Source organism: Panthera tigris, chromosome E2 (assembly GCF_018350195.1).
Source record: "Panthera tigris isolate Pti1 chromosome E2, P.tigris_Pti1_mat1.1, whole genome shotgun sequence".
NCBI lineage: Eukaryota > Metazoa > Chordata > Mammalia > Carnivora > Felidae > Panthera > Panthera tigris.
In genome coordinates, this window is record NC_056674.1 from 6,597,836 (window position 1) to 6,661,481 (window position 63,646).

Genomic DNA, 63,646 nt, shown 5'->3' on the forward strand with positions numbered 1-63,646 from the left:
AGCCACACTCCACCACCACGTGTCTGTCTCCCTGACCCAGAATTTCCATCCCTGGCCTGGCATCGTGAGTATGCCCTGGAGTCTGTCTCCTCTGACAGAGTCGGGAAATGTTGGGTCTAATCTCTGTTCCAAGTTTCACTCAAAACAACCTCCACCAACATCTTAGGAAGACTGTTACAGTGAGTTTGCCGATAGGGAAGGGAAGGCCTGGGATGCTCTCTCCCCCTTCATTGTGTCAACAGAAGGGCAAGACTCCCCATAAAAAGAGATGTTGAGGCATTGCATTTTTCATTGCTTGCTCTCCGTGTTCTGGGATCTCTCTCCACCCCAACAGCTCTGGGTCTTGTTAGCTGAGGCTGCACATTAAATATCATACAATTTTATTCGTCCCATATACCTCAATAAAACCGTGCAAGGGAGTCACAAGTGCGCTATGCACAGATACCTCTGATCGGAAACAGGCTCAATCAGCAGCTTCATTCTGATCAGTCTCTGTGAGAACAGGCCTCACCAAGGGCACTGAATGAGGGACCCACACAATTATTATAGCAGTGAAATGTGCTTCCGCTGTTCACAGCCCGTTAAGGTTTGCGGTGGGTGGGGGGAAGTGAGGGAAGTCATTCATCTGCCATCCACTGTTTTCCAAGTCGCACACTCAACAGCTAGACCCCTGGCAGCAGCCCAGGAATCTGACATACGACCAGTGAAGGAAGGACTGCCTCTGATTTCGGATTTGCAGAGCCAGCACCGAGACTAACCAGACCCAGTGGCCCAGGGGACACCACGAGAGTTCAGCCTACCTAAACCATCAGCAAAGGGGGCCATGCATTTAGGGGACCCTCAGGATATTGAGGGTTCCTAGTGCCAGTGGCTTTGGCTACACCGTGGAGCTAAAAATTTCCTCGGAAGGGATGGGTATGACTTTTTCTTGTCAACATGGCATGTTGCTGGAAAGAGCGTGCCTTCATTCTTGAATAGGCACTTCCATTTCACACGAGAAACGTGAGGCCCTTCCTTACTCTCTTACCAGTGAGTCCATGTTGACTCATTCCAAAAGTGGAATATGAAGCCACACAGTGAAAACACTACTAAGGGTCAGTTCTGAGGAGAGCACACTAGCAAGTTAATCAGTGTATTGTTAAAAATTTATTTATTTAGGGGGCGCCTGGGTGGCGCAGTCGGTTAAGCATCCGACTTCAGCCAGGTCACGATCTCACGGTCCGTGAGTTTGAGCCCCGCGTCAGGCTCTGGGCTGATGGCTCGGAGCCTGGAGCCTGTTTCCGGTTCTGTGTCTCCCTCTCTCTCTGTCCCTCCCCCATTCATGCTCTGTCTCTCTCTGTCCCAAAAATCAATAAACGTTGAAAAAAAAAATTAAAAAAAAAATTTATTTATTTAGTTTTAAAACTGTTGTTTCAAAACAGTGCACCAGTTAACTGTGTTGCACGAGCCCCCAAATCACATACCATGGGGTGCTTCTGGGTCGAGGCTTCCTCCCTTTGCCAGAGGCTCCAAATGACAGACACGGCACTCACAGAGACCTGTGCTGTCTCCCACACCCGAGGGGTTCAGTAAGACTTGACTTCCTTCTAGGTGACAGGAAGGAAACAAGAGGATTTTTCCTTCACTGCTGGAGGGACTGAGCACTTTACTAGTGAATTTTATTGGGTTCTGAATTGCTTGGGTTATATCAGCCACCCCTACTGGCAGAGGTGATGGCACATTAGACAGAGCGATTAAGACTGAGGCCTCTAACAGGCCAACAGACAGAATATCACATACGTTATGAAAACTTGGTACATCAGAGGTGGACGGAAACCCCCCAATGATGGCAAATGAAAGGCTGTGTGTCCCAGTAACACTTCTCTACCTGCACCTCACCCTGATTGGGACAATCCTGTCTGGAACTTCTGGAATGGGGAAGCAAAGCCTATAACACAACAATTCCTATTACATTGTGACATAGAAACAAACTGGTTGTTGAACTTGTTCCAAAGGGTCCTGCAATGGTCTGTTTGTGTTTCCTAAAAACACATATATTGAAACCTAACCCACAAGGTGATGGCATTTGGAGGTGGGGCCTTTGGGAAGTGACCTGAAGGCTCTGCCCTCATGAAAGTGATGGGTGCCCTTTACAAAGAGACCTGAGAACTCCCTCTTCTATTCTGTCTTATGACGATAGCAGAAGGCTGCAACCCAGAGAAAGGCCCTCAACAACCACACTGGCACCCTGATCTCAGATTTTCAAACTCCATACCTGGGAGATGTGAACTCGTTTCTACACTATACACTTGTGAATTTTCTTGTAGCAGTCCACACAGACTCAGAAAGCACTCAATTACCACATCAACTCAACTTCCCACTGTTACTATGGCAACACACAAAGGTTAGTCCTTGTACTGCTCAATTGCTATCCCATCCACATTGCCAAGACTTCAAGAAATGTAAAGGGTATAAGATTTTACCCCATTTGCAAACCAGTAAGTGAGCCTGCCAGCTGCATGGATGCTGCAAGAAGACATGAGACTCCAGGGACCGAGACAAAAGGCAGTATTATTCACACACAATAGGCAGCAAGAGATTCGTGGTCACATCTGTTCCCCTTGTTTCCACATATAACATCGTGTATTCTGAAAGAATTGAAATTTGTTAGCTTATCAGAAAAAAATAGAATTCACTATCCACACATACAGCAATTCAGTTCTGGAAGGACTGCCAATCTAAAGATTAACGTGATATAAAGATTTTGGGGGCACCTGGGTTGATCAGTCATTTGAGCTGCTGACTCTCGATTTCTGCTAAGTAGGGGGAGATCAAGCCCCATCTTGTGTTCCACCTGAGAGTGGAGCCTGCTAAAGATTCTCTCCCTCTCTCTTTCTCTCGCTCTTTCCATCTGCCCCTCTCCCCCTTCATGCTCTCTCTCTCTACAATAAAATTAAAAATAACTTAAAAAAGGGAAGTATTCTTTTTAAAAAAAAAAAAATTTAACGTTTATTTATTTTTGAGACAGAGAGAGACAGAGCATGAACGGGGGAGGGTCAGAGAGAGAGGGAGACACAGAATCTGAAGCAGGCTCCAGGCTCTGAGCAGTCAGCACAGAGCCCAACGCGGGGCTCAAACCCACATTCCGCGAGATCGTGACCTGAGCCGAAGTCGGCCGCTCAACCGACTGAGCCACCCAGGCGCCCCAAAAAGGGAAGTATTCTTGAACAGAAATAAGCATTATGTATAAAGGAGGAAAGAGTTATATTAACATTAAAACGTTCTTCTTTCTTCTCGGGGCACCTGGGTGGCTCAGTTGGTTAAGTATCTGACTTTGGCTCAGGTCGTGGTCTCACCGTTTGTGAGTTTGTGTCAGCTGTGCTGACAGCTCAGAGCCTAGAGCCTGCTTCATATTCTCTCTCTCTCTCTCTCTCTCTCTCTCTCTCTCTCTCTGCCCCTCCCCCACTCATACTCTGTGTCTCTCTCTCACAAATAAACATTAGAAAATAAAAAGAATTTAAAGACTTTCTTCTCATCAGCACACACAACGACAGGCAGCATGTGGGTAACTCAGTCAGTTCAGCATCCCACTCTTGAGTTCAGGTCAGGTCAAGATCTCACAGTTCGAGGGTTTGAGCCCATCATCAGGTTCTGCGCTGACAGCATCAAGCCTGCTTGGGATTCTCTCTCCCTCTCTCTCTCTGAGTGTCCCCCAACTCCTGCACATGCTGTCTCTCACTTTCTCTCGCTCAAAATAAATAAATTTCAAGAAAAAAAAATGAACATACAAAGACACAGAGAGAGCATGAGAAAAAAGAGACCAAGAAAGGAAACACGTCTAACAAATATACAGACCTACTACAAAACATTGAGAAAAGGACAACACGAGGGGCGCCTGGGTGGCTCAGTCAGGTGGGCATCCGACTTTGGCTCGCGTCATGATCTCATGGTTTGTGAGTTCGGCCCCACGTTGGGCTCTGTGCTGACAGCTCAGAGCCTGGAGCCTGCTTTGGATTCTGTGTCTCCCTCTCTCTCTGCCCCTCTCCTGCTCATGCTCTCTGTCTCTCAAAAATAAATGTAAAAAAAAAATTTTTTTTAAGAAAAGGACAACATGATAGAAAAAACTGGACAAAATAAAACTAAGTTATACTTGAAAAAGATATTTCCCAATGTCTAAGGAATATGTGAAACAATGCACAACTTCCATAGTAATCAAGGAGAGTATAAGAAAATCACTACTTGATGAGGTGCCTGAGTGGCTCAGTCCGTTAAGCATCTGACTTTGGCTCAGGTCATGATCTCCTGGTTTGTGAGTTCGAGCCCTGTGTCGGGCTCTGTGCTGACAGCTTGGAGCCTGGAGCCTGCTTCTGATTCTGTCTCCCTATCTCTCTGCTCCTCCCCTGTTCACACTCTGTCTCTCTCAAAAATAAACATTTTTAAAGACAAATTAAAAAAAAAAAAAGAAGTTCACTACTTCATACCAGTGCACACCAACCAGAAGTCAAAAAGAAAAAGGAAAAAAAATCAACACTGTTGACAAGCACGTCCACAAACCAAAAATCTCCTACACTGCTGGTGGGTGTGAACGTTTGTACAATTTTTCAAACTCCTTGGGCACTGTTTCCTAAAGGTGCAGAGATGTAAACCTGTCACCATTCAACTCCATTGTTACTTCTATGGCCAGCAGAAAGTTTTATGCGTGCTAACAAAACATGGTAGAAATTTACGTACAGGATTATTCCTAATAGACCCAAACTGAAAACCACCACTATCCTAATTAAAAGTGGAGTGACTGAGTTAATAGTTTCAAATGTATGCAGGAGAACCCTCTCTGCAGCAATGCCAATGAATGATCAATAACAACATGCAGCAGTAAGTTCACAAACAACAGAAAAAATGACAAAAGCCAAATACAAAGAGTTCGTGCTCTATTACTTCCTTTATATCAGTACTAAAGAGCCTAAAGTGACCTATGCTGTTCCATGTCACGGCATGTATGACCGTGATGAGGACTGACTGGTAAGGAGCACAAGGGGCTTCTGAGTCTGACAATATTTTATCTATTGAACTAAATACCTGGTACAGAGTGTGATCACTTTGTGAACTTTCCTTGAGCGACACACTTATGACAGGAGAATGTGCCTTTATATATTTTTAAAGCATACTTTTATATATTTTTTTCTTTTAGAAAGAGAGACAGGGCACAAGGCTGGGAGAGGGGCAGAGGGAGAGAGAGAGAATCTCAAGCAGGCTCCACATTTATCATGCAGCTCGATTCTCTCTCTCCTTCTGACCCTCTCTATTCTCACACTCTCTCTCTAAAATAAATTTTTTTTAAATCAGCTAAAATTTTAATCTATGCTCTCCACTATCCGCTCCAGTCCAATCTGACCATTTCTATCTGAAAATGTTTACTCATGCTCACCTCCCATGTTTCCATAACATCATACTTCACCTAACTACCACCTTCCTAAGGATGAAATGTGCCACAATCATAACTGGGTGTCCAAGGCTTTATTCATTTACTGAATTTTTCCTCTGATACCATTCTCTTCAGTGTCAGTGTTGAGCAGCCACAGGCTGATCCATTTCCAGGCTCCTTTTGCTTTAATTCCATGTCTACATCACTTCAGGGATATTTGCTGTAACAAATTTACATGACACTCCCAAAAAGTTCTGCATAATATCCAGATTGTTTCAGGATCTGATGATTGAAATTGCATAATTTATGAACTCCTCCACTAAAATCATTAGCAAAACTTCAATAAGGATTTACAAGATAATGATATAATATTGCATTATGATTACTATCGTAACTTATTTTTCACTTTAAAGGAGGTGTTAAGCATGTTCTGCTTACCATTATTAAGTTAGCCTCTCACAATTATACAGGACTCAGAGGTGAAGAAGGAATAACTGACATGAGGAACATTATGGAAATTCCTACAATTTACACAATTCTCATAAAATGAGGGCATTTTATATTCCTTATACAGGGAAAGCAGACCATGGATACCCTGGGGTCTCGGCTCATGAGCAGAAAGGGACTGACAGCTGGGAAACACAGAGCGATCACTGAACTGGTGTTCACGAGGTACCAGGTGGGACAGTCAAAAACAGACAAAACAATTTGAAAGACAGATGAAAGGGTATTAAAGTAGACAAAGGTACACACCAGGAGGAAAATGGTTTTGGTGGCTGTGGACTCAGGGGATGATGTGGAGGAGACACTGATCCGATGAATGTGTTGGACCCTCTGCTTGTGCTGGTACAGAAGGAAAACCATAGAAACGCTGGCCCAGAGCATGAGCCCCACAAACAACACATCAGGTAATGTTAACAACATTGTATTCAATGTATTTGTGGTTTTCTCATAACGAACAGCTGAACAGTACCCAAAACTTTTTCTGTTTGTGATGTTATTCTTGTTCAAAGTGCTACCCATAACCACAGGATACATGATATTTATCAATATCTGCAAGACCCAGCATAGGACAAGTGAAGGGACAAGGCACTTGAGAGCTTTCTCTTTAAGCGCTGCCCATCTGGAGTTCTGGGGGCTGATCGTGATGGCCTGGAAGACACTCAAGAGGCAGGTCATGCCAATGGACACGCCCCTGCCCACGCCGCGAACATAGGGGAAGAATTTACATCCAAAATCACTGAACATGTTATACCACCCAAAAGTTGACAGTGTATGGTGTATTCCAAAAGAGACCAGGACCAAAATATTGGCTACAATCAGGTTCTTGACAATCAAATCTGTGGGCCTTGGCCTACACCCAGTGAAAGAAAAAAGGACATAATGGTAAAGAAGAGACAAGTTCCCCAGGATTCCAACCACAGTCTGGATTAAGAAGATCACACTTATTGCCAGATCCCTGCTGGCCGTCCTGTCTGTCCTCAGTGACTGATACTTGTCTTCTGGGCTAGAGGATCCTGCATGGGAATAGGAGGCAGAGGCCAGACAAATCATGTCAACTGAAATCTGATATTCTCCACTCACCAACACTTCTTACTTTCAAATAATTACTTAAAGTTCTTCAGTCATTTGAGGCCTTCCAAGAGTTGCATGAACAACCATTACACAACACTTGCTATGTGTGAAACAACAGTATAACTACCACCCATGAAATAACTTATTTCTCATTAAATACATGAGGCAGGCACTGCTGCCTTCCTTAGAAACATAAGGACCACAGAAGAACAGAGAGGTTAAGTGCTTGTCTACATTCACTCATTAATTAGGGGCAGACAGGTGATGAGAACTTGGCTGCGCTGTGCAGAAAGTTAGTGCATTCAATTAATGATATACAAAAACACTGCTTAGCTGTGTTCTGTAAATAAACCAGATCTATATATAGCTTTATGTTTACACTTTGCCATTTCAAGATGGATGGCGGTGTTTACATGCAATTTTTGCTAATGAAAATGTTCCATTATTTATGAACACCCTTTCTATAAGCAACTATAAACCGCGAATACCACCCTAGAGATCTCAGAAAACTGTAGATGCACTGATTGCTGTCCAACAAAGCTGAAGGTTCCTGCCTCATGGAAACCTGGTTTTAATGAATGCAAGAAGGGCTCCATATTAGGAAGGCAACAGAAGGAATCATTGTTTTTTTCCAGAAACAAAAGTACTATTCCTAAGACCTTGGAACTCAAGACAGAAAACATTAGTTCCTGCTTAAACGATGTATACTGGAAACAAAATTACTATTTTCACAATCTATAGGTATCAATTTGTTAAAACCTCAGTTAAATAAAATTAGTAAAAGGTGGGGTGCCTGGGTGGCTCAGTCGGTTAGGCGGCCGGGTTAGGCGGCCGGCTTCGGCTCAGGTCATGATCTCGCGGTCCGTGAGTTCGAGCCCCGCGTTGGGCTCTGTGCTGACAGCTCAGAGCCTGGAGCCTGTTTCAGATTCTGTGTCTCCCTCTCTCTGACCCTCCCCGTTCATGCTCTGTCTCTCTCTGTCTCAGAAATAAATAAACATTAAAAAAAAATTTTTTTTTAATTAGTAAAAGGTAAGCATGATTTGTGAAAGATACTGAAATACAAGGGGCGCCTGGGTCAGTAAGTTAAGGGTCCAAAACTTGATCTCAACTCAGGTCTTGATCTCTGGTCCTGAGTTCAAGCTTGTGTTGAGGTCTGTGCTGGGCATGAAGCCTATTTAAGGAAAAAGAAAAAGAAAAGAAAGACAGGACACATGCATAATGGAATGTCAGGCAAATACCTCGTGTGACTTGTAAGTGAAATAATCTTGGATTGGTTTTATAATATTTAATAGAGCAGAAATATCATAAGATACATTGGAGGCTAAGAATCTTGCAAGAAACTTACTAAGTTCTATTTTTCTTATGTGCTGCTTCCCTGTTAACTGGGAAAAGCCTCTCCATGTTTAATTCACAGACACTTCTTATATCTATTAAACACTTCAAATACCTGGAGTTAGAGAAAACCTTTTTTTTTTTTCAATATATGAAATTTATTGTCAAATTGGTTTCCATACAACACCCAGTGCTCATCCCAAAAGGTGCCCTCCTCAATACCCATCACCCACCCTCCCCTCCCTCCCACCCCCCATCAACCCTCAGTTTGTTCTCAGTTTTTAACAGTCTCTTATGCTTTGGCTCTCTCCCACTCTAACCTCTTTTTTTTTTTTTTCCCTTCCCCTCCCCCATGGGTTTCTGTTAAGTTTCTCAGGATCCACATAAGAGTGAAACCATATGGTATCTGTCTGTCTCTGTATGGCTTATTTCACTTAGCATCACACTCTCCAGTTCCATCCACGTTGCTACAAAGGGCCATATTTCATTCTTTAGAGAAAACAATTCTAAACCAGCACCTGTGATCAGACAGAATGTTTATAGATTTTTTTTAAGTTTTACTTATTTGAACAATTTCTACATCCCACATGGGGCTTAAACTCATGACCCCAAGATCAAGAGTCCCATGAGCTTCCAACTAAGCCACCCAAGTACCCCTTAGACACACTGTTCCTACACACGATGATATGATACTAGAGATTCATCAAACTCTTTATTTCGAATCAAGGTTCTGAGGGCACCTTAGAAACCTCACAGTAATGTCTGTGGTCCCTGTAACACAGGATCAAGAGCAGACTGTCTCCAGAACTACAGTACTTAAGTACATTAAAAATCACATTCCTTTGGAGAAATTGAATTACTACATTGTACACCTAAACTAATATAACTATATTAACTCTACATTAACCAACTAGAATTAAAATAAAAACTTAAAAAACACAGATTTCATGACCACTTGGGTGAAACCACATAATCACTGTCAGTGAGGATTACACTACACGCCTTAGGAGCCATCAGGGTTGGGTGTAGGTCTAGGACCCCATCTCTCTATACCAGCTCAGCTCCTGGCTCAGGAGGTAATCCAGCTTCCCGTGTGGCTTTGGCACTGAGCCAGATTCAAACGCAGAAAACCCCCTTTGTTCAATCTGGTCACTTACCTGGACTCCTGACACAGTTCCTTCCCTTACAGAGTCTACCTCTCAGATGAACACAGAGAAAACCCATGAACTTCTTCCTACTGCCTGCATGATGGGCTCCGTGTTGACGGTCAGAGAAGTGAGTGCGTGTGCAAGATGGGCAACCGGGCCCTGAGATGTGTTTATTACTGTGTGACCGCACCACCCCGCCCCCTCCACTCACAACAGCAATCAGCATTTCACCTGAAGCAGCACTGGCAGTGACAGGTGTGGGACCTGAGAATATTTTTGCCAACTTTCTCCCCACTGGCCAATTACCAAGAACAACTACAAGTTTCTAGCTAGCACCTCTAGAGACCACTGGCATGTGGGAAAGGACGCAAAGCCTGAGGGAAAGAAGCCTGGGCAGGAGGGCACCATGGGCCCTGGACAGAAAACGCTGGAGGGGAGAATGGGTATTTGTGAGACATGGAGCCCAGGTCAAGGGCTGGGGTGACAGGGTTGAGAGAGAGAAGTAAAGGTTTTCAAGTTATAAACAAATGGCCTCTCAGGGGGAAGAAAGGACGCAGCATTTGACCTGGATATCAGTATGAGTCTGAGAAAGACGTTTTCCCCTTTGTTCTTCAATTTTCCACCCATGTTCTCACTCTCTGGAAAAACATATTTTGTAAATACGCATTTTTTATGGCATCAACATACCCCTTCTTTTATGGTTTGTACTGTGTCCCATCAAACCGAATACGCTGAAGTCTTAAGCTCCAGGACCTCAGAATGTCTCTTTATTTGGAAACAGGGTCATTGCACATGGAATTACTTAAGATGAAGTCATATTAGAGTAGGGAGTCTCTTAATCTAACATGACTGGTGCCCTTACAAAAAAGGGGGGCGTAAATTTGGGGAAAAAATGCACACGGGGTGAACACCACATGAACTTTGCTGCCACAGTTCAAGGACGCAGAAGTTGGATAGTGGCCTGAAAGGATTCCCCGAGGGCCTTCAAAGGAAGCACACCCCTGAGGACAACTTGATCTTCAACTTTTAGCTTCCAGAACCACCAGACATAAATGTCTGTTGTTTCAGCCAATCCTTGTAGGGTCCTTGTTATGGCAACCCCTGCAACTGTCACACCTTCCTTTTCACCTGCCTCCCCACGGGCAGAAGCACCTTCGAATGCAGAAAAGTCCCCCCTTCTATGTCCTTTTCCACAAGAGGGATTCATGACCAACACAAACAGCTCTGATCTGAAGGTTATCATACTATGAGTTTCCCCTCCCCTGTCTTAGAGACATTGCCCCCCTAGAAACATCTCAAATCCTGCTACAGCACTGGGGACAGGACTGCACCAAGATCCTCCTACAAAACCAGGCACAGCAGACCCCTGTCACCTCCCCATGGGCCAGAGCTTGGGCTCCACTCTCAGAAATGAGTCCTGGAGACACAACAACTCACAGAATGCAGGTGGGGGAGGTGTGAAGCACAAGTAATGGTGTTTCTAAAACCCCCTGCTGATCCTAAGTGTGACACTGACAAAACAGTAATGGTTGGTGCGTTTAGATAAAGAGTCTGCTCTAGGGGCACCTGGGTGACTCAGTCAGTTAAGCATCCGACTTCTGCTCAGGTCATGATCTCGCAGTTTGTGAGTTCAAGCCCCACGTCGGGCTCAGACAGTTCAGAGCCTGGAACCTGCTTCAGATCCTGTGTCTCCCTCACTCTCTGCCCCTCCCCCACTTGCACTCTCTCATGCACACTCTCTCTCAAAAATAAATGTTAAAAAATTAAAAAAAAAAAAGAGTCTGCTCTAGGTTTACATTTGCTCTCAGATTACATTTTCTCCTTTACATTTTCTGTTAAATTGTTCAACATGATAAGTAAACGTTAAATGAAAAGTTATGGCATGAGGGTACACAGATCCTGGGATATTGTATTTTACAGTCATTGCAAGGGCAATTTCGCAAGTATGCATGCACTGTGAGAACATGCAAAAATGGTGGAGGGATCATCCCATCTCAAGAACCACTGAGACTATCCTCATGTGCACAAAGCAACTGGACCAACTACTGATGCCCCATGATGTGTGGGATAGCCAACATTTAACCCTTTTTTAAAAATTACAAAATATCATTATTTCTTCCTAATACTATAGGAATGTTGGATATTATTTCAAAAAAAATAGAGAAAGTTGTTTTTTGGTTTTTCTTCTAATTCCAATTAGTCAACATATACTGTTATATTAATTTCAGGTAGACAATATAGTGATTAAACACTTCCATCAAATACATGGTGCACGTAACAACAAGTGCACTCCTTACTCCCCACTGGGTCTTTAAAACATACCCTGCATCCAGCTCCCCTCTTGTAACCACCAGCGTGTTCTCTATACTTAAAGAGTCAGTGAGAAGCACCTCAGTGGTTCTGTCGGTTAAGCATTCAACTTTGGCTCAGGACATGATCTAACAGTTCGTGGGTTCAAGCCCACTGTCAACCTCTGTGCTGACAGCTCAGAGCCTGGAGCCTGCTTCAGATTCTATGTCTCCCTCTCAACATGCCCCTTCCGGGCTTGTGTCCTATTTCTCAAAAATAAGCAAACATTAAAATTTTTTTAATTAACAAAAAGAGTCAGAGAAAATTAAAGGTCTTTTCATCTTACCCAGATATTCACTATCAAGAATTTTTTTCAGGGGCGCCTGGGTGGCTCGGTCGGTTGAGCGGCCGACTTCGGCTGAGGTCATGATCTTGCGGTCCCTGAGTTCAAGCCCTGCGTTGGGCTCTGTGCTGACAGCTCAGAGCCTGGAGCCTGTTTCGGATTCTGTGTCTCCCTCTCTCTGACCCTCCCCCATTCATGCTCTGTCTCTCTCTGTCTCAAAAATAAATAAACATTAAAAAAAAATTTTTAAAAAAAGAATTTTTTTCATTTAACTCTTATACGCATAAAAACTTTTGCCTGTGTTTAGATAAAATGACTCATTAATAATCATCAGGGAATAAACTGAAGTTTTTCGGGGAATATTGGAGAGCTATTTCTATTGCATAAAGATATCTCCTTTACAGACTAATGACCAATAAAAACTATTTGATTGTAAAGTATGGCCAGTATAACAATATTTATGTACACACTGAATCAAAACAGAGTATCTTCAAAAGTGTGTATTTATTTTTATGTCATTTCTGAGATAACATCAGATATACTCCAATGCTACGTTGAGAAACAAAATAAATCTAAATATGAAGAAAATCATTACATTTGGAGATGGAAATTGCATCAGTTTTGAGTATCAACACCTCATGTTATTGTTTATCATTACGTATGTTTCCATATTTAAAGGCACACCTTGGAGGTCTGCACATTTGGTTCCAGAGCACATCGAAAAAGCATATATCTCAAAAAGAATTCCAAGGAATTTTTCACCTCCCCATGCACATAAGTCAAGTCCTCCCTGTACTGCAGTCTATTGAGTGTGCACTAGCATTATGTTTAAAAAGCAACATGCATCATGTTTCAACCATACTTAGTTTCAGGAAAATGCTGACCATCATCTGAGCTTTTAGGGAGTCAGAAACTTTTTCCTGGTGGAGGGTCTTGTCGCCATGTTGAAGGCTGCTGACTGGTCAGGGTGGGCATTACCGAGGTTGGGGTGGAGGTGGCAATATCTTTCAAAAAGACAACAATAACGTTTGCTGCCTTGATTGAGGCTTCCTTTCACACCAATTTCTCTGTATCGTGTGATGCTGTCTCATTGCATTTTAGCCACAGAACTGCTTTCAGAACTGGAGTCAATCCTCTCCAACCCTGCTGCTGCTTTACCAACTAGGACTATGTACCCTTCCACATCCTTTGGTGTCATTTCTACAATCCTCACAGCATCTCCACCAGCAGTCGATTCCATCTCAGTCCTCCAGAAGAAGCAACTCCTCATGCGCTCAAGTTTGATCATGAGATTGCAGCAACTCAGCCCCACTGACAGACTCAACATCTAATTCAGATCTCTTGCTTCTTCCACCACATCTGCAGCCCACATTCATTCATTACATTTGCTGTCTTATATGGGCATGGTTCATGGCACCCCAAAACAATTCCAATAGTGACATCAAAGATCACTAAACATAGATAACTAGGAGAAAAAAAATGACAGAGGGAAAGTCTGAACTATTGTGACTATTACCAAAATGTGACACAGAGACACAAAGGGAGCAATGGTGTGAAAAACTGGTGCTGATAGACTTGCTCGAGGTAGGGTGCCACAAACCTTCCGTTTGCAAAAACCACAGATTCTGCAGCCATAAAGCAAAGTGCAACAAAATGAGGTGTGACCGTGGTAGCTTTCTGTTGTTGCTGGAACAAATTCCCATGAAATCAGCAGCTTCAAGCACCGCTCATTGATTTTCTCACAGGTCAGTAGGTGAGGAAGCCCAAATGTAGATGCTGGCTCTCCTGGGCTCTTACCTGGAGCCTGTGAAGAAGATTCACCTCCACACTGATTCACATTCTTGCCAGAGGTCCTTTCTGTGGACGATCACCTTGAGGCTCCCGCCACCCTGACAGCCAGTAACAGGCATATGAATCCCCTTCCTGTTTCAAATCTCTTCCTCTTGTTCCATCTACAAGACTTCTTCTGATTTCAGGGGCATATGATAATTTGGTCCGCCCAGACAATCCAGGATAATCTCCCTATTTTAAGTCAGATGATGAGTCTCTTAATTACATCTGCAAAATCCCTTTTACCATGTAAGGCAATTAAACGAAGGGATAACACCAGAAATGTGCTACTTCCTTAGGAGAAAAATAAAAATATTCTTAATTATAATTACATCCATAAGCCTGTCACCAGGGATTACTTTCAGATGGTTTCACACAAGAAAGAAACATTACTTATACTTTTTCAATTCTGTCTTATGTTTTATTTCTTCTATATAGCATGCATTACATTTCAGATATATTGCACTAAAGAACAACTTCATCGAATCAGTTTTGGACAATGAATGTTCTTGAAGAGCGCAGTATCGGGAAGGGTCAGGCCTGCCACCTGCTGCCAACAATGAGTGCCTGGTACCAGTGAAGAGGCTCTCCTGCTGGATGCGCCCCGGACACACCCCACCTGAAATTCCCACAAAGGAGTGAAATAGGGATGAGTGCTGATTTCTCAACAGCCTACCTGTGGCCTTACAGTGTGTTAAAAATTGTGTAGGGGCATCTCATACAAGCACAAGTTTTGCTTCATGGGATCAAAGGAAAAACCATCAATGAGTAATGTGTGACTCCATGGAAATGAGAGTATTAACCAGTGGGGAAATGAATCAGTGACCCCCAAGGTGCCACAAACCATCCCCTGAATCTCCATACCGATCCCCTCTGTATCTCTATTGCCCTTGAGAACTTCATCCGATAATTCCTTTCGTCTTGTCCATAGTTCATACCCTATCACCCTCTACTTCCTTAATTTGCATTTTCCCTCCACCTCCACCAGACCCTTCTACCTCCATACCCCACCTCCAACACCCTCACCCACTTAGAATAGCTTCCTTCTGCCCCATGCCACTGCTGTGACTTCAGCCAAACACTCCTGACTTCCACTGCCTCTGCCTTCCTCTGGACCTATATTTCCTCTCCTCCAGTGACCTCAGCCCAACTCCCTATCATTCTTACCCTTCCCTCAAAATCCCAGCATGCAAATACTGAGTGTCATTACCTCCCTGTATTCCCCGATTCACAACCCTACATATGTTATTCTCCTTTGGGCCCCTTAGTGTACCCAAACACACTACTCCCCCCATTGATTTCATGACCCACAATGATCTTGTCTGCAGGAGCCCATTATCCCCGCTTTAAGGTTCCTGCTCCCCTTCAACACTAACTATCTCGACACTATCCCTAGGAAATTCATATCCCCAAATACATTGTAATAGAGTTTTCAGTTTCCTGTTTTTTGCTACCTTGGCCCAGTTTGGAGTCCCAGCCTGGGGGACAGTAGTCTCTCTTTCCTGAGCAACTGGTCAAGTCCACATAGCCACCACCACTTTCATGGAGCTCTACTTCTGGCCACCATGAATCACCTCCAATCAGTCTGGGACCAACTACCAGAAAATGAGGAACCATCCTTATGCCCCAGAACTTAAGGAATTCAATGTGCCAATGATCAGAGAGTCCAGAAACCCAACTAGCCCCACTCTCTTTACCATACATAAGCTGCCCCTCGACCTCCAGGGGAACACATGTGTGGCCTCCCTGTCTTCTGGAGTCAAGCTGCCTTTCATCTGAGTGTCACTGTGTTGTGTCCAAATATCAAAAGAATATTTCAGATTTGAGGGCAATGGGGCTGCTACATCTGCACCCCAGTGATCGCCAGAGTTGATTCCACTCATCTGGCTGGCTACGCGGGTGACCCGTTCCTCCCTTGCCACTGCATGTGCATCCCTCCCAACGCTGTGTAATGGGTGGAGGAGGATGACCTTCCCTGATAAAGGAGGCCCTCTCTTTGGTCAAGAGGATGCAAGTAGCTGCACTCTTTGCTGGACCCTCAACACAAACCCTCAAGGTCCATTAGTAACAGAATGTACGGGGCGTCAAGGTTCATAGATTCCAGATACATCCAAATGAGGTGCGGCATGGGCAGTCTTCATTTCTTATGAAATAAAATGAAATAAACCATTAATAAAGTAAATAAAATCAGTTAAATAAAACAGAATAAAAGAAAAGAATCTTTCATTCTTATAAATATATTCCCCTTCCTTTGCTATACTCCTTCACCTACTGTGGACAGGAACTCTGTGCCTCTTACCCAGTGATACTCCTCACTCACTTGTGTGCACTTTTCCTCCCAGTTATCTTTTGTTTTCATGAGATCTGTACACCCTTTCCTCACAGACTCCAATAGGTGCTACAAGCTAATCGTTTTGCACACCTTGTCCCATTGTACCATATGGCCCAGCGATGTCCTTAAAACATGCCATATATTTTATCCCTGTGCATATTTATCCCCTGATCTCCCATAACCACATTCCATGCTCTCTGCACCCCATTCTCCTGTACCCCCTTTCCCAGTGCTCTAACACAGCTCACAGACCCCACACAGTGAAAGTTTCTCACCACACTCCACACCTCAAGTGGCAAAGCTCTGAGCACTGTTTAAATGTTGAAGACATTAAATGTTGCCATTGTGGGCTTGGTGACAGGGAGTCTCAAAGGCAATTAGGATCCTCTTGTTTTGGCTCACAGGTCTGGAGATATGCATGAAACTTTTCTCTACAAACATGTTACTGGAATACATATCCACCTGGTGACTTAGTAACTGTGGGCAAGTGAGGGGGACAGTGACATCTGTGTGGGTAGGTGCACTGTGTGTCAGAATGTAGACATGTGCATGAAGTCAGTGCGTGTGTATGAGAAGGACTTATTTCAGTACACGTTTCAGCATGTTTCAGTCAGTGAGTGTGCATACGTGCATTTGTACATATGTCTGAGTCTCCACAGTGTGTGCATTTCTGTGGTTGATGAATGGGTTGTGAGCCATATGGCTGTTTTCCCTGATGTGGCAAGTAGGGTGTGAGTAAAGAAAAATTCGTCTCTTACCAAGGGAGGTCAATGGATCAAAAGGAAAATAAGCAATTTAGTACAAAATTATAAAAATATATGTATTGACTTTTGAGGACAGATTAGCTGTTTCTTTGAAACCATCCCACCTCACCCTGCTTCTTCCAGCGGTGGGCTTCTTCCCAGTTATACTGTTGCAGATGATCATGTACTTTCCATTAGGTAGATGCCCAGACAAACATGTGTGTTTTGTTGTGAGAGAGTCCTGGGCAGAATCCAGGAAGTGATTTGTGTAGAGAAGAATTAGCCTAACCTAAGGGAGGTCTGGCGTTTGCCCTCTGCTACTGGAGTTGATCTCTAATTGTTTGAATCTCATGCCTGATAGGGGTGTCTTTGTTTGCTTGAAGGTTTGACCACCAGGCTATCTAACAATGAGGTTTAGGATGACCCTTTGGGCCCAAAGTACCATGTCAGTCTCTGGAAGGGCTAGAGGCTAAAGGTATCAGTTCATCTTGGGGACAGAATGGACAGTGAGGTCAGCCATGCAGAAGGTAAATGGTAGAGTTGTAGTAATACCGCTGGGCATCAAGGCTTGTGAGAGCCACCCTTGCTGGCAATACCCTATGAGTGTTATCCCATATGGACCCCAGAAGGTAACACTCCATGACTCCAGACATTGGACAACAAGGGGATCCACACTGGGTACATTTCCTGGACTCTGCCCCATGTATCTCTTCCCTGTCTAATGTTCACCCGTTCACTTTCCCTGTAATAAACCCCAACAGTCAGTAGAACTGCTCTCAGTGAGTTCTATGAGTCCTTCTAGAGAAGTATGGAAACTGAGCATGGTTTTCAGAAGCTCCAAACTTACTCTTGGTGTCAGCACTGAGTGTGGTCTTGTGTGCACGGCAGTCCCTTTAACTCCTCTGTTGAGATAAAACTCTCAGGGGGAAGGCAGGGTAGACGTACACAAAATCGTAGATTTCTCCGTTGTGAAATCTGAAGAATCATTTTGACTCTTATACTTTATGTTTCTTCTTTAATTAGAAATTAATTACATGATCAGTGAGTGCCCTTAGGAAATTTCAGCATAAGGAAGTCTAGAGAACTCTGCTAAGCATTCACTATAGTTGAATCAAGAAAGTAGCTTTGGCTTCAGTGACACTTCAGAGATGGATACAATCTGCCTGTGAAACCATCTGATCCTGGTGCTTTTACTTGTGGTGGACATTTCTTCAACATTTATTTCTATGGATTTTGTTTGTTTGTTTAGACTTACTAGCACAGCTAGAATTGATATTGTTAAAGTATATTTTCCCAGAAATTTCTAGATCATCATTTCCAAATCCATTAGCATTTAGCTCTATTAATGTGCCCAATAATTTCTGAAGTAAATGAATGATATCAAGTTTTTGCTTTTACTCTTTTCTCATTAGAAAGCTTTTCAATTAGCTTCTCTGATATCACTTATCCTGAATACTTCAATAATGGTTCAACTTAGGGATTGAAAATTAAGAATGGCATATATTTGGTGTAGCACTTCTCAAGGAAGCAGTGAATCCAGTGAGATATACCTGCTTGGCTGCCAGTCCCCCATGAGTCAAACTTCAGTAATTCCTGCTCCTTTCCTAGGAGACCCTGCCTGCCATAGGGATCATCAAAAATGAAGAGGCTCTCTCAAACACTCCAGTGGTCTATTTGAAGATACTCAGAAGGAACTTTTAATTGGTCTTTATAATTGGCAACTGGGAAACAACTTATTCATGAGTGTCCTCAGCTGCATACGGCTGAACTGTCATTGTGTGTACAGGAGAAATGATAATTACACTTCCAGGGGAGGTGAGGTCACAGATTCACAGACCTTTATCTGAGTCTGGCTGCCTCCTGTCCACATGTCCTGGCTGTTGTGATTCACACAGAGCCAACAGTCCTGACAACAGGGAAGAGTCCAGTGAGTACTTCTACTTCAGTCTGAGAGGCACAGTTTACAAGGAAATGTAGTCTGAGTAAGTACCTGTGTGTCCAGAAGGATTCTCTTGTGGTAGAAATAGATCCAATGGCAAGCTAGAGAAAGGGGAGGAAAACTTCCTCAGTTGTGAGCTGAGCAAGTGAAGACAGATTCCCGATGACTCCTAAAATAATGTAATGATATCCTCACTGAGGATGACTGTTGGTGAGGAATACCAGTGATAATAAAATGGGTTTTCTTAGCCACCGAAAGACTTTAGTTAAGAAACTGATGTTTTGCCCACATGTCCTTACACCAACCGCAGCCGACATTCACTGTATTATGAGTGATGTGCTCATGCCTTTATGCATGTAATGAAGAGTCGGATGGAACTTTAAGAATAACTTCACATTGTGCAGAAACCATCTAAGTGACTTTATTTCTAGAATAAACCAAGTGTGTGTAAAAAGTCCAGCTCTGGGTTTGTGATGCTGGTACTTCTAACTGCTCCTGCTTCTTCAAGTCTCTGGCACTCCCACAGAAGCAAACCAACAAACTGGCTGTTGACGTCAAAACCTTCAACGAACCTTTTGTTCACAGGAATGATTGTTGCTGTAATTTAAGGGAAAATGTACTGAATGACACAAGAGCTTCCATGGGTTTGGCAATAGCAATCATCTTCTCATCACAGACGATAGTTGGAATCCTGGGAAACTGCTCTCTTCTTTTCCATTATCTCTTCCATTACCACACTGAAGGGAGGTTGAGACCTACAGATTTGATTCTCAAGCAACTGATTATAGCCAACTCCCTATCGATGCTCTCAAAAGGAGTCCCCCATACACTGACTGCTTTTGGGCTGGAATATTTCTTCCATAATTTGGGATGCAGACTTCTTTTGTATGTTCAGAGAGTGGGCAGGGGGGTGTCCATTAGCAGCGTCTGCCTCTTGAGTGTCTTCCAGACCATCATGATCAGCCCCATGAACTCCTGGTGGAAGGATCTTAAAGTCAAAGCTCCAAAGTATGTTGGTTTCTCCATTACCCTCTGCTGGATCACACACATCATGGTAAATTTTATCATTCCTGTTTATGGGTTGTATGTGTCTGAGAAACACAGCAGCAAAAACATAACAAAGAAAAGGGATTATGGATACTGTTCTACTTCTGATCCTGAGGCAATCACAGGGTTACTTTTTGTAGTACTGATAATATTCCCTGAAGTTTCACTTTCTGGGCTGATGATCTGGGCCAGCGGCTCCATGGTCTTCATCCTGAACAGACACAAGCAGCGCATCCAACACATTCACAGCACTAACGTTTCCCCCAGATCCTCTGCTGAGTCCAGAGCCATCCAGAGCACCCTTGTCCTGGTGAGCACCTTTGTGTCTTTTTACTTCCTCTCCTCCATCTTTCATGTTGGCATTGCTCTGATTTATAATCCCACTCGGTGGTTAGTAAACACCTCTGCCCTAACTTCTATGTGTTTTCCAACTTTCAGTCCCTTTCTGATCATGACACGAGACTCCACAGTACCCAGGCTCTGCTTTCCTCGCAGAAGAAACACAAAATCTCCTAATCTTACCAAAAAATGTAAAGTGTGTGTTTTTGCACAAAACTCAGTTTTTTATTTTCATAAGACTTGAAAAGTCAATATAGTATTGTTTTAAAAATCATTTTCTAGTTTCTCCATTTGCTTTTGAGAGAGAGAGAGAGAGAGAGAGAGAGAGAGAGCCAGTACAAGTGAGGGAGGGGCAAGGAGAGAGGGAGAGAGAGAATCCCAAGCCAGAAGCAGGCTCTGCACTGTCAGCACAGAGCCTGATCCAGGGCTCAAACTCACAAACCATGAGATCATGACTTGAGGTGAAATCAAGATGCTCAACAGACTGAGTCACCCAGGCACCCCAAAAAGTCAATACAGCATCTTAAAGCATAGCTGCATGTCTTTCTATGGTGGACCCTATGTAGGAACACGTGAACATTATTTGTTCTTCCAATCAATGAGTGTAGAATGTCTTTCCTTTTCTTTGTGCCATCTTCTATTTCTTTCATCAATGTTTTACAGTTTTCAGAGTGAAAGACTTTTGCATCTGGTTAGGTTTATTTGTAGGTGACTTATTAGTTTGGGTACAATTGTAAATGGGAATGTTTTCATTTTTAAAGTTTGTATTTAATGGGACACATGGGTGGCTCAATCATTTAAGCCTCCGACTCTTGATTTTGGCTCGGGTCATGATCTCGTGGTTCATTTGATCGAACCCCACATCAGGCTTTGTGCTGTCACCAGGGAAACTGCTTGGGATTCTCTCTCTCATGCTCTCCCTCTCTGCCCCTTCCCCACTTGTGTTTGGTCACATGTGTACGCTTGCTCTCTCTCTCTCTCTCTCTCTCTCAAAATAAATAAATGAAACTTTAAAGTCTGTATTTAACTTCCAGTTAGTTAACATACAGTGCAATATTAGTTTCAGGTGTACAATATACTGATTCAACACTTCCATACAACACCCGGTACTGATCACAAAATTGCACACCTTGCTCCCCATCACCTATTTAACCCATCCCCCTCCCACTTCCCCCTGGTAACCATCAGTTTTTCTCAATAATTAAGAGTCTGTTTCTTGGTGTACTCCTCTCTCTCTTTTTCCCCCTTTTGCTCACTTATTTTGTTTCTTCAATTCCACATACAAGGGGCAGTTGGGTGGCTCAGCCGACTGAGCCTCAGGCTCTTGATATTGACTCAGGACATGATCTCTCAGTTTGTGAATTCAAGGCCCATGTTGGGTTCTGTGCTGATAGAGGGGAGCCTGCTAGAATACTCTCTCTCTCTGACCCTTCCCTACTTACACACTCTGTCCCTCTCTCAAAATAAATTAATAAACTTAAAAAAAAAAACTATTAAAATTCCACATCAAAGTGAAATAATATGGTATTTGTCTTTCTCTAAATACCTTATTTCATTTAGAACAATACTCTCTAGAGGCATCCATGTTGCGGCAAATGGCAAGATTTCATTCTTTTTTATGGCTAAATAATATACATATCTTTTTTATCCAGGCATCCGATGATGGACATTTTGGCTGTTTCCATAATTTGGTAATTGTTGACAATGCTGTTATAAACATTGAGGTGCATGGAATCCTTTGAATTAATATTTTTATATTCTTTTTTTTTTTTTTTTTATTCTTTGAGTAAACACCTAGTGGTGCAATTGCGGGGTCGTAGCTAGAGACGAGGGAAATTGTTTGCTTAAGTTCTCTTTCCACTGTTTCGTTATTCATCTATATAAAAAGGCAACAGATTTCTACACATTGATTTTGTAACCTGCAACATTACCAAATTCATTTATCACTTCTAGTAATTTTTTGGTGGAGTCTACCATATGATACACACATATACACACAGAGAATGGAATATGAATAGCCTTCTATAACAACGAAATTCTGGTAGAGGCTACAACCTGGATGAGCCTGAAAGACATGCTATATCCAGCAAGTCAGACACAAAAGGATAAATAAGGTATGATTCCACTTAAACAAAGTACCTAGAGATACCAAATTGATAGACACACAGTAAAATCATGCTTGTTGGCAACTGGGGGAGGGAAAATGGGAAATTATTGCTTAAAGGGCATGGAGTTTTAGATGGAGATGATTTAAAAATGCTGGAAATGGATACTGATGATGATGGCACAATACGGGAATACCACTGAAGTATACAATTAAATATGGTGAAAGTGGTACATATATTTTATGTTATGTATATTTTACCATAATAAAAAAGGCACAAAACCACAATGAGATACCCCATTATACCTACTACAATGAGTATTATTTTAAAAAACAACTTGGGGCATCTGGGTGGCTCAGTTGGTTAAGCGTCTGACTTCGGCTCAGGTCATGATCTCGCAGTCCATGAGTTCAAGCCCCGCGTCGGGCTCTGTGCTGACCGCTCAGAGCCTGGAGCCTGTTTCGGATTCTGTGTCTCCCTCTCTCTCTGACCCTCCCCCATTCATGCCCTGTCACTCTCTGTCTCAAAAATAAATAAACGTTAAAAAAAATTCTTTAAAAAAACAACTTAAAGATAACACATGTTGGTGAGGATGTAGAGAAAATGGAACCCTCATATGTTACCAGAAGGATGGAAAATGGTGCAGCCACTATGGAAAATGCAGTGGCAGTTACTCTGTAAGTTAAACAAGGACTTACCAGGTGACCCAGAAATTTCACTCCTATGTATGTAAGTCTAAAGAAATGAAGGGGTCAAGGGGGTCAAAGATACAAACTTCCAGGTATAAAATAAATAAGACATTGAAATGTAATGTATCACATGGTGACTATGGTTAACAACACCATATGGCTTATTTTAAAGTGGTTAAGGAGCACCTGGGTGGCTCACTCTGTTGAGCACCCCACTTTGGCTCAGGTCATGATCTTGCAGTTCTTGGGTTCAAGCCCAGCATCAGGCTCTCTGCTATCACCAAGGAGCCCACTTCGGATCCTCTGTCCCCTCTCTCTCCTCCCTCCCCCACTAACCCTCTCTCTCTCTCTAAAATAAATAAAACATTAAGAAAAATATTAAAGTGGCTAAGAGAGTAGATCTTAGAAGTTCTCATCACTCACACACACTCACACACACACACACACACACACACACACACACACAAATAAAATCTGAAACTATTATAATGGAATATGTCAATTATTCTTCAGTACAAAAGAGAATTGAAATAAAAGTTCCAAAAGAGATATACAAACATGTTCACAGCTGCACTATTCAGAAAAGCCAAAGGAGGAAACAAAATGTGTAAACATACAATGAGAATAGTGTTCAGCCATTAGAAGGACTGAAATACTGACATATAGTACAACATGCATCAACCCTGAAAACACTATGCTAAGGGAAAGACACCAGAAGCTAAAGGCCACATATTATGTGATTCCATTTATAGGAAATATGCAAAAGAGTCAAATTCAAACAGATGGACAACACATCAGTAGTTCCCACAATGTGGGAGGTCGGAATGTGCGTGAATGGCTAATGGGTGGGGGATGTCCTCTTGCAGAGATCAAAATGTCAGGGACGGAGGAGCTTGGGAACTCATGACAGCGTAGGAGGAGATCACCACATCCCACATTTACAACTAGACAACACGCACACCCAGGTCAATATATCAGAGAGCGATCCGAAGACTGGCAGAGCAATCTCCACAAGTAAATATAAAGAAGGTACATTTGAAAGACTAGGAAGGTCACAAAGGCAGAAGGAGGCTGCCGACAGAACAGAGTGAGCTCCGCTCATAGAGAGGACAGAGAAACACTGGCGTGTTCACATCGTTCAGACTAATCCCCATAACGTTTGGCTTTAAAAACCAGAGGGGCTGAATGCTGTGAGTTTGTAAAACCCAGTGGGACTTGAAGGCTGCAGCTTACACAGTCAGCTCACTCAGCCCTGGGTGAGCTGGGGGGTGAGTAATGGCTGAGTCCCAGCCATTAAACAGATAGCAGCCTGCACAGAGAGGCACACGAACATGGCAGTTTACCCATTGCCAGGGGAAAAGGGAGGCAGATCTGTTCATAGTGATTTCAGAGCAGGTCGGGAGACTTCTTTAAACATGAGGTAGCTGGCAGCTGTCATTTCCCTCTCCCACCCACCAGTTAAACACAGAGCCACCCGCAGGAAGCAGGGCTGCACAGACACTTGTAACCTCAGCCAAGGGCTCAGGGCAAATTTTGTTAAAGTTGCCCACAGACCCACACAGAGACAGCACCCAGTCACACACCCTCAGTCACTGTCCCACACTGGAACCACCCCCCTGTGCCCGACAGTGCTGGTACACAGCCTCCAGCTGTCACGGTGCTCAGTGGGACCTGACATAGGACTGGAGGCCCAGGGCAAATTTGCCAGCACCGGTGCCTGGCTCCCAAATTCCCTGGCAGGAACTTCCCCTCACAACTGGCCTCCAGGGCCCCACTAACAGCACAGAGAGCAAGTACAGTCCACGACAGGCAGAGAGTCAGTGCCCACAACCACACGGAAAGGAAAAGTGAACCAGACACAACAGCAGGGGGTCAGCAATACGCATAAGATACGCTCCCAAAGTGCCAGGTTCTGGTTAGGAGAGGACACTGCACCATGGGCAAACTCCAGAATCTCCTCTTCATACGTCACTACTTTCAAGAGCAGAAGACACAGTTGACTTTCCTAACACGCAGAAACAGACACAGAGAGGCAGTAAAATGATGAGACAGAGATAACTATCGCAGACAATATAACAGGACAGGCCACCGCCAGAGATCTAAGCAAAACAGATACAAGTAACATACCTGATAGAGAATTGAAATCAATGGTCATAAGAATACTCACCGGACTTGAGAAAGACCGGAAGACACGAGTGAGACCCTTAATACATATTGAAAGAACAACACAGCAGGGACAAAGGGCTCAATAAACACATGAGAGGGGCACCTGGGCTCAGTTGGTTGAGCATCTGACTTCGGCTCAGGGCATGATCTCATCAGTTGATGAGTTCGAGCCCCACATCAGGCTCTGTGCTGACAGCTTAGAGCCTGGAGCCTGCTTCAGATTCTATGTTTCCCTCTCTCTCTGACCCTCCCCTGTTCATGTTCTGTCTCTCTCTGTCTCAAAAATAAATAAACATTAAAAAAATTTTTTTAATAAAAATAAACACATGAGAAACACATCTGGTGGAAGGAATAGCAGGATTGAAGAAGCAGTGACCTAGTGACCTACAATTAGTGACCTAGAAGACAGAGTAATGAAAAGTAAAGCTGAACAAAAGAGACAAAAAGATTTATACAAAACAAGAGCAGACTTAGGAACTCAGTGACTCCTTCAAACATAATAATATTTGTATTACAGGACTCCCAGAAGAAGACAGAGAAGGGAGCAGAAAATTTATTTGAAGAAATAATTACTGAACATTTCCCTAATCTGAGGAAGGAGAGAGACATCCAGGTCCAGGAGGCACAGGGAACTCTCATCAAAATGAATAAAATCAGGGGGGAGTGGGTGGCTCAGTTGGTTAAGCGTCTGACTCTTGACCTTGGTGCAGTTCATGATATCACAGTTCATGGGGTTGAGCCCCACATCGAGCTCCTTGCTGAGGGCATGGAGCCTTCTTGGGATTCTGTTTCTCCCTTTCTCTGCACCTCACTTGCTCTCTCCTGGTCTCTCTCTCAATATAAATGAAGAAACTTTTCAAAAAGTCAATAAAAGCAGATCCACCCCAAGACCTATTGTAATTAAATTTGCAAAATATACTGATAAAGAAAGAAATCTTATCTAAAGGGCCACAAGACAAAAGAAGTCATTAACTTATGAGAGGTAACCCATAAGGCAACAGGAGATTTTTCAACAGAAACTTGGCAAGCCAGAAGGGAGTGGCCTGATGCATTTAAAGTGCTGATTTGCAAAGTCCACAGCCAAAAATATTCTATTAAAAAGGCTATCATTCAGAATAAAAGGAGAGACAGAGTTTCCCAGACAAACGCAAACTAAAGGAATTTGTGATCATTAAACCAGTATCCTGCAAAAAATATAAAAGGGGAACACTGAGAGCAATGGAGAGATCCTAAGTGACAGTATAAATGTAGGGAGCACACAAGCAGTAAAAATGAATATTTCTGTAAAAAGTCAATCAAAGAACTCACAAACAAATTGATATAAATATAATAACATATGCCTAAAATCTGGGGAGGACATAAGAAAAGGAGCAGGGGCATCTGGGGCTTGACCATAGTCTATTTATTGAACAAAATGCCGAGTACACAACTGTGATCACTTTGTGAACTTTCCTTGAGCTACATACTTATTACCAGTGATTGTGCCTTTATATTTTTTAAAAGATTTTTTTGTAATTTTTTAGAGAAACAGAGAAAGAGACAGACAGACAGACAGATAGATGGAACTCACAAGCCAGGGAGAAGGCCAGAGGCAGAGAGAGAGAGAGAGAGAGAGAGAGAGAGAGAGAGAGAGAGAGAGAATCCCAAGGAGGATCCCCATTCAGTGTGGAGCTCAATGGGGGACTTGATCCCATAACCCTGGGATCAGGACCTGAGCCAAAATCAAGAGTCTGACACTCTACCAACTGAGCCACCCAGACACCCCAGGCCTTTGTATTTTTCAAATGAATCTCACCATTCAAAAAAGATGGGATATGCTAAATAGAACAGTGTTGTTCTTCTATTGGAAAGGCAGTGTTGCACACTACATAATGCAATGACATTGTGCTTAGCTTTTAAATGTATGCTAAAATTTCTAGGTAAAACCAAGGAGCAATGTTACAACAATGATACAACTTCCCAAAGAGTACTCAATTGTTGTATAGAATTATAATTTCAAATTATATTTAAAAATTCATACAAAAACACAGATGAAAAGAGAAAATAAACCCCATTAAAACCAAATGTCAAACTGTTATATTAACCTTAAATAGACTAATTTATCCCTTTATTTTCTTTCACAGAAAATACACATTTATTGGAAAATAATGTTTGTTTCATGATGAGAGTCAAAAAATAACACCATAAGCAACGTAAAACCTCTGGCGCTGCTTCTGTAAGGAAACAGCTGAGAGGCTTCTGTGTCACTTTGGGAGCAGACCATCCTCAGGATCTCTGTGCTCCTGTGACAGCTGTGACACAGCATATATGGGCGGTATGTGGCTCCGGTCCTGCTGGAGGCCCAAGAAGCCTACATGGTCCACACAAGATCCTCTGGCCAACAGCATCACAGAGAATTTGAGGGCAGCAGGGAACCACTTCTGAGAAGGGACAGCAGGGGACAGCCTTGTCCCGCCTAACACTGGAGTGTAGACCAGTCTCTTAGACTCATGGTCCTGCTGGAGGAGTGGACGCCCACTGGCCTCGTGCTCAGTTTGTTGCCCAAATGTCTCAGCCAACAAAAACCTGAGACTCTTCCCAGGACAACTTGACCCACCAATTCTCACTGGTGTGGCCAAAGACAAGAAGGAAGTATCTGTGGTCTCAGCCCCTAAAGGCTGCTGGCTGAATCTTTGCACTTCAAATCCTGTCCATACTGGAGAAAGCAGCCAGGGTGAGCACCTCAAGCAGTAGTTCAGAACCACAGAAGAAGAGCAAGATGCTGTTCATGATGCCTTCCAGGAGGAGCATAGAGGTCTCTAGTCCACATAAATAGAATGGATCCATGTCCCTCCCTTTCAAATGGCTCTCCCTTCAGGGCTCCCAATGGAGTGGAAGTCTCCACCATAAACTATTCTCTTCACTTTGGAGACTCAAGTGTGCACCTCCAAAAACTCTTTCTTGCCATTACGGTCAAATCACCTTCACAAAGGAGAGAAATTTTTCTTCTCCAGATGCCAATTCCATGGAACTCCTGGCTTTGAAGATTGTCACAATCACCTGACGATGGAAAAGAATCAGCTAGGGGCGCCTGGGTGGCTCAGTCGGTTAAGCATCCGACTTCAACTCAGGGCACGATCTCGCAGTCCGTGAGTTCAAGCCCCACATCGGGCTCTGGGCTGATGGCTCAGAGCCTGGAGCCTGCTTCAGATTCTGTGTCTCCCTCTCTCTCTGCCCCTCCCCCGTTCATGCTCTGTTTCTCTCTGTCTCAAAAATAAATAAACGTTAAAAAAAAAAAAAAGAATCAAGAATCAGCTAAAATGTAATTCTATGCTGTCCACTACCCTCTCCAGTCCAACCTGTCCATTTCTCCCTGAAAATGTTTCCACAAGCTCATCTCCCATGCTCCCAAACATCGTACTTCACATGACTGACTCCCGCCCCTCTGGTATGACATGTACACAATTATACCTGGCTCCCCAAAGCTTTACTTGCTGACTTTATTTTCCCTCCAGCACTATTCTCTGCAGTGTCACTGATGACCTGGTCCATTTTCATGCTCTTTCTGGTTTTATTTTTAAGATTAAAATTTTTTTTAAGTAACTCTACAAACAACATGGGGCTCAAACTTACAACCCTGAGATCAAGAGTCACATACTCCACTGACTGAGCCAGCCAGGCACCCATTCATGCTCCTGTCCTTATAATTCCATGCCTACTTCACTTCTGGGAAATTTACTGTGACAAATTTAATGGACACGCTCAAAGCCTTCTCAATGATATCCGGATTGTTTCAGGACCCGGATATTACACTGCATAATTTCTGAATTCTTTCACTGCAAGCGTTTAGCACAACTTCAATCACATGAATACTTAAAGATAACTATGTTTCATTACGAATACTATTGCAACTTATTGCTTAATTGAAGAAGATGCTCAATATGTAATGTTTACCATTCTTGGGTTAGCCTCTCATCATTGTACCGGGGACTCTGAGAGTGAGGAATGACCTACCAAATGAGTATCACCGAAACACTTACAATTTATATCTTACTCATAGAATGAGGGGACTTCATATTCTTTGTCCAGGAGAAGCAAACTGTGGATACCCTGGGGTCATGACTCATGAGCAGAAAGGGGCTGAAAGATGGGAAACAGAGAGTGAATCCTGAAGCAGTGATCCAGAGAACCCAACTGGGATTTTCAAAAAGACCCAAAATACTATTAAAGATAGAAGAAAGGTGTTTAAGCAGACAAAGGGGCTCATCAGGAGAAAAATGGTTTTGGTGGCTGTGGACACAGGGGATGATGTGGCAGAGACATTGGTCTGATAAATCTGTTGGACCTCCTGCTTGTGCCATGATGAAAACCACGCAGCCGCTGGCCCAGAGCACAAGCCCCAAATATAACACATCAGGGAATGATAACAACGCTGCATACAATGAGTCCCCAGCTTTGTCACAACAAACAGCTGAACAGTATCCAAACATTTTCCTGTTTGTGATGTTTTTGTTGCTCAAAGTATGGGATACTACTCAAAAATATGGGATACAGCGTGTTTACCAGTATTTGCAAGACTCAGCACAGGACAGGTGAAGGGACAAGGCACTTGAGAGCTTTCCCTTAAGCGCTGCCCATCTGGAGTTCCAGGCGCTGATCGTGATGGCCTGAAAGACACTTGAGAGGCAGGTCGCACCAATGGACACACCCCTGGCTACGCCCTGAACATAAGGGAAAAATTTACATCCAAAATCACTGAACATGTTATACCACCCAAAAGATGACACTGTATGGTGTATTCCAAGAGAGAACAGGACCAAAATGTTGGCTACAATCAGCTTCTTGAAAACCAAATCTGTGGGCCTTGGCCTACACCCAGTGAAAGAAAGGAGGTCACAGTGGTAAAGAAGAGAGAAGTTCCCCAGGATTCCAAGCACAGTCTGCACTAAGAAGATCACTCCTACTGCCAGATCCCTGGTCGCCATGCTGTGTGTCCTCAGTGACTGATACTGTCTTCTGGGCTAGAGGATCCTGTGTGGGAATAAGAGGCAGGGGCCACATGAATCATGTCAGCTGAAATCCAATATTCTCCACTCACCAACACTTCCTACTTTCAAATAATTACTTAAAGTTCTTCAGTCATTTGAGGTCTTCCAAGAGATGCATGAACAACCATTACAGAACACATAGTATGTGTGAATCACTGTTATAACGACCACCCAGATGGTCACTTCTGATTTCTCACAAATACATGAGGCAGGCATCATTGCAATCCTTAGAAAGATGAGGACCACAAAAGCAGAGACGTTAAGTGCTCTCCCTGAATTTATTCACAATTGAGGGGCAGAGTAGGAATTGGAACCTGGGGGGCTGGTTCTAAAATACTACTTAGCTGGATTCTTCAAATAAACCAGATCTAAATTAGTTTTCTGTCTGCACATGGTCATTTCAATTTATAATGGTGTTATTTTATTTTAAATTTTTGACAAGTTTCTACTTATTTATGAAGTATTTTTCAATAGGTAAACATTAACTGTAAATCCCACCCTAGAGATCTCAGTAAACCGTAGATGCACAGACTGTAGAACTACAATGCTGCAGGTTCCTGCCCCGTGACAACCTGGAATTAATGAATGTGAGAGGGCTCAATATTGGAAACGCAACAGAAAGAATCATTTGCTTTCATTCCAAAAACAAAAGTGCAATACCACAAGACATAGGAGCTCTGTAAGTACTGTCTGATTAAATTGTGTGCATTAGAAACAAAATTAGTACTGTCTTCAACGTATGCACACACACACATGCACAATTAATGCCTGAGTTAAATAAAATTAGTAGCAATATAGCAAGCTTTGTCAAAGATACTGAAATACAAGACACATGGAAAAAGATGTTAAGGCAAGAACTTTGTATATTGTATAAGTGAAATAATCTGGAATCTGGATTGGTATTATATTATGTTGGTATAATAATATTTAAAATTCATTTTTTATTTTAGAGAGAGAAAGAGAGTATATGTGTGGGAAAGAGGGCAAAGGGTGAGAGACACAGAGAGAACCTTAAACACGCCCCGTGCTCAGCACCAAACTCAATGCGTGGCACCATCCATGACCCTAGGATCATGACCTGAACTGAAACTAGGAGTCGGACAATCAACCAACTGAGCTACCCAGCTGCCCCAGGATTATAATATTTTGAGGCAGCAGAAGTATCACAAGATGCATTTGAGCCTAAAAATCTTGCCCTGAAACCTAAGTTATATTTTACTTAAAAGTTGTTTCCCTGACATCACTGGTAAAAGGCTCTCCATAATCAATTGAGATACAATTCTTTAATCTTTTAAGGCATCACAGATGTAGAGTTAGAGAAAACATTTTGATTCTAGCAACTGTGATCAGATACACTTTTTCTGCACACAACCAGATGATTACTATACATGCATCCAACTATTTAGTACAAATATGGATGTGTTGTAAGTGCACCTTAGAACCTGACAATTATGCCTACAGTTCATTAAAATAGACTGAACAACATACTGATTCCACAAATACAGCCCTTAAGCACATTAAAAATCAGATTTCATAACCATTTGGGTGAAACCACATACTCACTGTCAGTGAGGACTACCCTACACGCCTTAGGAGCCATCAGGGTTGGGTGTAGGTCTAGGACCCCATCTCTCTATACCAGCTCAGCTCCTGGCTCAGGAGGTAATCCAGCTTCCCGTGTGGCTTTGGCACTGAGCCAGATTCAAACGCAGAAAACCCCCTTTGTTCAATCTGGTCACTTACCTGGACTCCTGACACAGTTCCTTCCCTTACAGAGTCTACCCCTCAGATGAACACAGAGAAAACCCACCTACTTCTTCCTGCTGCCTGCATGATGGGCTCTGTGTGATGGTCAGAGAAGTGAGTACGTGTGCAAGATGGGCAGCTGGGTCCTGAGATGTGTTTATTACTGTGTGACGGCCCCCTCCACTCACAATGGCAATTAGCATTTCACCTGAAGCGGCACTGACAGTGACAGGCTTGGGACCTGAGAATATTTTTGCCAACTTTCTCCCCGCTGGCCAGTTACCAAGAACAACTACAAGTTTCTAGCTAGCACCTCTAGAAACCACTGGTGTGTGGGAAAGGACGCAAAGCCTGAAAGAAAGAAGAAGCCTGGGCAGGAGAGCACCATGGGCCCAGAACAGAGAGCGCCGGACAGGAGAGCGGGCATGAGTGAGACACGGAGTCCAGGTCAAGGGCTGGGGTGAAAGGGTTAAGAGAGAGAAGTAAAGGTTTTCAAGTTATAAACACATGACCTCTCAGGGGAAGAAAGGACACGGCATCTGACCTGGTAATCAGTATTAGTCTGAGAAAGACTTTTTTTTTTTTAAGTTTATTTATTTTTATTTTTTTTAATTTTTTAACGGTTTTTTTTATTTATTTTTGAGACAGAGAGAGACAGAGAATGAACGGGGTAGGGGCAGAGAGAGAGGGAGACACAGAATTGGAAGCAGGCTCCAGGCTCTGAGCCATCAGCCCAGAGCCCGACGCGGGGCTCGAACTCACGGACCGCGAGATTGTGACCTGAGCTGAAGTCGGACGCTTAACCGACTGAGCCACCCAGGCACCCCATTAAGTTTATTTATTTTTAGAGAGGGAGAGAGCGAGCAAGTGGGGGAGGACCAGAGAGAGACAGAGAGAGAGAGAGCGAGAGAGAGAGAGAATCCCAAGCAGGCACTAGGCTGACAGCGCAGAGCCTGAAGCGGGGCTCAGTCTCTCAAACCCCAAGATCGTGACCTGAGCCAAAATCAAGAGTTGGATGCTTAGCCCACTAAACCACCCAGGTGCCCCAGACTTTTTCCCTTTGATCTTCAAATCTCTAGGCCTCTTTGTTATTATCTGGAAAAACCATACTTTGCAAAGAGGCCTATTTTATGCCATTAAAATACCCATACCTTTATGGATTGCATTGTGTCCCATCAAAATGAAATGTGCTAGGGGCTAGCCTGGGTGGCTCAGTAGGTTGAGTGTCCAACTTCAGTTCAGGTCATGATCTCACAGTTCGTGGGTTCGAGCCCCGTGTCAGGCTCTGTGCTGACAGCTCAGAACCTGGAGTTGGCTTCACGGATTCTGTGTGTGTGTCTCTCTCTCTTTGCCCCTCACCCACTCGCACCCTGGCTCTCAAAATAAATAAATGTTTAAAAACAAAAGCAAAACCAAAACAAACAAAAAATTAAAATGAATGTACCGAAGTCTTATCCCCTGGTAGCTCAGAATATCTAAAGAATACGACCTTCTTTAGAAATGGAATCACTGCAGATGATATGAGTTAAGATGAGATCACACTGGAGAAGGGTACACCTAATCCAACATGACTGGCATCCACAAAAAAGGGAAAATTTAGGGTCTCCAGGGTGACTCATCGGTTAAGTGACCAACTCTTGATTTCGGCTCGGGTTGTGACCTCATGGTTCGTGAGATGGAGCCCCAAGACAGGTTCTGTGCTGACAGTGTGGAGCCTGCTTGGGATGCTCTCTCTCCCTCTCTCTGCTCCTTCCCTGTGTGCTTGCTCGCTCTCTCGCTCTCTCTCTCTCTCCTTCTCCCTCTCCCTCTCTCAAAATAAATTAATAAACATTTTAAAAAAACAAAAAGGGGAAATTTAGAGGCAGACATGCACACAGGGTGAACACCACATGAAGTTATGATTCCACAAGTCAAGGAAGCAGAAGCTGGGAAAGTGGCCTGGAGCAGACCCCCCAGGACCTTCACAGGGTGCACGGGCCTGAGGACACTTTGATCTTGGACGTTTAGCCTCTAGAATGACCAGACAATACACTTCTGTTGTTTCAGCCACTCCATATAAGGTCCTTGTTATGACAACCACAGCAACTGTCACACCTTCCCTTCCACCTGCCTCCCCACAGGCAGACGGACATAAACGCAGAAAAGGCCACCTTTCCATGTCCTTTGCCACAGCGGGGATTCAAACACAAACAGGTCTGATCTGAAGGTCATACCATGGGTTTCTCCTCTCCTGTCTTCAGAGACACTGCCCTCCTAGAAACATCTCAAATCCTGCTACAGCACTGGGGACCGGACTGTACCAAGATCCTCCAACAAAACTCAGGCACAGTAACCCCTTTTACCTCCCCGTGGGTCAGAGTATGACGTAGATTTACATTTTCTACTTTACATTTTCGGTTCAACTGTTCAAAATGAACAGTGACCATTTAATAAAAGGTAGAGGGTATCCGGATGGTGGAATCTTGCATGTTACAGCCATTTGGAAGGTCAAGTTCGCAGGTATGCAGAGAATGTGAGGATGTGCGAAAATGGTGAAGTCATCCCATCTCAAGAACCACCGAGACCATCCTCATGTGCACAAAGCAACGTGACCAATTATCCACTTCCCACCATGTGTGGAAGAGCCAACATTTAACTCTTTTTTTTTTTTATTAGGAAATATCACTATGTTTTCCCAATAATATAGGAATATTGTACATTGTTCCCCCCAAATACAGAGAAACTTAAAGCTCTTAGAACCCTACCCAGATAATCACTATCAATATTTTTTTTCATTCAACGCTTTAAATGTGAAACAAGGAGGGTTCTGATAACATGAGTCATTAATCATTTCCATTGAATAAACAGCAATGTTTCGGGAATTCAGGATCTATTTCTATTGGCAAAATGATACCACTTTCATACACCTCCAGACAAACTCTCAACCAATTTGTAGGAGAAAGTAGGGGGTCAAGGTTCTGAGACTGCAGATACATCCAAATGTTTGGCCTTTTCTTATTGAATGAATGAATGAATAGGAAAAAAGGAATGTTTCAATCTTATAAATCCATACCCCTTTTCCTGCTGTGCTCCTGAACATACTATGGACATGAACTCTCCTGTGCTTCTAACCCAGGCCTGCTCCCCCCCCCCATTATTTCCCCTCATCCCCACAGAGACCAGCGGGTGCTATACTCTCAATTTCGAGGCACAGCTTGTCCCCTTGTTCCATCAGGGACCCTCAGTGCCCTGGGACCACACCAAACGCTTCACCTCCTCCCGAACATTTCTAACCCCTGACTCTCACTCCCACCCTCCCCTCCTGGCACCTGCTTCTCCTGAGCCCCCTTTGCCCAATGCTCTACTTCTTACCCAAAACAGTCACATCCCACACACTCAAAGTTCCCCACCACACTCCCCACTTCCAGTGGCAAAGCTCAGAGTACTTTTTCAATGTCGAACACATTAAATGTTGCCATTGTGGCCTGTGGTGAGGAGTCCAAAGGGCAATTAGGATCCTCTTGTCTTACCTCACAGGACTGGAGATATGCATGAAACTTTCGTCTCCGAAAATGTTACTGGGATACATATCCACCTGGTGACCATGTGAGTGACTGTGGGCGAGTGGGACATGTCATCTTGGTGGGTGTGTGCATCGTGAATGCGTCAGAAACATGGACATCTGCATGGGGTGAGCGTGCATGTGAGGGAGTGAGAGAAGGACTTATTTCAGTACATATTTCAGTGTTTGAATCTGTAAGTGTGCATGTATACGTTTGCACACAATCTGAGTAAACACTGTGTGTGCATTTGTGTGTTTGGAGATGGGTTGTCAGACAAACGGCTCTCTTCCCTGATGTGTCAACTAGGGTGTGAGTACAGAAGAATTAACCACACCCAAAGGGAGGTGTGGCCTTTGCTTCTGCTGCAGGGAGAGACCTCTTGAGTGTTTAATGTCCTGCCCCACAGAAGTGTCTTGGCTCAGAGGCTTCTCCACCAGACTGCCTAACAATGGGATTTACAATGGGCCTTTAGGCCAAAAGTATCATGTCAGCTCTGGAAGGGCTGGAAACGAAAGGTATCAGCTCACCTTGGGGACATAATGGGGACTGAGGTCAGCCATACAGAAGGTAAATGGAACAGCTGTACTAAAAACTCTGGGCACCAAGGCTTGGGTGAGCCTCCATTGTTGGCAATACTCCATGTTTGGCAATAGTCCATGTTAACCCAACTCAACCCCAGAAAGTAACACTCCATGACTCCACAGAGAGAGGACAATGAGGGGATCCACACTGGGTACATTTCCTGGACTCTGCCCCATGCATCTCTTCCCCATCCTATGTTCATCTGTTCACTTTCCCTGTAATAGACCACAACAGTGAGGAGAACAGTTCTCGATGAGTTCTGTGAGTCCCTCTAGAGACCTACGGAAACTGAGTGAGGTTTGGGGAACCTCCAAACCTGCTGCTGGTGTCAGCTGTGAGTGTGGTCTTGTGTGGACCGTGGTCCCTCTAACTTCTCAGCTGGAATAAAATGCTCAGGGGGAAGGGATGGTAGACATAGGCCAAACGGTGACTTCTCTATTGGAAAGCCTCAAGAATCTATTTTGGCTCTTAACTTTAGGTTTCTTCACTCATTACATACTCAGTGAATGCTCCCTAACGAAATTTCAGCATAAGTCTAGAGAACTCTGCTAACCATTCACTGCAGCTGAACTAAGGAAGTAGCACTGGCTTCTCTGATCGTTCAAAGAATGGTACAATCTGCCTGTTAAACTGGTTCTTTCACTTGTGACAGACATTTCATGGACATCTGTCTCGATGGATTGTTGGTTTGTTTGGACTTCCTCACACAGTTGGGATTGAGACACTATTTTTCTATAAAATTTCTCTATCATCATTTCCAAGGCAACTTGTATTTAGCTCTACTAATGAGTCCAATCATTTCTAAGATAAATGACTCATGTCAAGTTTTCGCTTTTACTCTTCTGTCACTGGACACTGTTTTTAGTTACTTTCTCTGAGATCACTTATCTTGAATACTTCAAAAATGATGCAGCTCAGGGGTTGAAGACTACCACTCAATTTAAATTGGGGTAGAGAACTTCTGAAGGAAGCAGTGAATCCAGTGAGATACACCTGTTCTGCTGTCTCCCGTGAGTCAGACCTCAGGATTTCCTCTCTCTTTCCTAGGAGAACCTGTCAGCCTTTAGAGATCATGAAAAAATAAAAGGGTCAATTTGAAGATATTCAGAAGGAACTTTTAATTGGTCCTGATAAGTACCAACTGGGAAAATATTTTTTCATGAAGATTCTCAGCTCCACAAGCCTGAACTGTAACTGTGTCTATAGGAGAAATGGTCATTGCACTTCCAGGGGAGGTGAGGTCACAAATTCACAAACCTTTGTCTGAGTCTGGCTGCCTCTTGCAGACATGAACTGGCTGTCGTGACCTCCACACAGAACCAACTGTTCTGACAACAGGAAAGATTCCAGTGAATATTTGTATTTCAGTCTAAGAGGCAGAGTTCTTAGGAAATGAAATCTGAATAAGTACTTGTGTGACCAAAAGGATTCTTCTGGGGTAGAAACAGATCCAATGGCTGATCTAGAGGAGGGGGAGGAATAATTCCTCAGTAAGGAACTGAGAAAGTGAAGACATGGGTGTCCTAGTCCCTACACCCATTCCTGATCCCTCCTAATATAATGAAATTCTTACCAAGAATGATCGTTGGTGAATGTTACTAGTGATAATAAAATGGGTTTTCATAGCTGCTCAAACACTGTAGTTAAGAAATTGACGTGCTGTTCACATTCCCTTACAAAAACCATGAGCTACATTCACTGTATTATGAGAGATGTACTTATAATGCCTTCATGCTTATAATAAAGAGTACAACAGAACTCAGAATAACCTCACTTTGTGCAGAAACCATGTATCTGAATTTATTTCTGGAATAAAGAAAGTGTGTTGTAAAACTCTAGTTCTGGGTTTGTGAGACACTTGAAACAGTTATTGTGTCTCTACTGAAAACATGTGCACTTTCGGTGCTCTAAAGGTTACCATGAGACTGCTTTCCTGCTTCAAGTTAGGGAAGCAGCATTTGGGGAAAAGTGAACTCACTCATTATGGTTTCAGAAAACACTTGGGAGGACCTAATGCATGTATATTATTCTCTCTGATTTAACTATATTCTAACCTCAATCCCAAGCTCACTACTCACTTCACTATGATCAACTTCTACTGTGCATAAAATGTCACATTCCATGTTATGTATGTCTCTTGTAGTTTACCGCACTGCACAAATTCTGCCCCATAGCTAATAGTTACACTAACTCGTGCATTAAAAAACTACGGAGAGGGGCGCCTGGGTGGCGCAGTCGGTTAAGCGTCCGACTTCAGCCAGGTCACGATCTCGCGGTCCGTGAGTTTGAGCCCCGCGTCAGGCTCTGGGCTGATGGCTCGGAGCCTGGAGCCTGTTTCCGATTCTGTGTCTCCCTCTCTCTGCCCCTCCCCCGTTCATGCTCTGTCTCTCTCTGTCCCAAAAATAAATAAAAAACGTTGAAAAAAAAATTAAAAAAAAAACAAAACTACGGAGTATGTGATCTGAAATAAGTAATTATTTGGCGTCTGGCCTGCCATGTTTTATCACATATTAGTGTTTCATGCATCGTGATTTAGGAACAAAGTGACATTGTTCCCTAATGTCCATTGTATCTGTGCTCCAGCAGGACAGCAAACAAGGCTTTCTGCTGCCAAAGTTAAGAGTAACACAATCTTGTGTTGATAAAATCCAACTTGTGCAAGGGCAGGTTACTTTAGGATGATGCTGTGATTAATGGATCTGTGTTTTAGTAGAATCTTCAAAACTTCATTCATATGTCACATTGAATTATACAACAAGTAATTAAATAGAAATGGAAACCTGTTACAAACAAAACTCCCAACAATGTAAACTACAATATCAAGGTCTCAACCTAAAGAGAGAGGTGAATTATGTCAAGGCACAGCTGACATAGTTGGTTAGTGGAGCACAGTGGTCAGAGCACAGTCTATGAAAACCTCACTGTCAACTTCTGGTCCCCACTCTGGGGTGAATTTAGACAGATCGCTCGATTGCTCAACCTCTGTGTACCAAAATTCTCATTTTCTGTACAATGAAAATTATGCAATGCCAATGCGTACCTCATTCAGATATTAAGACTTACCAAAATACCAGAGGTACAGCATGATAGGACGATTCATGCAAAGTAATACTGTATAAATATTTTAACTTGAACTCTTGGAATCTCCTTAACAATAACCATAAAAACTTAATTATTTCTCAATGAAAATCTTGGACTTTATTTGGTATGATTAATATTGTCCACACGACGAGTGCTCAGGCAGGCTCTTCAAGCTCTCAAGATGATGATCAGTCACTGGGAACTGACTGATTGGCATCAAAGCATTTGCCAATAGGAATGGTCCACTTAGCACAGACCATACAGGGATTCCGGGCACTTTCCCTCTTCCTTACTGCCATCTTTTCCTTTTCCACCTTCATTACAGATTCAGGTCCACGGTTCTGATCTGCAAGTACCTGTTGGCACCCACTTTCTGACCATTCTCCTTAAAGGTATTCGAAGACAAAAACAGTGAAACACTTCCTCAATGCTTCGGAATGTAACTTTGTTTTCTATCCACGCAATGTTGATGAGCGTTTCCAATGGCACCACTGGCCTCCTAAGCATCTCCAGCCACTCTGATCAGCTCAAGTAATGACAGGCTTCACATTTTCTCTTTAATATTTAAATCAGTAATAGATTCAGAATTGATTTATCCCATGATGTATCTAATGATTCACATTGTGCTTTTTCCAATGTAGATAGCAAATTTCAGTTTTCTGAAAATGTTGTATTAAGCATATACTCAGCTGACTTTTCCATGGAATATCCTGGTACTTCTCTCCATCTCCTCCTGCCTCTTTAAGTCTCTGGCAATCCCACAGGAGCAAACCACCAAAGTTGCTCTTGATGTCAACATTTTCAATGAGTCTTTTTGTTCACAGGAATGACTGTTGCTCTAATATAAAGGAAAATGTGTTGAATGGCAAAATAGCTTCCAGGGATTTGGCAATAGTAATACTATTCTTATCACAGACAATAGTTGGAATCCTGGGCAATGTCTCTCTTCTTCACCATTATCTATTACCACACTGAAGGCAGGTTGAGACCCACAGAATTGGTTCTGAAGCACCTGATTGTATCCAACTCCTTGGGCATTCTCTCTAAAGGAGCTGCCCATGCATTGGCAGCTCTGGGATTGAAATATTTCTTCGATTATTTGGGATGTAAACTTCTTTCATAAGTTCAGAAAGTGGGCAGGAGGGTGCTCATTAGCAGCACCTGCCTCTTGAGTGTCTTCCAGACCATCATGATCAGCCCCATGAACTCCTGTTTGAAGGAGCTTAAAGTCAAAGCCCCAAAGTACATTGGCTTCTCCATTTCCCTCTGTTGGATCATGTGCCTGATAGCAAATTTTATCATTCTTCTGTATGCGTTGTATGTGTCTGCGAAACGGAGGAGCAGAACATCACAAAGAAAAGGGATTTTGGACACTGTTCTACATTCAATCATGAGACAATCACAGTTTCCGTATATGCAGTGTTGATAGTATTTCCTGAAGCTTCCTTGTGTGGGCTCACAATCTGGGCCAGTGACTCCATGATTTTCTTCCTGCACAGACATAAGCAGCGGGTCCAGCACATTCGAAGCACTAATGTCTCCCCCAGATCCTCTGCTAAGTCCAGAGCCACCCAGAGCACCCACATCCTGGTGAGCACCTTTGTGTCTTTTTACATCATATCCTCTATCTCTCATGTTTATATTGCTTTTATTTATAATCCCACATGGTGGTTAATAAACACCTCTGCCCTAACTTCTATATGTTTTCCAACTGTCAGCCCCTTTCTGCTTATGAGACGAGTTCCTACTATAACCGGCATCTGCTTTGTGAGGGTAAGAAACACAAAATCCCCTACTCTTACCAGAAAAATGTAAATGCTATGTTTTTGGATAAAACTCAATTGTTTATTCTCATCAGACACAAAAAGTCAATACAGAATCCTAAAGAGAAGACACATATCTTTCTAAGGTGGAGCCTATAAGTATTTGGGATCCTCAGATGCCTGAATGTGAACACTACATAAGCATAGTCAAGGTGAATGAGTCAGGGTAGCCTCATGTGGCGAATAAGTTTAAGAATTCTCTGAGCTTGCACCAATGGGTTAACAAGGCTTAGGATGGAAAGCCACCAGAGGGCAAAAGTGCCCCCAGCATAGAACAAAGCAGAGAGAGGAAGCCACTGTCACAGGACAAAAGCATCTGAGACCAGGAATAGGCAGAAAGCCACTGCAGCAGAGCTAATTAGCGAGAAAAATGCCTTGTTCACCCTGAGGTAGCATGCCCTATCTTAGCCCCTAGAAAAAATAAGATAAACAGACAAGGTGCCTGGTGCCTGCAATAAACGGCCTGTCTACTCAATGCCAGGACTTTGATTTGTCTTGACCCTAACTCCTAACACCAAATACCTTCAAAACCCCCTTTCTCTCACACACACAAGTTAATGATCACTGTTTTATTGTCTCTTTCTGCATGTCCATCACGTTTGTAAGTCCTTTGATCCTAATAAATATGGAGCAAAGACCCTTACTCAGGGCTGTTGTCTCTTCCCTGACATTAGCCTCTCTCATATTCAATTCTGCATCCACTCTCTTGCTGGACAACAGAGAACTCCAGCCTCAATGTTGGCAACAGCCTTGTCCTGATTAATCAGAGCACTTGAACGAGTGATAAATTCATGGGAAATTCTGCCAGGAGCTAATACAGTCCAGAAATGACTGCTAGATATTGTTGGAAGACAGGCCTACCATGGGTTTCTCATTATGTTCATGTCTTATGAACAGAAGCATGGACAGCTTTTCTTCTAGACCGTTTCCTTATGTGTGTTTAGAAAAGGTCCTTGGAAGACAGGGACCGTGTCACTCTCTGGAACATTAGGCTGACTTATTTGCTGTGCAGGGAACAAAGATAATGTCTTCCTCATGGAAAAGAGTACAACAGGTGTGTTAGCAGTTCTCTTTAAAAGATCTCATTTTGCTGTACTCAGGCCTCCACGGTTGTGATGCAAACACACTGCATGTGTAGCACTCATCTGGGCCCCTCAGCATCACCATGATTGGAATAAGGTCAAGACAAGGAAGGGAGCCAAGAGAAACTTGCTATCAGGATGTTCATGCTGCCTGCTGTGCCTTGAGCAATAAAATGTTTTGTTTTCATCTGTAAATCTCACATTTTTTGCCAGTAGCTATAAGAGTTACAGGCCAGGGGTGCCTGGGTGGCTCAGTCAGTTGAGTGTCCAACACTTGATTTTGGCTCGGGTGATGATCCCAGCGTCATAGGATCGAGGCTCATGTCAGGCTCTGTGCTGAGCTTGGAACCTGTTTAAGATTCTCTTTCCCTCTCCCTCTGCTCACAGTCCCTCTATATGTACAAAATGGAATGGAATGGGATGGAATGGGATGGGATGGAATGGGATGGAATGGGATGGGATGGAATGGGATGGGATGGGATGGGATGGAATGGAATGGAATGGAATGGAATGGAATGGAATGGAATGGAATGGAATGGAATACAAAACAAATGAGTTGCAGGCTAATCTCAAACACTCACTATTCCTGAAATAACCATAGCTGTCACCCAAAACAAACAAAAGATAGATCCAGAGAGAAATACATAGATGATAGAAGATAAATACATAGAACTCTTTAAAAGTTGGATTATACTGAAGCAAAAGCTCACCTACTCTCTAAATCACAATAAATTTAGGTGTTCAGGTCAGGACAGAGACTTGAAAGAGCCAACTGATCCCTATCCAAATGTAGAAGAATGTAGGTTGTTTGGGCAGGCTGATGACATGGCAGAGAGAAGAGCAGGACCAGCACTCCATAGGAAGAGGGCAAAGACCAAGACACCTCCTGGGCAGAGCAGCCTGGAAGGACCATGGAAGAAAAACAACTACTAAAAGATGATACTGAGCGCCTGGGTGGCTCAGCTGGTCAAGCACCCAACTTCACCTCAGGTCATGATCTTGCAGTTCATGGGTTCGAGCCCTGTGTCAGGCTCTATGCTGACGGCCTCTGATTCTGTGTCTCCCTCTCTCACTGCCCCTCTCCCACTCACGCTGTGTCTCTGTCTCTCAAAAATGAATAAACATTAACATTTTTTTCAGTTAAAAGGTATCAATTCTTTGCCATAGTGTACCATAGTACCTTTCTCTCATTTTTACAATGTCTTTTTAAAATCCACACAGGTCACAGATGTTTTTCTGTGTAAGTGGATTCTTTTGGGAATGTTCACTGGAGCCTTCACTTTGATGCCTGTCCTTATACACAGCACTGTCTACATTTATGGGGAAGGTTGAGGTGAGAACACAGAAGATCCTGATAATGTAAACTCCTGGAAATAAGCACAAATTCCTGGGAAACCTTTAGCCTTTCAAGGTTATAGAACTGGTCAGGTAAAACTCGAGATCTCCAAAGGATGAAGTTAGACCCCCGCTGATATCTGGGTCATGTGTAGAATAGACAGAGTTACCCCAAGCACAATGTTTTCATGATGGGAGAAAAGAAGTGAAATAAATGGATGTCCAGAGATGAGCAGAGAGATCAAGTTGGCTCCCCAAGGTTCAAATCAGCTATGCTGAACCGTGGGGATACTGATATAATTTTTTGTGTGCTGTCTTGAGCCTCCCAGTTGGGAGGCCCTGGTTAGAAGCTAATCATCTCCCCCTTGCTGACCAGCTGATTAAATCCACCATCAAACCACACTGAGGTTTCTGGCACAGTAACTTGTCCAAACCCTAACCTCATCTCTTCAGCTCCATGGTAGTCTTGAAAAACAACCACCTAGCAACTAGAGTAACACTGAAAATCAGCAAACTAGCAGCCACTGGAGGGGGCAAGAATGTCTCTGGAACTCCTCAAAAGCCCAACCCCAGAAAATTTTCACTTTAACTTATCTGTTAGCTTGCTGGAAATATACATCTCATGGTTTGTCTCTCTTTGATCTGACGCGGATCTCTGATCTCAGATCTTTGATCTGATCTCTGCGAACACTCCTACCTGTGGGCATTCATTGGAAACAATCAGTGGCTAATGTTTACAACTGTAGAGTTTGGAAAATGACAGCATGTGGGTATGTGATATGGTAGGATAAGAAGGAGGCACACAGGAAGTGGGAGAACAGGATAGCAGGGTGATGTGAGGACCTGGAGGTGTGGGGTACAGACAACACGCAGGAAGAGGATAAAAGGCAAAAGGGTGTTCAATGCTGCTCAGGAGTTAAAGTGCAAGGCCAGGTTTAAGATTATGAGGGGATTAAGTGTGCAGGGAAGTTAAGAGTAAGAGAGTTAGTTATTAGGATCTGGGTGGAAAAGGTATACAGGGTGTAATGGTAACAAAGGGAATAATGGCAATGGAGAGGTGATGGGCAAACATGATAAAATATAAGAGCTAAATCTATGAACGTCAAAAGAAAATATAAAGGTCCATCGTGATGATTTCAGATTTGATCGTGGTTTCATAGACATGACAGCAAAAGCACAAGACACAGAAGAAAACCTATATAAACTGCACTTCATCATGATTAAAAACCTTTGTACATCAAAAATACTATCAAGAGAGTGAAAAGACACCCAACAGGAAGAAAGAAAACACTTGCCAATCATATATCTGATCAGAGGGTAGTATCCAAAATATAAAGAACTCTTATAACTGAACAACAAAACAGAAACACAATTTATAAATGGCTAGGGGTGCCTGGGTGGCTCAGTCGGTTAAGTGTCTGACTTTGGTTCAAGTCATGATCTCATGGTCCATGGATTTGAGCCCTGGGTCGGGCTCTGTGCTGACAGCTCAGAGCCTGGAGCCTGCCTCAGATTCTGTATCTCCCTCTCTCTCTGCCCCTCTGATGCTCGCTCTCTCTCTCTCTCTCTCTCTTTCAAAAATAAACATTAGAAGATTTTTTTCAATGGCTACAGGATTAAACAGATATTTCTCTAAAACAGTACACAGATGGCCAACAAGCACATGAAATGACACTCAATGCCATTAGTCACCAAGGAAATGCAAATCAAAACAACAATGAGCTATACCCATTAGAATTGCTACTTACAAAAGCAAAAAAAAAAAAAGTTCTGGTGAGAACATAGGGAAATTTGAACACATGAGCACTGTTTGTGGAAATGTAAAATGGTGCAGCTGCTATAGAAAATAGCACGGCAGCTCCTCATGAAATTAAGCATAAAATTACCACGTGATCCAGCAATTTCATTTCTGGGTATATACCCAAAAGAATGGAAAGCAGGAATTCAAGCATATTTTACACCAATGCTCAAAGCAGCATTATTCACAATAGCCAAAACATGGAAACAAACCAAATGTCTATTGATGAATGAACAAAATACGGTGTGTACACACACGCACACACACACACACACACACACATACACACACACTCGAGTATTATTCAGCTATATAAAAGAATAAAATTCTGATATAGGCCACAACCTGGATGAACTCAGAGGACATTATGCTACATCAAAGAAGTCAGACGCAAAGCACAAATACTGGATGATTCCACTTAAATGAAGTACCTGGAGAGGTCAAGTTCATACAAAGTAAAATCATGGTTGTCAGGAACTAGGGGGAGGGAAAATGGGAAGTTATTGTTTGATGGGTATAGAGTTTTAGGGCTGAGATGTGGGAAAAGGTCCATAAATGGATAGTGATGACAGCTGCACATTAAATAATGGGAATGTACTTATTGTCACTGTATACTTGTAAATGATAAAAATGGTGAGGGTCTGGCTGGCTCAGTAGGTAGAGTGTGCAACTCTTGATCTGAGGTTTAGGACTTACAGTCATATGTTGGGCATAGAGCTTACTTTATAAAAAGTATCAAAGTGGTAAATTTTAAGTTATGTATATTTTACCATAATTTAAAAAAAAAAGGCACTAACAATCCACAGTGAATACCACTTAAACCCACCACAATGGGTATTCTATAAAACAAAACCTTAAGGGTCCCTGGCTGGCTCAGTCAGAGGAATATGTGACTCCTGATCTTAGGGTCATAAGTTCGAGCCCCATGTTTGATATAGAAATTCCTTAAATAAATGAAAAACTTTAAAAAATGAAAAAAAAGAAACCTTAAAAATAAGACATTTTGGTGAGGATGTGAAGAAATTGGAACCCTCATACATTAGTGGTGGGGATGGAAAATGCGGCAGCCACTGGGGTTATTCTGTAAGTTAAATGTGACCAAACAATTCCACCCCTAGAAATGTACTCTAAAGAAATAAAGGGGTGAGGGTTGCCTGGGTGGCTCAATCCTTTGAGCATCCGACTCTTGATTTCGGCTCAGGTCATGATCCCAGGGTCATGGGATTAAGCCCCACATCGGGTCCCACTCCACTGAGCATGGAACCTACTTAAGATTCTCCCTCTCTCTCTCTCTCTCTCCCTCTGCCCCTCTTCCCTGCTTGCTCTCTCTAAAATAGAAAGAAAGAAAGAAAGAAAGAAAGAAAGAAAGAAAGAAAGAAAGAGGTGAAGGACATCAAAGATACAAACGTCCAGGTATAAAATAATTAAGACATAGAGATGTAATGTACAGCATGGTAATTATGGTTAATAATAATATACTGCACATTTAAAAGTGCCTAAGAGTAGATCTTAGAAGTTCTCATCACACACAACAAAATTTGTAAACAATATGATGACAGATGTTAACTAGACTTACTGTGGCGATCATTTTGCAATATATACAAATATCAAATCATTATGTTATAAACTTGAAACTAATATAACAGTATATGTCAATTATACCTCCATGAAAAAAAGAGCTGAAAAAGATATTGAAACAAAAAGTTTACAAGAAAGTTCACAGCAGCATTATTTATAATAGCCAAAGGTGGAAAGAAAACATCGCATAAACATACAATGAGAAACTTTTTCAGCTATAAAAAGGAATAAAAGACTTATAAACAGTACAACGTGGATGAATCTGGAAAACCGTATGCGAAGGGAAAGAAGCCAGAAATAAAAGGCCACATTTTATGGGACTCCATTTATAAGAAATATACATAACAGTCACATTCATAGAGATAGAAAGCATATTAGTAGTTCCCATGGTTGGGGAAGGAGGGAATAGGAGTGAACTGATTAATGAGTATGGGAGGTCCTTTTGCAGTGATGGAAATGTCATGGACCAAGATAATGGTGATGGTGGCACAGTGTTATGAATAGACTACATGCCACAGCATTGCACCCTTAAAGTGGTTCAAAGGGTCAATGTTATGATACATGTATTTTACCCCCAATTTGGGAAAGACACAGACCATAGCAATCCCACATCTGGGCTCTAGTGCATTATACCCAAAGCACCTCTCCACATAAGGGCAGGTGCATAAGGCTGTTTATTGCTTATTGTAGGGGAAAACTGAGATTCCCCTGAAAACAGTTCTGATTCCCCTTCTGTTAGGTCGAATAGAGCTTGGTTGGTTTCTGCTAGTGTTGAGATGAATGATATTATGGCTAGAGGTCATGCAGGAATAGTCAGATGTACTCTTGGGTGGTAATTAGTGTGACTAGTGTAAAGGATCCATTTATTTTAGCAGTACTGATAGGAGAATAATGACGAGTGTGACTTCGTATGAGATTGGGCTACAGTTAGGGCTCCAATTAGGGCGTATTTGGAATTTGAAGCTCATCCTGATCATAGGATAGAGTAGATGGCGAGGCTTGATATAGTTAGCATAAATAGTACTCCTAGATTTATGTTAATAAGTGGATATGGTATGGATAAGGGGATTCACATGGTGAGGTCTAGCGTGAGGGCTAGGATGGGTGCTATGATGAATATGAATATGGAAGATGTAAGGGGTCGGAGAGGTTCTTTAGTGAAGAGTTTTACGGCGTCTGCAATAGGTTGGAGCGGGCTGTATGGTCCTACAATGTTTGGTCCTTTGCGGAGTTGTATATATCTTAGTACTTTGCATTCAACTAGGGTTAGGAAGGCTACGGCAAGGAGAATGGGGATAATTAGTGAGAGGATGTTGATTATGAACATATTGTTAGGAAGAGGAATTGAACCTCTGATAGTAAAAGTTTAAGTTTTATGCAATTACCGGGCTCTGCCACCCTAACAAACCCGAGCTCTATGGGTGATGTTGTTGAATAAACTGTCTAGATTAAGATTATATCATCTATTTGGTTAAAGGCGCTTTGGTAAAGTGGGCCTTATTTCTCTTGTCCTTTTGTACTGGGAGAAATTATTTAATAGATAGAAACCGACCTGGATTACTCTGATCTGAACTCAGATCACGTAGGACTTTAATCGTTGAACAAACGAACCTTTTTTTTTTTTTTAACGTTTATTTACTTTTGAGACAGAGACAGAGCATGAACGGGGGAGGGGCAGAGAGAGAGGGAGACACAGAATCGGAAGCAGGCTCCAGGCTCTGAGCCATCAGCCCAGAGCCCGACGCGGGGCTCGAACTCACGGACCGCGAGATCGTGACCTGAGCTGAAGTCGGACGCCCAACTGACTGAGCCACCCAGGTGCCCCAAACAAATGAACCTTTGATAGCTGCTGCACCATCGGGATGTCCTGATCCAACATCGAGGTCGTAAACCCTACTGTTGATATGGACTCTGAAATAGGATTGCGCTGTTATCCCTAGGGTAACTTGTTCCGTTGATCAAGTTTTTGGATCAATAAGTGATGCGATGCTTTCGACTGGTTAGTCTAGATGTAAATCACTCGGAGGTTGTTTTCTTCTCCGAGGTCACCCCAACCTAAATTGTTGACTCATGTAGAGAGGTCTGTTGTCCCTGTCGGTTGATTGATAAGGTCTCTTTGAGTCAGTTTATTAAAGCTCCATAGGGTCTTCTCGTCTTGTAATATTCCCGCCTCTTCACAGGAAGGTCAATTTCACGGATTGGAAGTAAGAGACAGTAAAGCCCTCGTGTGGCCATTCGTACAAGTCCCTATTTAGGGAACAAGTGATTATGCTACCTTTGCACGGTCAGGATACCGCAGCCGTTTAACTAATGTCACCAGGCAGACAGTGCCTCTAATACTAGAAATGCTAGAGGTGATGTTTTTGGTAAACAGGCAGGGCTTGTGTTTGCTGAGTTCCTTTTACTTCTTTTAATCTTTCCTTATTTGCATGCCTGTGTTGGGTTAACAATTGGTTTGATATTCAGTTTATGGTTAGGCTATATTTATCTTGTTAACTATCAGTGGTTATCCGCTCTGATATAAGCTTATGCAAGGAGAAGTATTTCTTGTTACTCATATTAGCATTATTGCTTCTATCGTTGAATAGATTAACCCAGTATTAAATTAGGAGTTAGCTGCGTTTTTTGACATTAGGTGTTTTGACTGTTGAGCTTGAATGCTTTCTTAATTGATAGCTGCTTTTAAGCCAACTATGGTTTATGTTTGTGCTTACTCTCTAAAAAAGACTGTATCCTAGTTCTAAAAAGCTGTACCTTTTTAGATTATATTTTAAACTTACATTAGAATTTTAGGAAGTTTTTGGGGTAAGTTTAAAGTTGAACTAAAATTCTCTTCTGGGTAACCAGCTATCACCAGGCTCATTAGGCTTTTCATCTCTACCCACAAATCTTCTCACTATTTTGCAACATAGACGAGTTCATCCTGTAAAGATTATTCATGGGTAACTCGTCTGGTTTCAGGGGCCTAGCTAAAGTTCTCTTTGTTAGGTTGTTCTAGCTAATTCATTGTGCAAAAGGTACAAGGGGTAATCTTTGCTGTGTAGTGCTTTTAATTTTTCTTTCATCTTTCCCTTGCGGTACTTTCTCTATAGCGCCAAGTTAAATTTCTATCTCCTATACTTTTAAGGGTAACTAAATGTTTTATTTTACTGTCTAGTGTTAATTGAATTTATGGGTGTTTGGGCTAGCTTTGGCTCAAGATGGTGAGTTTAATATGAAATCTTCTGGGTGTAAGCCAGATGCTTTGTTTAAGCTACATCTTGTTTATCCAAGCACACTTTCCAGTATGCTTACCTTGTTACGACATATCTCCTCTTGTGGGTTTAGTGGTTTGAATAGGTTTCTTTAAGGGTTTTGTCACTTGAGGAGGGTGACGGGCGGTGTGTGCGTACTTCATGGCCTAATTCAATTGAGCTCTCTATTCTCAAATTTACTACTAAATCCTCCTTTAGTCCTTAGTTTCATAAGGATTTTCGTGGGTATTCTAGTTATAGAAAATGTAGCCCATTGCTTCCCATCTCATGGGCTACACCTTAACCTAACTTTTTTGTGTTAAGATACTTGTGCTTACTTTTCTTCCTTTCTAGGGTTTGCTGAAGATGGTGGTATACAGGCTGAATTAGCAAGAGATGGTGAGGTGTATCGGGGTTTATCGATTATAGAACAGGCTCCTCTAGAGGGATATAAAGCACCGCCAAGTCCTTTGAGTTTTAAGCTGTTGCTAGTAGTTCTCTGGAAGATAGTTTTGTTCAGTTAGACTATCTATGTTTAGGGCTAAGCATAGTGGGGTATCTAATCCCAGTTTGGGTCTTAGCTATCGTGTGGCCGGAAATGTTAAAGTTACTTTCGTGCTGTATTTTTACGCTAACTGTAGCTTCTTACAGCCTAGTTAAGGTTTAACTTTAGTATGAGTTTTTCTCTGTAACACTCTGTAACCTGGAGCCTACCAGAGGAGAGTGACTGACTAAGCATTACAGCCATTAAACATTTGGTATGAAAACATCACATGATAGATTCTGAAGTGAAATGAGCAAGTTGCGAAATAATACACAAAGTGTTATCCTATGATTGTAAAACAAAAATAAAAATAACAACTAGAAAACACTTTTTTAAAAAGCCCATGGAGAGCAGGGCCCCCCTTACCTCCCATAGACTACAAATGAACTCACTACTCAGAAACCTATCTCCTTGGGAGCTTCACAGTAGGATTACCTGGGCTACTTTATTGAACCCTGCACCTGGACTACTTTATTAAACCAGTGCTGATTCTGGGCCCTGCCAAGACCAAATGACAGAATCGCTAGAGGAGGCACACAGGCGATGGTAGTTCCCAACACTACCCAGGGATCACAACAGGACGTCAGCGCTGAGAACCACTTTGCCAAGCATAGCTTCTCCAACTTTAACGTACAGACCAATCACCTATGGATCTACTAACACAGACGCTGGGGCCCCACATGCAGAATTTATGATCTTCCACTTCCTTTCAATCGGACTCTCTGCTCACATTTCTGCAGGGTGTCCACGTGAAGTCAGGTGGGGGTTGGGCTGGCTTCTGCTCTTGAAGCAACCTTTGAGATCTCAGAACCGGCCTCAGTCTACAGAGGTCAGGGAAGGGTCACTTGGCATGTGTGGGTGGTCCCACCAGGGACTCTGAGGCCTCAGATCATGTTCGCCTGGCCTGGGAGAACATCCTGGCTGACCCAGGGCATGTAGATGCCACTGCATGACCAGGTGGGGAGAGGAATGATGAGATTCAAACCAATTCTAGCAAACGCTAACCAAATTTAAAGAGGAAGGGATATATCCCAACTTACTCTATGAATCTAGCACTCCTCTGACACCAAAACCATTACAAGAAATCTATAGATTAGCATCTCTCATTAACCAAACATTAGCAAATAAAATGCCACAATGTATTTTAAAAGACAAGACAGTCCAACAACTGATGAATGGATAAAGAAATTGTGGTTTATATACACAATGGAATACTACGTGGCAATGAGAAAAAATGAAATATGGCCTTTTGTAGCAACGTCGATGGAACTGGAGAGGGTGATGCTAAGTGAAATAAGCCATACAGAGACAGACAGATACCATATGGTTTCACTCTTATGTGGAACCTGAGAAACTTAACAGAAACCCATGGGGGAGGGGAAGGAAAAAAAAAAAAAGAGGTTAGAGTGGGAGAGAGCCAAAGCATAAGAGACTGTTAAAAACTGAGAACAAACTGAGGGTTGATGGGGGGTGGGAGGGAGGGGAGGGTGGGTGATGGGTATTGAGGAGGGCACCTTTTGGGATGAGCACTGGGTGTTGTATGGAAACCAATTTGACAGTAAATTTCATATATTAAAAAATAAAAATTAAAAAATAAATAAATAAATAAATAAAAGACATCTTTGATGCAGGGTACAGTAAAACCTTGGTTTGCGAGCATAATTCGTTCCAGAAACATGCTTGTAATCCAAAGCACTTGGATATCAAAGTGAATTTCCCCTTAAAAAATAATAAAATTCAGATGATTCGTTCCACAACCCAAAAATATCCATATAAACGTGATTACAATACTGTAATATAATACAAAACAGTAAAGAAAATACAGAATACAAAGAAATATAAACAAATTAGCATGCACTTACCTTTGAAAACTTTCATGGCCAGTGTGAGGGAGACGAGAGAACGGTTATTGTGTAGAATGACTCTCACCATCAGTAACAGAATCACTGCCATCTATTCGCTCAATGGAATCTTTTTCTTTTCATTCAACTTTAACAAGGAACCTATCCAATGACACTTGCTTTTACCTCCTCTTGAGGATTTCACGGAAATGTGACACTGCATTGACAATCACCCACAATCCCGCAGGGAGAGAGAGAGAGAGAGAGAAGAACGAATTGTGATCACGTGACACTTGGCATCAAGTACTAGTAGTATTGCAAGACATTGCTCGTTTATCAAGTTAAAGTTTATTAGAAATATTTGCTCATCTTGTAGAACACTCACAGAACAAGTTACTCGCAATCCAAGGTTTTACTGTACTTGATCGTAGGAATTCAAGATTAGAAGAACATTCAAAACTCAAGCCATGTATGTAATTGACCACATTAAGAAACTAAAATGAAGAGTCCCATGATCATCTCAATAGACATACAAAAAGCTTTAGACAAATGCCAGCATCCCATTTCTGAAAAAGAAAAAAAAAAAACCTCCCAGCAAACTGGTAACAGAAGGGAACTTCCTCAACCTCAACCTCACAAAGAAAATCAATGAAAACATACAGCTAACATTGTATATTTAAGTTTATTTATTTATTTAGAGAGACACAGAGACAGTGTGAGTGGGGGAGGGGCAGAGAGAGAGGAAGAGAGAATTCCAAGGAGGCTCCTCATTGCCAGCATAGAACCTGATGCAGGGCTCAAACTCACAAAACTATGAGATCATGACCTGAGCCAAAATCAAGAGTCGGACGCTTAATCGACTGAGCCACCCAGGCACTCCTACAGCTAAGGTTATATTTAACAATGAAATACTGAGTGCTCTGCTCTCATATCAGGATTAAAATTAGGATTTCTCTCCACTTCTAGTCTACCTTGTTCTGGTTGCGCTAGTCAGGGAAGAAAAAGAAATAAAAGGTCTCTCCTCTGGAAAAGAAGTAAAGTTCACTTCCCTCACAAATGACAAGGTCATTTACATAGAAAACTAGATGGAATTTAAAAATAAATTTTTTTGGTTTTATTATATAAAATTTATATTTATATAAAAATAAATAAGTAATATTATTATTAAAAAAATAATTTTTTTTACTTTTAAATAGTTTTAACTACTGACCAAGGAAGAATCTCAGGGTGAATGGACTGCTCTGGCTCCTGAGTTCATGGCTGCTCCACCTGTGGTCCCAGACCTGCTCTGCAGGCAGGCATGTGCCTCCGTGCCTTTTCAGCAATTCCCCACCAAAGACTGGAGTGCTCAGCACCCCGCTGAAGACTGGGGTGCGGCTCCCCCTGTTCAGGCCACCGAATGGGTAGTAATGACCACTGAGTGGTCTTAAGCTGTTCCTGTACAATCTGTGAAACAAAATTGAAATACAATTGATGGAAAATAGATGCTTTCTTTGAAAAATAAATAAATAATAAGAGCTCCTAAAATTAATAAAGTTGTTTGGCAAAGTTACACAAGATCCATAGAAGCATTTCAAGCTTTGTTTGCCTGTAAACACTGCTTTAGCTGCATCCCACAAAGTTGGACATGTACCACTTATTAAATCAGTTCAAGATGGTACCTGATTAAAGACTTCCACTTTGACTCATGTTTATTCAGAAGTGTTTTCTGAGTTCAGATTATTTAGGAGAATTTCCTAATATCTTTTTGCTACTGACTTCTAGCTTCATCCCATTACAGTCAAAGACTGTGTAATTTCTTTCCTTGGTTTAGATTTGTTTTATGTCCCAGAATTTTGTAAGATTTTTCTTTTCTTTTTTTAAGTAGGCTCCATACCCAATGTGAAGCCCAAGGCGGGACTTGAACTTATGACCCTGAGGTCAAGGTCTGAGCTGAGATCAAGAGTCAAATGCTTAACCAACTGAGCCACCCAGGAGACACTACTTTGTAAGATTTTAATTTTTTTAATGTTTATTTATTTTTGAGAGACAGAGGGCAAGCGGGGAAAGAGCAGAGAGAGAGGAAGATACAGAATCCGAAGCAGGCTCCAGGCTCTGAGCTGTGAGCACAGAGCCCAACATGGGGCTCAAACTCACAAACTGCGAGATCATGACCTGAGCCGAAGTTGGATGCTTAACCAACTGAGCCACCCAGACACCCCACTCTGCACCCCACAGTGCACACTGGTTTCAGTGGTTTTTTTATCATATAGCTGTGCACGTATTAACACAACCATTTTTTAAATATTTCAATCACCACAAAAAAAACAAAAACAAAAAACCTTGTAGCCCTCAGCCATCACCCTAAGTAGCCTTATCCCTCCCATCTCTGGGCAACATGAACTTACTCTGTTTCCATACATTTGCTCACTCGGGACATTTTCTATAAAAGAAATCTATCATCTGTAGGAAATGATCTTTACTTAGCACAATGTTTTCGAGGTAAATCTGGCCTGTGCCTTGTATCAGAACTTTATTCCTTTTTTTTTTTTTTAAGTTTATTTATTTTGAGAGTGTGAGCCATCACGCGCGCAAGCGTGCACAGGGCCCCAAATGGGCTCTCTTCACCAACCAGTGAGATCATGACCTGATCTGAAATCAAGAATCCGATACTTAAGTGACTGAGCCACCCAAGCGCGCCCTACTTTATTCCTTTTGAAAAACTTTTTAGGATGTAGTTTAATATACATAAAGCAAATTTTACCGTGCAATGCACAGGTCGAGCATCTGTCAAACAGCTCTTTCATCCCCCTGCCAGAAATTCTCCCTTTATGGGGCGGTTTGTGAGTTCGAACCCTAAATCGGGCTCCGTGCTAACACGGCAGAGCCAGCTTGGGATTCTTTCTCTCGCTCTCTCTTCTCTCTCTCTCTGCCCCTTCCCGACTGGCGTTCTCTCTCTCTCTCTCAAAATAAACGAATTAATTAGAAAAAGGTATTCTGCCTTTATCATCACATGTCTTGTCCCCCAGGCTCAATGAGACACCCCGCCCCCACAAAAACTTCCAACAAACCACGCTCCCATCCGGGGCACTATCTCTCACCCACCTCAGACGCTGAATCAAACCACCCAGGGACCTTCGAGCCCAGGGTCACTGTGCCCACCCAGCCTCCTCCTCAGCACCCAGTCCTGAGCTCAGACCTCGGGCCTCACCACAGGGCTTCCGGGGGTTCTGAGGGGCCACCAGACCAAAGTCAAGGACTGAAGCTCCTCGTGCACCTTCGGCTACCCGCCCGCCCGCCCGCCGCACTTCCGCTCGGCTCCCCGTACCCCTGACGCGCAGGCGCAGCAGCGGGTGGAAGAGCCCGTGGGGACGTCTGGGTGCCGGATTTCCCACCTCCACCTGTGAGGCAACATGGCCGCGCCCTGACCCCTAGTTGCCCTTGGAGGCAGCCGCTTTAGGAAGCGCGCCAGCTTTGGTAAAACCACTTTTTCCTTGCCCGGAGTGCAAAGCTGTCCCGCTTGGGCGGAAGCGATTGTAACTAGCCACCCGTCACTAGGTCTTGCTTGCTATCAGCGGAGCACCGCCACTTACCCAGCCGAGCGGCACGCTCCGCCTGGCACACGGAGGTGGTTCGTATTTGTGGCATGTGTGAGGGAAACAAGCCATCCCTTCACAGACCTCTCCATGAATGTCCTCTCACATAAAGCCCCATCATCAATGATCTCCCCCCAGATATTCCACAAGCACTGATTCCCCAAACCTCCAGTTATTACGGAACTAGCGCATTTGCTCCTTGGTGAGTTACAGATAACAAACTACACAAGGGGAGCTTGGGTGGATCGGTGGGTTATGCCTCTGACTTCCGCTCAGGTTTTGATCTCGTGATTTGTGAGTTGGAGTCCCTCACAGGGCTTTGCACTGATGATGGCGCAGAGCCTGCTTGGGATTCTCTCTTTCCATCTCTCTGCCCCTCCCCTATCATGCTCAAAATAAATACACTTAAAAAAAAAAAAAAAGGCAATTCCAAGTGGAATTGTCAGAAAGGAAGTTTTATTTTCAGCAAATACGGAGATTACAGGGATTAACTCCCAAAGCCCTGAATTCCCAAGGAGTGAGTTTCTTTTATTTAGGGTTAGGATGAATATTCAGAAAGGGGAGTTTTGTCATCCTGTATAGAGGTGGAAATAAGGTCATGCCTGCATCTTAAGGCAATTGGCCTATACATACATTGTATGTTATGTCAATGAGGTTTGTGCTCTTCCTTAGGCAGAGATTTTTTTTAATACATATTTTTGTATTTTAGAGCTCAAACAAGGGAGTGGGACAGAGGGAGAGAGAGAGAGAGAGAGAGAGAGAGAGAGAGAGAGAGAGAGAGAGAAGGAGAGAGAATCTTAAGCAGGCTCCAGCTCAGGGCAGAGCCCGTTGCAGGGCTGGATCCCATGGCCCTTGGGATCATGACCTGACCCAAAATCAAGTCAGTTGCTTATCCAACTGAGCCTCCCAGGCGCCCTGAGATTTTAACATTATAATGAAGCAGAAATAAATGCCAGACATGGAGAAGGGGCTATGTGCATGCTCCAAGAGCCAGCATAAACTGGATTCTTGGCCTTATCATCTTGGGCAAAGGGTTCAGGGCCTAGCTTACTTTTGAAACAGCATTTAAGAGTTTTGTTTTTGTTTTTGTTTTTACCACTGACTTTCTCTTAAATGGTTAGGCTACAGACTTAGTTTTTATACTACCTTTGTTCCCTAAAAATTCTTAACTACTAAGGTTCTTGCATTTCTTTGTAATCTAGACACCTCCTAGGAAGTTCTGGAAGAATTGTGCTAAGGCAAGTAGGGCACAGATTACAGAAAATAGCTGGGGGCCTAAAATGACTTGTCATTTTAGAAAATGAAATTTAAAAAACACCAGTAACTGGTCTTTTTCTGTGGACCCCTCTTTCTACTCACAAAATGGTTGCATTGGGGGGGGGGTGTATGAAAATATTTGACCATTAAATATTGGGATAGTACTCAGTCTATGCATCCTCTTTTAATATCTGTTCAACAATTTTGGAGAGGAAATGAATGGACACTTTTCTAAGCCACCAAATTGATTTTGCTAATTGTCATGAACTACCTGTGGTCTCCAAAGAACAGAGTCCAAAACAGTTGCTTTGGACCACCATAAACCATCTTAGGACAAAAGATGATAATGATAATTCAATCTACCACTTGCACAATGCTCCAGGCACAGTTCTAAATGCTCTGCAAACATCAAGTTATTTAAATTTCGTAAGAGGGGCACCTGGGTGGCTCAGATGGTTGAGCATCCGACTTTGGCTCGGGTCATGATCTCTTGGTTCCTGAGTTTGAGCCCCACACCAGGCTTGCTGCTGTCGGTGCAAAGCCCGCTTTGGATCCTCTGTCCCCCCCTCTCTTTGCTCCTCCCCACTCCCACACTCTCTCTCTCTCAAAATAAATAAAATTTAAAGAATTAAAAAGCTATGGCAGAGGAATAATGGCCCCCAAAGATGCCCATGCCCTACCCTCCAGAACCTGTGAACATGTTAACTTATATGACAAAAGGGACTTTGCAGATGTGATTAAGTTGAGGATCTGAAGATGGTGAAATAATCCTGGACTATGTGGTGGGCCCAATATAATCACAGGGACTCTGTAAGAGGAAGGCAGGAAGGTCAGAGTCAGAGTAGGAGATGTGAAAATGGAAGCAGAAATCAGAGTCAAAAAGATTTGAAGATGCTATGTGTCTGGCTTTGAAGAGGGAGCGTTTCTTATTTACAGAAAATTCAAAATAACTGCATGGCACCTGGGACCCAGATCTTGGTTTCTAATACCATTCTCCAATAAAATGAACCAGGGTTCCTTGGAGAAATGACTGACTGGAGGACTGAGGATATATATAAGTGGAGTCTGGAGCACCTTGTAGTTCAAAAATAAATAAATAGGTAGATAGATAAATAGAGAGTGTTCAGTGACAACAACAACAAATCCACAGTGATGGGGGTATTTTAAAGGGGCACAGGAATCAACTGAAAACAATCTCAATGGCCAAAATTGGAAAAAATCTGAGGAACAAAATAAACTAGTACTGGATTATAACCCAAGGTATAAAATAAATGTCCAGGAATCCATACTGATATAAATGATTAAACAAATAAGGTAGAACAGATAAATCTCCTATGCAGAATGCCAAATAATTTATGTAGATACCTCACCTTCAAGGAGATAAAGCATTAACTCTCTACTCTGGAATTGCGGGCTATCATGCACAGTGATTGCTTTCCAAAAAGCATAGTACACAAAGGGTCAGGGACGGGGGGAAGTAGGGAAGAATGACCTTATAATGGAGAAACCTGACAAATACATCTCATCTAGGTTCAAGGATGTTGACAGTATGTCCCCTTGGCATGATATGATATTTTACTTCTGTGGTCTTCCCCCAAAACATAGAACACCTGTCTAATAATAAAAAATATTAGGCCAATCCCAATAGAGGGACATTTTACAAAATACCTGCCCAGCACTTCTCAAAACTGTCATGGTCATTAAAAGCAAGGAACATCTGAGAGACTGTCATAGCCAAGAAGGGACTAAGAGGTATTACAACAAAACGTAATATGGTATCCCAGATGGAATCCTAGAACAGAAAGGGACATTAGGTAAAAAACATAGTATGGACTTTAGTTAACAATGATGTAACAGTATTGATTCATTCATTGTAACAAATGTACCACATTAATGTTAGATGTTAGTAACAGAGAAACTGGATGTGGGATATATGGGAACTCTATCTATGCAATTTTTTTTTCCTGTAAATCTAAAATTGGTCTAAAAAACATAGTTTAGGGGAGAAAAAAGTTAACATAGCCAGGCTACCGGATAAATAGTACAAGAGTGGGGCAGCTGGTTAAGTTCAGTTGGTTAAGCATCCGACTTCGGCTCAGTCATGACCTCACAGTTCATGGGTTGGAGCCCCCCTTCAGGCTCTGTGCTGACAGCTCAGAGCCTGTAGCCTGCTTCAGATTCTGTCTCTCTATATATCCCTCCCATTTGTGCTGTCTCTCTCTCTCTCTCTCAAAAATAAATAAACGTTAAATATATGTATATATATGTATGTATAACAGTACAAGAGTAGCTAGTGTAAGAGAGGAAGGAGGGGCGCCTGGGCGGCTCAGTAGGTTAAGCGTCTGACTCTTGATCTCACTCAGGTCATGATCTCATGATTCGTGAGTTCAATCCCCGCATTGAGCTCTGTGCTGACAGTGTGGAGCCTGTTTGGGACTCCCTCTCTCTCTGCCCCTCCCCCACATGTGCACTCACGCCCTCTGTCTCAAAATGAATAAATTTTTTAAAAGACATAAGGAATTTTGGGGGAGAGGAGATAACTTCTATTTCTGATCTTTATGATGAAGGAAGAACATCACAGGGGAGGGGAGGTGTTCTGGAGGCAAGCAAATATGGGAGTAGAGGCCAAATGTGGCAATACTTGTCAATTTGGGAAACACTAGCATAGAACCAATACCATCCGCTTTCAGAGGGATATTATTGAGAAAGGCGAGTAGGCAAGCCACAGGTACTGTCCAAGCACTGTTGAAGCAGGAAACCACGGCAGCTCTTGGCAAAGAATCTTTTTTTTTTTTTTTCTTACCTGAAAATCATTTTTTTCTGGCAGGCTGACTCCAAGAAAGCCCTCAATGATTCCCAACTTTTGGTATTCATACTCTTCTGTAAAACTCTCCCCGCCCTCAGCATGTGCTGGCCTAGCAACTTGCTTCTGAGACAAGATGATAGCAGAGACAGTGGACTTAGATGTCATATGCACAATGTGATACTGTCCATAAACCATCTTCAAATGAGTTGAGTCATTCACATAGCGATGAGGAAGAGCTCAAGGCATTCTATCTCAAAATACACATTAAGGAGATTTATCTGATGAAAAATGAGGGTGGACTTATGACAAGCCTCCAAATATCCATTGCAACCATAGGTTTATCTCCTTTGTGAGATCTCTGCCATTTGGCTAAAGATTCCACACACTTATCGTATCCACAGACATTTCTCATTTCTGACATGAGGCCACAGAATATAACTGAAAACCTTATCCTATTCACCCCTGTAACTTGGCAGGTTTGGGTGTTCAAACCCAGCACATTCCAAAGGACTGAGCTTTTTTCCAAGTTTATTATTTAGGAGAGAGAGTGCATGAGCACATGAGCAGGGGAGGGGCAGAGACAGAGACAGAGAGAGAGAATCCCAAGCAGACTCCATGCTGTCAGCACAGAGCCCGACGTGGGGCTCAATCCCACAACTGTGAGATCATGATCTGAGTCGAAATCAAGAGTCGGACACTTAACCGACTGAGTCACCCAGGCACCCCCAAATGGACTGACCTTTGACTAGCACCTTGGAGAGAACCTCTCAGCCCCTGGAGTATACTGCCTGAGAAGAGCGTCTTTGTATATCTGGGGTTTGGGCCACACGGTGTAGTTTATGCTAGCAATGTTTTTGGTAAACACCTGTTTTTGTTCACCTGTTGACCTTGAGGAGTGTGGAGTGTGAGTTCAGGTCAGACATATGGTTACTCCATTCCTACATAAGCACAAGTAAACACCCTGGGCACTGAGACAAAGGTGAGTTTCCCTGGTTGGCAATATTCCATATGAGGTGTCACATTGTGGCGGAAGAATTAAGCACTGTCCATACAATTCCACTGAGAAAAGGCAACTGGAAATATATACCTGGTTTCTCCTGGATTCTGCCCTATGCATTTTACATTTGCTAATTCAATCTGTAACTTTTCACTATAATAACTATAACTATAATAGTTATATTATGCTATATATAATGCTATATATATAGGCTATATATATAATGCTATATATATATGCTATTATATTATGCTATAATAACTATAGCATAATAACTATAACCGTAAGAGCTTTATCAGTCTTTTGAGAATAATCCAATGGGAAAGTGACCTTAAGGACCTGATATAACTGTCTTCCTATAATTTTTTTCCTATGAGAACTTATTGATGATTTGGAAGTCAAGCTCACTACAATTCAACCTTCTAAGAGCCACTGATATTTAATGACGTTTATCTTTCCATTATCAGTGCTTCATTAGGGTACTCTCAGTGAAAGTTTCCAACTGCATAAAAAGCTAAAACTTTTATTAAAAGGCTTTTCCAATACTCTGGTTTCTCTTCAGATCATATAAATCTTTCACCTTTTAAAAGGCTTTTCCATAATGAGTGTATCAAATTTTCCTTATGAGTTTACTGTGACCTAAAATAAAACACAATTGTTAACTGAAGGCACTACCACATTGACAGTATCCATAAGGTTTCTCTCCTGTGCAGGTTCTCTGTTGTCTCCTAAAAGTGCACATCTAACAACAGGTTGTCCTACAAGAACTATATTCCTATCCCCACTCGTGTTTAATGTCTGGAATACCACAGAAGGCCTTCCAGTCACTGTTTAACAGAGTTTTCCTCTTGTATGGGGTCTGTGATACACAATGAGCTGGGATTTCCACAGAAACAATTTTTCACCTTGACTGAATCCACATGTGTCTCTCTCCTGTGACTTGCCTTGTGTTTGATGAGGCATGACTTGTGAGAGGCTTTCCTACAATCGCTGCATCCATATTGTGTCTCTCTGTATGGATTCCCTGAGGTCTACTGAGTACTGACTTTGTGAAATAGCCTTTCCCACATTCACTACATTTATAAGGTTTCTCTCCTGTATGAGTTCTTTGACGGCTCATGAGACTTGACTTCTGAAAGCAGGATTTTCCAGCGCCACTGCCTACATAGGGAGAATTTCCGGTGTCAAATCCCTGATGTGTACCGAGCGAGACTTCCTGGAGACAGCTTTCCCACACTCACTGCAACCATGGGGCTTCATTCTTCTTTCAGTTCGCTGATGTATCCTACAGAATACTTCACCACATTTAAGGTGTTTACACCGTTTCTCCTGCATGAGTTCTCTGATGTGCAGTGAGCTAAAACTTCCGGAGAAATTTTTCCCACATACACTGCATCCATGGGGCTTTTGTTCTGTATGAGTTCTCTGATGTCCAGTGAGCAGAGACCTTCTCATAAAGGTTTTACCACATTCAATACATTCACAATGTTTCTTTCTTTTCCTTTTCCAGTTTGATGTGTAATGAATTGTCAATTGGTGCTGATGGTGTTTCTGTATTGACTGCATTTAATTCCAGTGTAACATTTTTCATACTTAATACGAGGAAATGATTTATCTATTAAACTTATTGGTATTCTTCACTGCACAGCTTTTATTCTGGTTAACTAACTTTGAATTAGAGTTCAGTATGTCAAAACTACCATGACTTTGCCTTAAAGTAACAAGATTTCTTTACAGATTAAACATATTTCCAGATGAACTGTGTTCATGACCTCTTTCCATGTTTTTTTTAATATGAAATTTATTGTCAAATTGGTTTCCATACAATACCCAGCGCTCCTCCCAACAGGTGACCTCCTCAATGCCCATCACCCACCCTCCCCTCCCCCCCCCCCATCAACCCTCAGTTTATTCTCAGTTTTTAAGAGTCTCTTATGCTTTGGCTACCTCCCTCTCTAACTTTTTTTTCCTTCCCCTCCCCCATGGTCTTCTGTTAAGTTTCTCAGGATCCACATAGGAGTGAAAACATATGGACTCTGTCCTTCTCTGTATGACTTATTTCACTTAGCATCACACTCTCCAGTTCCATCCACGTTGCTACAAAGGGCCATATTTCATTATTTCTCATTGCCACGTAGTATTCCATTGTGTATATAAACCACAAATTCTTTATCCATTCATCAGTTGATGAACATTTAGGCTCTTTCCATAATTTGGCTATTGTTGAAAGTGCTTCTATAAACATTGGGGTACATCTTTCCATGTTCTTTAGCTTGTTTTGGATTTCCAAAGGCCACTGCATATGATCACCAACTTCTCAAACTTCTAGGAAAAAAAAAATGAATTCTTTCACAATAATGTTACAGAGCATAACTGCTTCTAAAATACCATGGTTTGGGCTAGCTCTCTGACAATTCTACTGTCACATGAAAGAAATCATTAAGCGTAAATTTCTTTCTTGGACAAGAGGAGAAACACAATGAAGTAAAATCATAACGTACAAAAAAACCCAAAAAAAACC

The 63,646-nt window shown here is 42.6% G+C and overlaps 2 protein-coding genes, 2 long non-coding RNA genes and 2 pseudogenes across 6 annotated transcripts in view; 2 read left to right on the top strand and 4 right to left on the bottom strand.

The window, feature by feature from the left end:
• Positions 1-5,929: 5,929 nt before the first annotated feature.
• Positions 5,930-6,955, bottom strand: LOC102957624 (vomeronasal type-1 receptor 4-like). The gene has a single exon (XM_007074325.1). It carries the CDS (start codon positions 6,953-6,955, stop codon positions 5,930-5,932), a length of 1,026 nt encoding a protein of 341 aa, XP_007074387.1.
• A 10,556-nt stretch (positions 6,956-17,511) lies between these two features.
• Positions 17,512-28,011, top strand: LOC102957344 (vomeronasal type-1 receptor 4-like). Its single transcript, XM_007074324.2, has 3 exons — positions 17,512-17,520; positions 19,441-20,509; positions 27,833-28,011. The coding sequence occupies exons 1-3, from the start codon at positions 17,512-17,514 to the stop codon at positions 28,009-28,011; spliced, it is 1,257 nt and encodes a 418-aa protein (XP_007074386.2).
• Positions 28,012-29,232: 1,221 nt separating this feature from the next.
• LOC102957068 lies at positions 29,233-30,325 on the bottom strand (annotated as a pseudogene).
• A 9,394-nt stretch (positions 30,326-39,719) lies between these two features.
• Positions 39,720-47,620, top strand: LOC102956803 (annotated as a pseudogene).
• A 799-nt stretch (positions 47,621-48,419) lies between these two features.
• LOC102950713 lies at positions 48,420-49,287 on the bottom strand. The gene is made up of 2 exons (XR_006212087.1): positions 48,710-49,287; positions 48,420-48,483 (listed from the first exon to the last, which is right to left on the bottom strand). It is a non-coding gene; the product is annotated as an uncharacterized LOC102950713 (long non-coding RNA).
• Positions 49,288-63,310: 14,023 nt separating this feature from the next.
• Positions 63,311-63,646, bottom strand: part of LOC102950929 — a 10,893-nt gene continuing 10,557 nt past the window's right edge. For all 3 annotated transcript variants that reach the window (XR_006212093.1, XR_006212092.1, XR_443795.3), the window contains one exon: positions 63,311-63,450. This is a non-coding gene — a long non-coding RNA (uncharacterized LOC102950929). The remainder of the gene's footprint in view (positions 63,451-63,646) is intronic.

What these genes read in the sequence shown, in the direction of transcription:
- LOC102957624 (XM_007074325.1), bottom strand. Translation starts at nt 6,955, where the DNA reads ATGATTTGTCTGGCCTCTGCCTCCTATTCCCATGCAGGATCCTCTAGC.
- LOC102957344 (XM_007074324.2), top strand. An exon ending in TCCTAATCTTACCAAAAAAT is followed by an intron (nt 20,510 to 27,832) that starts GTAAAGTGTGTG and finishes CAAATGTCTCAG; the next exon opens with CCAACAAAAACCTGAGACTC.